Here is a 72,089-nt window from a genome sequence, read left to right as displayed (position 1 = left end):
TGAACAAAGGATAAACTACATATGAAACATTAAAAAATCATTGGTTCCTCGGGCAGGCAAATGCAAAAGTTATGCATTATGCTGTTGCCATTACTCTTTGTACTTACAAGAACTGAATGCAGAATCTGTTTTCCTTGTACTCGGCTACAACTCAGATAAGCATCAGGAGGGATTAAATATAACCATGTAAAGGACGTAACCTCCTGTAACGCTGCAGTAGGTTTGTTTTGCCAGCTACTGCAGGATAACATGAAACAACAGGTAAAACACATCCAGCTGAACTTCATAATTTCTGTAATGTGGAATATTTGAAGCCATAGCCATGTTAACTATAATTAGATGCAACCAATGGTTGTATACCACACAACAATTAGAATTCAATCCCTAGAAATGTGTTAAAGTTCTTTCCAGTTATTTATGCTGTTGAGATAGGCAGAGCCATATACAGTTCTCAGAAGTGATATGCATTCATCTGTGTTTATATCACCAGGAAAGGCACTGCCATCTGCCCTTAGCAATTCTCTCTCTACTCTTTGCTCTTTGTAAGATGAGCCCAGCTTCAATGTCATGTTACAATTTATTGCTAGTGATCTGCTTCGAGTTGTTTTCTGGTCACCAGTAGTTTGTTTGGATTCCATTTTTTCTTGTGTGTTGTCTGGTGTCACTGTGGGACTTGGGCTTGTCAGACTTATTTTATACATCATTAGCTCAGCAGTGCAGGGGATGATTACTTTCTCATAAACAAGTAATTCTTTCTTGGAAGACATGTGTAAATCTTGGCTGTTGAGACAGTGCTTTTTGCAAATTTCCTTGAAAGTTGAAAACTCAGGATTTTATTCTTCATTGCCTCACACCTCTTGCTGTCATTTAAACTCCTGCCAAAGAACATCACTGAAGCAGCAGCTCTGCACTCTGCGTCTTCCAACCTTTGAGACTGCTGCTTTGTAATCTTGATGTCCTTGTACACAAGTCTTGTTTACTTTTTTTTATGTCATCCCAAGTTCATTTCCTTTAATGATCAAAAGTCCATGGCACAGTTTAGCCCTGAAAAGGACTGATACTACAGCCCTTGCTGCGTTGCTGAGTGTAACTAGGGCAGAGGCCAGCTGGGCAGCAGCCAGTGCTTGGCTCCAGCATTTGAGAGCTGGGAAGCTCTGTGGTGAAACATTATTGGACACACTTGAGAACTAGAGGCTGTAAATAGAATAAGGCAAATAAAAACATTCAGAAAAATGAGAGCCACAAGAACTGGGCTCTTTCCAAACACTCTTCCTATTTTATTTTTTTTACAAAGTCTTCATTTCATTTGTAGGGTAATACAAGTTCTAGATCTTGGCTCTGCCCTTTCCACCGCACAACATGTGCGCAATTCTTCTTCTGTCCTATTTCTTCTTTGCTGAAAGACTCTGGTACGTAGTTGTTAAAGTGCATGACAAAGTGGCTGGTGGGTCAGGACACAGCAATTTTACAAGTGAATTTGGTGTGCCTCAGTGGTCATCTGCCATTTGTGCACCAGGGACTCATTTTCATAATCTGAGTGCTGCTCTGTCATTGAAACTTGTAAGAACTTGGAATATTCACTGCTGCTCCACGTTTCTCCAAAGAGAAACAATCAAAGTCTATTGTACAAATTATTCTATTGTAGAATAATTTTTCCAAAGTCCTGTTCTGTTCCTGTTTTGCTGGTGTTCTACTACTACAGCAGTGTCTGCTGTTAATAGGGAACCCAGGCTCACAGGGAAACAGGTACATTGTGGCAGCAGCAAAGTTGTCAACCATCACTCCACAATCCAAACTCATCAACAAGCTTGTATTAACCAAGCTGTCAGCATGACTCAAAGCCTTTTCCATTCAATTTTTATGTCTTCTTAATTTCCCAACTTCATTTTTCCACAAAGAGCAGCACTTCTGGAGTAATCTGGAAGAAACTTTGTGATTCCTTTGCCTTCCATTTATAACATTTTATTTTAATAAAAACTTTTTCAATCTGCCTGCACTGTAGCAATATTGAAGCAATATGTGTTCTACTCAGGTAAGGGAAAATTGTTCCTCCTGTCATTTATTTGTGAAATTCCAATAGTGTTTGTTTTATTTAATGGCTGCACAAATTACCTCCCAAGGGAGGCTGCAGATTTAATAAATCTTATGTCCCTTGGCCTAATTATCTTCTATCTTGGTTTCTTGTTAGCCATTCATCCTTGTGCAAGGCGTATATCCACTTTTAGAAGGAGTATATATTTGGGATTCAGAAGCATTTTTACCTTCATCCACAAAACCTACAGTGACCCTAAAGTCATGCCAGCAACACTGCACTTCTGGCCAAAGCTGTCTTTTGGTGTGACCCACTTGCAGAGGTGACTGGCATACCTGCAGTGTAGAACTACACAACCCTTCCAGATGTGCACTGGCCCTGCAGGAATAGACAAGTCATGATGGAGAATCAAAATCCTTACCAGTGGAGAGCAAGCTGGCAATACCTAGAGCAACACTTCCACAAGCACTTCAGAGAAGCTTACACCTTTAGGTCCCCATAAAGGGCTTTTGTGGTTGAGATTTTGAAGGGGACAGAGTCACTTGGTGGAATTGTGTGGGAGTGAGCATGCATCATAGCCAGTGGGTTCCTACTGTGGTGGATACAGGTCTCAGACCACGACTCCATGAGAGGGATCATCAAGGGACTGATAACTGCAGGTATTTGCATCTCTGACATTTGTCTCTGTCCCTGCCAGTGCTGCTGCAGGCTGGCCCTTTGGTCTACCAGCTTAAAAAAGCAATTCTGGAGGTAAATAATGTGCTGACTTTTCAAAGCTGGACCAGTTTTTCAATCACTCCCACAAAGAGCTGGATTGGCTTCCCGATGGAGTGTTGCATTGTGATTTGGGGACCGGAGACTTGTGATCAAGATAGATAGAGAAGGATAGAGAGGGGCTCTGTGGTTTTTCAGCCCATCTTCTTGGTGGTTATGTTTCAGATATGGAAACATATTCTTACTGAAGCAGATTTACCTGGGTGCTCAAGAGACTGTTCTGCAGTCTGTGTGTAAGGGTGAGTTACCACATAACATGCACAGGAACTACAAAATGAAATATCCAAATGTATGACTGCCTCTGTTCATCCTTAAAAACACACTTTAAAATATTGCTTCATGTGAGGCTGCAAGAAAGAAGCCAGAGCAAAAGGAAAAACTGGAATAATTCACAACTGTCAGTTAGAAAGCGATGCAGTATGTCAAAAAAGTAGAGACTTTATGAAAGCCAACTACGCACTGCAGTCACTTATGCTTAGTAAAGCTTGTAACTATTGCTGTACATAGAAGGATAGCAAATAATTAACATAAAACTGGTTAGTTATTACTTGGGCATGGAGCCAAAGCATGTTATGGCTGATTTACTGTAAAGGCTTATCTGCACTCGAGCTGTTCCCACCCCTGCTCTGGTACCAGCATGGCTTCACTTGTGGTTACAATTGCAGGAGCTCTTGTTGGACCAGGCAGGGGCACTTTTACTGCCATGTGGCCCAATCTGCTTGTGCAGCCATGTGTGCAGAGAGCAGTGCAGGGGTGTGTGTTTTACAGCCTTTCCTTAGAAATGGCTTTAGTATGCACACCAACAGTCAGCACATAAAAATCATTTCCATCAAGTGATTTGGGGATATAGGAAAGACAGATTTCAAGGCTTGTTATTGTGCTACTGTGATAGGCTTTAAAAAGGAAATATTTTTCCTAGCATGTTATAAATATCTCATCATGCCATTACGATCACGGACTAGGAAACCATCACGGCTGTGCATGAGAAAGGCAACACTGCAGTAACATAAAATCTCTCACTTTCTTTTGTTTTCCTGGTGGATTGTTGCAAGAAGGAAAACTTGCTAATGTCCAGACATTTTCTTGCCCTTTTTAAAAATCAGATTTTTTTTCTTGTTTACCTTAGAAACTGGGGCATTGTTTATGGTGTGTTCTGTGCTGTGAAGCACATGGAAATACAGGCAGTCCCTGCTTGAGCAGGCTTCTTACTCACTGATCTACTCTAAGGCTATGTACCCACAGGGGAACCTGGGCTGGGGTTTGGTGATTAGGCCAACACATGTACGTGTCTCAGAGGACTCAGGCATTTGAGAACATAAGCTTAAGTTTCTAAAAGTAAGCAAGGAGTTAAACAATAAACCATATCAGGTAGCCTGTTTATTACCACATGGCCATTTCCACTGCTGTTCTCCATAAAGTTGTGCCAGCACTTTCATTTTAAACATTGTTTTTCATTAGTTTATATAATACAGCTGTAAATATTTTTTCAGGCTCAAACTTGGAATTTAAAGGGAGAAACTAGGAAAAAAACACACCCCTGACTACTCTGCGTTTGAATGATATAAAAGTGAAACTGCTGGGAGTATTGCATGGGATGGGTATGTCCATGCCAATAAAAGCTTTGGATTAACAAGTGGAGGATGTACAAAGCCATCTCTGCAGATGTCCTCTATGAGGCAGATGTCCCGGAAAAGACCAGGGAATGAGCCTGTGTGTTGAATCTTGAACTAGAATGGAAGAGCTCAGTAAACAAAATACCAACACAGTAATACTGAAGGAATATAATTAGTTACCACATTCTTGACTTGTGCTCTCTGGTATTTCCATTGTAAACATGGATTGTTTTCATCAAGCATAAGGACAACTGTGGATACAACTGTGTGTCCTTGTGTAAGTGGCAAGCATCAAGGATCTGATCACTGAGGTTGACATTGTACAAGACAACTAAACCATCTAACAGCCCAGTAGGAACCTAGCCTCTTTTTTACCCAGCCTGCCCAGTTTCTGCCAGGCTAGTGAGCTCAGTTACTCTGGTGAAGCCTCCAAATGCTAGAGCCAACACAAGTGAAATGGCTCAAGCAAAGACCCTCTTGACAGCACCTACTGATGTCGCTCAGTCTCTTTGCATCACCAACCTGGGAATATCTTCCAAGGGGGACATTTTGTTGGTAGCAGTGCTGAGCAGCTGTTTCTCCCTGCCCTGCACCCCGTGCCACCTGTGTGAGGGGCTGGCACAGCTGTTTGTGCAGCCAGGCAGTGAGCTGTGCCAGGAACATCCCTGTGCTGGCTCTTTCCTAAGGCACTTTACTGCATGGTTACACAAACTGTCGGGTTGGTGCAACTCAGGAGGCTGCAGGGAGGCACAACGGATCAGCTGATGGGGACAGGGTAAACAGCAATTGCTAGAGCCAGTTCCAAAGCAGTAGTGAGACCAAAAGCCAAACCACAGGCTCAGGTTATTTACAGTCCTTTCCATTGGCTTCAGTGAACAACAGTTAGTCCCCCTGTTGCAACATCAAATCCCAATAAGACTGAAATCAGTGAACAATCCTTTTCCCTATGATTTCAATTGATCTATACTTAGAGTAAAAAACTTACTAAAGTTTTGATGTGGTCTGTGAAGGTCCCATCTGAGGGCATTTGGAGTGGGTACTAAAAGACCGTTTGGGTAGCAACCCATAGATTTTTATCCCACTTCCTGACTCATTCACCATGGTCTCTGTTGTGACTAGGGATGATGTGAAATAATATGAAAGCAAGTTCCTTCAATCTGAACCATAGGGGAAATAAAAAACCATGGCTGACAGAGGCTCCTATGCATGCAGCTCAGCTGAGAACACAGGCTGGGAAAAAAAGCACCTGATGTGTGGGAGATGCCCACTGAAAGAGAGCATCCAGTCTTCCTCATGCTAGGCCACATACTCTGTGATGGTGTTGCTTTAGCAGTTGTGCAGAGAAAGTCCCATGCTGGATCCCTAAAAGCCAGCATGGACTTGACCACCTGGGTAGGTGAGTACATTAATAAAAAGCCTCTTGCATTAAACTGAAATGAAGAGCAACTGTCCAAATCCATCAAAGGAAGTCCAACACATGGGTGTTAAAACAATGGGCCCTTTAGGTGCATAGCTCTTGTCTACAGCAGGATTACTAAACCTTATATATTTTTGATTTGTTTTGAATCTAGGTGCCCACTATCCAGGGCAAGTATCAAAGTTTTGACCAGGAACGCCCTAGGTGTGGAGATACCAAATTATAATTCCTGCATCAACCTGTGAGGGCTTCGTTCTTTAGAAGGAGTTTTCAAGCACACCTAGAAAAAAAATCAGAGAAAACAACTGGATGTATTTGGCAGGAAGATTAGTTTTGCAGTCCCATTTTTACCATCTGAAAAATGCCTACAATCACACCTAACCTATCAGAAAAGCTCTGAGACTTGATTAGTGTGTGCAAAACCCATCAGTGTGTACATGGAGAAGTGTGTAGCCCTGAGAAAGGAAGGAATGAGGTGGCCCAATAACTCTGCAGTGAGTCAGTAACATTACCTAATCTACAGTACAGCTGTGCCACACGTGATACTCTCCATAAACACACTGCCTTATCACCTGCTTGTTGGGAAGGGTGAGCTGGTTCCGCTAAAATAAGAACAGGAATAAACCTGTGTCCAGCAGCACTCCCATCTTACCTCTGGTTATGCTCCAGCGCTCCCTGTCCTGAGTGAAACGAACTCCCAGAGGTTTCTTTTCCTTGAGGTATTAATTATTTCATTGAACAAAAGGAGGGAGGATGAAAATAACCCAGAGAAATTGGTGTTTGCACAGTGTTTACACCAAGGTTTCCAAGCTGATATACAGCAATAAATACCAGGCACCAGCTGCTTCCTTTCTTACGAGTCCACGTGGAGATGGCGATTCCCTCCAGATCTCCCCTGGGAAACACTGGATCAAAGCATTATTTTAAAAAAGAAATAAAGGATGTCAGCAAACAGAGGTGGACTTTGCATTATTCCTGTCTTGTTTTCCTTTTTACAGTCCACTAAGTTCCATGTCTGCATTCATGGGGGCTCATGAAATCATCTGGCTCATGGAGGCTTTGCCTCCACTGGAGTTACATCCCTGCTTCCCAACACCCTGTGGAAAGAAGGGGACCAAACATTGAAGCACAGCACAAGGGCTCAGCAGATGTTGGTTCTCAAGTCTGTAGGGACATGTCATGTGTCCTGTGTCACATCACTGTTGCTGATGTGTGGTGTGAGGGTAAGAGCACCTTGTCACCTCTGGAGGATGCTCCAAGCTCCTCAGAGCTGTCTAGGTGGACGATCACAGAGAGAGATGCTTAGGAAGTGCACAACTCCAGACATCTTAAGACTGCAGGCAACAAGTGCTTTATGTATTATTTTGATTATTATATGGCATTTATATTGAAGGAGTGATCAGATGTGCTAGAAATTGTACAAACTGATAGGGTAATATGGTCTCTGTCACTAGGGAACATTTTTAAAAAATAAAAGAGATGAGTCTGGGGGAAGGTAATACTCTGTCTTACAAATAGGTACCAGGGTAATGATGAGAGTTCTTGCACATGCTCATAGATCTCACCCAGGAAAATATACTTGGAGCAGAATTGTTAATCTTGGCTTTCCTGCTGGGTTGTGTTTTGTTTAGAAATCCAGTTTTTTAATCAGAAACAGATCATCAGAATATAAATGAGAAGGAGGGGAAGGGCTAACCAGTAAGGGGATAAGAAAATAAGAAAATGGGAATAAGGAAGGAACAGAAAGAAAGAAAATGAGTGCAAGAGGAATAGAGAAGCTCTTCATTTGAGAACATTAGCATAGGGAGATTACAGAGCACAGAGTTAGGAGAGCTGTAGTGTAAAGCAGGGACAATTGCCATTGGTAGTTTAGAAAAAAAAAAATTTAAAATAGCCAGAATTTTAAACATGTGTAAATGGTGGCTTCAGGAGCTCTAGAGGCATCAGAAAAAAACTGGTGACCACTGGGACTAAGACAGGGGCACTACCTGAGCAAGGACAGAAGAGGATGCTGCCACCCCCTCCCACACTGCTTCACATCAGCAGCACACTTTTGTTAAGTCTATTCTGAGAGTAGCTGCTCCTAAGACCACCTGTCTTGATCCAAGCAGTCTTGCACCCCAGTGCTGAGAAATGTGCAAAATACAGAGTAAATCCATTTGCAGTTGTCCTTCATTTCAGTGAAGTCTCAAACCAAATCTGGGTCTATGCTTGAGTTTTAAGAGGAACTGATGCCAGGGATAAGCATTTCTTAGGTGCAGTTTTCCTCACTTACTGAATAGCTCTCCAAAGTAATTTTTCCCTGAGCAGTGCATGAAAGCCAGGCCTGTCCTTCCATAAAGCACCACTCCCAAATATTAGTTTCTTCCTTACTTCCACTAGAAATGACACACCATCTCTTCTCTGATTTTTCTCCTTTCTCTCCATTTCCTATGGACATGCACCCTTCAGTCTGCAAAGAGTCCTAAAAAAGCTCTTTGTGCTCAGTGGTGCCTCCTACTTGGGTCGCTCTGCATCCCCACTGCCACTTCAGAGGTGTCCTGGCCACCGCTGTGGTGCCAACCATCAAGAAGGAATAGGAAACTGCTCCAGGTGTAAAGCAATACTCTAAACCTGGCAGACTGGGAGAGGGGCAGGGAGAAGCACGGTCTTTTTTAGCCTGGATTCATTCCCTTGCCCACTTCACGCTGCAGCCTCACAGACACTTGCATCAGTGGAGCAGGCAATGGCATGGAATTGGTGGGTGGAGGATCTGTGCTGCTGGATGCTCCTTGCCAAAAAGACAAGGGTGGCATATGGATGTGCTCTGCCCTGCTCAGCCCATCCCTGCTGGCCGGTGGCTTCTGTTGCACTTCTCCAAAATGAACCCTTCCTTCCTCCTTTCACGTGGGGAGTTCATGGCAGCTGGAGTTGAGAGTTTTTAATTCCCACAGAAAACCAGGGGTGTATAAGCTCAAAGTGACATTGTTTTAGCTGAGTGGTGTGGGCCCATCACTCAGATGAGGGTGTGTTTGACTGTGCTGGCTGCTCTTACAGCATTATCTTAAGTTTTGTGATATCAGGTGATGTTGGTAGGGGGCAGTTGTTGAAATCAGATGATCATATGTTAATCCCAGCTTTCTTTTTCCTTTCTTAAAGCAAGCTTGTGGCAGCAAAATAAGGGAAGCCTGACAGCATGGCACAAAGCCTGAAACATTTGAAGACCCATAAAACACACTTCAAATGAATGCATTTTGTAAAATCTCATTAGTTTTTGAGGCTTGATTCATGACAGCTGAATCCTCAGGACTGGCAATATTCACATAATGTAAAAGAGCTATAAACATTAAAGAAGTAAAAATGCACAAAGCTTCTACATCAGTCACCAGCTGCAGCCAAGCTATGGCTCATTGGAATTTATTGCAGCGTCTTCAAGCAGAGCAAGTGGTGAAGTGCTGCTATTACTTCTGATTACAAATGGACTGGGTAAGAGCACTGGTGCTATAAACACCCCATTACAGAATGGGCAGCACAGTACAACACCTACTATATTAATACCATTCAATTCTTCAGATTCAAAAATAGTGCTCTTAGGAAGAAAAGCAATTGCATTCTAGTCTGACACCTAAAAGGAAATGCGGGAAGGAAATAACTGTAACTGGCACAGCTAATAATGGATTATGATGTTACCCTCCTGGGAACTGGAGGGAATTGTCCTGCACTTTGGATTGGAACTAGCCTGCTTTCTCAAACATAAATCTGTGTTAATCCTTCTACAACCTAAAAAAAAAAGCCTAGGTGAGCTTTTGGCTCCCATGGAGCTCCTCTGTGCCATTTTGATGAAAGAAAAGGATCAGAAAGCTGCCTCTATGGTTCATCTGAAAGCAGCCCTCTGACAACGGAACCAGAGACATCCCTGCTACCTCCCCCACACACAGTGTCTCCACACCTGCTGACAACAAGAAGAGGCTGGAGCAACCTGCCCTTTGGTAGGCTTTACCTAACACAATGATCCCTCAAGGCCTTTGGCAATTCCAAGATTAGAGGGCTCAGCTGAACACATAAGCTACACCAATTTAACTTATATCATGGCTTTGATTTGCATTCCCAGAGCCAGCTCAAGGTGTGGTTTCACAGGTTCCTCTGTTCCCATCCCCTTGCCAGAGGTCTGTCTCTCCCAGCAGAGCTGGTGGCCATTGCCCTGGGTGCTCATCTCAGCTGGTTTTGCGCAAAAAGCCCCACAAACCTTCCCACACACCTGCCTTCATCAGGCACCCGTGGGAGGGCACTGGACTTTTGCCCTGGAGGAGCTGGGGCACAGGGAGGCTTGTTTCTGCCAGCCCACAGCATGGTGATGATGGGGGCAGCACAAGCGCTGAGTAAACACCTGCGGAGGGGACTCCTCCAACATAGCAGCAAGGGCTGTCAGCCTTTGTCAGTCAGCACAGCTGCTCCACAGCCCCAGGGGTTCAAACCCTTCCTCTCCCACAGCCCAGCATCATGCCAGGCCACATGACTGTGGGATAGCAGGAGAGGAAGGGAATGCTCTGTCTCATCCCATGATCCTTTAACTGCTGAAATTCAGGCAGGAGGATCAAAGTGAGGGATTGTGGAGGTAGATAGTTTTACGCCCATTGTATAGACACTGCACCAATGGCATTGAGTAGATGGCTGATGTGATGAAGACCATCTAGCAAGCAAATTACAGAACTTGGAAAAAATGTTACCTTAGACCCTTTCCAGTAACCCACTTACTTCACAGTGCCTCCAGCTATGAACTCCTCTGGCAGAGACAGACCATAGTTAAATGCTTGCATCTCCCTCCTATCCCCTATCCAGGAATCAGCCTTTAACCAAACCTGTTCTATCCTGCCTAGGCCTCCTTCCACCACCCAGATCTTGCACAAGGGCCTTTACATGACTGCACTCACCCTCATACACCCTGGAGGAGCAGGATGGGACATATTCATGCTTTTAGACCCACCAGTTTATTCATCCCAGACCAACCTTGCATCTTTGGTTAAACGGATGAGACATTACACATGGGCTACAACAAAAAACCCCATGACCTCTGGGAAATGAAATGGCTGACAAGAGGCCTAAAGGTTTGTTTAAACCTTTGTCCTGTCATTTTTTTTGGACTAAGTAGTGCATGAGCCCAGCTGAAGATCCAGCCTATTTTGTAGCAAGTGTAGATTTAATAAATCTGTCTCGACTCCAGTTGTACAATGAGAAGCTGTTACAATGGGAGGAAATCGGCTGAGCTCATATTCTTCCCTGAGACAAAAGTTCTGGGCACAGCTAGATGAGAAAATAGCTACAGCTTTTTCTAAAGAGCCAGTGAAATAAAATCACCAGAGGAAGTACTCCAAAACCCTTCAGTACAGCAAACTGTGTAGGCAAGCAGTACAATCAAAGATTACATCATTGCCAGAAACAACCAAATAGCCCCATCAAGGTAATTACCAAGTATGAGGCAAACAGCTGGATCAGTGTATGGGTAAATATTGCTAAACCAGAATACTGAACGTGTTATCCTGGAGAACAGAATGGGAGCATTTCAAGGCATATGTTAATTCATCAGCTCTCACCAGTATTCTTGATCAGAAGTGCTTGTGTTTCCATAGTGCCTTGGGAAGCTGTCAACATCAAAGCCCAGATATACACACACATCCAGGTCCACCAGCTCTACCAGGCAGGGATGAATCTCCAGCAAGCAGATGATAACAAATAGCAGGAAGCCCATGAAAATACATCTTAAGCTAGCTCTGGGAACAGGAATCAAAGCCACAGTTTAAGTTACTTTGATTCAGCCCATGTGTAGAGACTAGAAACTGAAAATCAAAGTGGGGCTTGGTACCTTTTTAAAGGAGCCAATTCATCACAGCCTAAATGAAAAGAGTTAGTGGCTCCCACAGAAGTGCAGGTACAATTCTCAGCTGAGATACGAGAAGCTCTTTTCTCTTTTCAGAGCTGGTTACACAAAGAAGTGTACTTTGAAACATGTGGTGCCTCAATGTAATTGCTTCACATAAACCAGTGTGCAGGTGCAGCCTCCAAATGAACACAGGGCTTCTTCCCGAGTCATTGTTTCTGCTTGGAGAAAAAGGGCAAGGATGCTTCAGCTGGACACCAGGGCACCTGGTGGAGTAGCTAGGTGTGGGATAGCTCCAGTGGCACCCAGTGGTGCAGGGGACAGGGCATTGCCAGAAGTCACAAATTTCCACCCAGATGTTCACACCATCAAATCTCTGTGATTCACCTTTTGGGTGTTGTTGTTCCAGTTACCAACAAATCCCTATGAAGAACCCAGTTCTCCCCAGAGTAACTGGGGGTGGTGGCCATCCCTGTGGGGACGCTTGGCACACCAGTGGCAGACAGCTGCAAGTTTTCCAGGCACAACTCTTCCATGCAATTTTAGCTGCCATTTTCCCAGCTTCATCTTCCTCACCCAGCCGCAGCACCACAAGTACAAGGATGCAGAGGAGAAGCAGAAGAGGAGTTCAATGCAGTTCTCTTTTGGTAGAAGTGCATTTCATATGTCTTCCCTCTTTGCCATGAGCTTGGGAGAGTGGAGAGGAGTATGCTGAGGGCCACCACTGGCCCACAGAATGCGCTTCAAGGTGTGAAAAGGCACTTTTTTCTTGTATTTGCAGGGTTCCCCAGATGGAGGAGGGATGATGCACCTGACTCCATGTTCTTAGAAGGCTAATTTATTATTTTATGATACTATATTATAATAAAGAATACTGTACTAAACTATACTAAAGAATACAGAAAGGATCTTACAGAAGGCTAGAAAAATAATAATGAAAACTCGTGACTCCTTCCAGAGTCCTGACACAGCTTGCCCGTGATTGGTCATTAAGTCAATTCACATGAAACCAATGAAACATGCACCTGTTGGATAAACAATCTCCAAACACATTCCAAAGCAGCAAAACACAGGAGAAGCAAATGAGATAATATTGTTTCCCATTTTCTCTGAGGCTTCCGGCTTCCCAGGACAAGAATCCTGGGCAAGGGGATTTTTCCAGAAAATATAACAGTGACACTTTTCCACATGCAGTTACCTGAGAGATATTGCATCAGACTGTCTGCTCAAAAGGACACAGCCATCACCATTCAGAAAGGTGTTGTCAGGGCAGCATGTGGAAATCCCCAGGTCTTGGAGTGTTGTTTGTGTCACCTGTGAGGGTCCCTAATTTCACTGGCCTGGCACAGCCCTTGCTGTTGGTATGCCTGAGCCAAGGCTTGCACTTAACAAATGCAACCAGGTACAGGTACCTGGGTGCAGCCCTGGCCTTGATGGGGCAGAGCAGCCAAGAACAGGATCACTCCTGCCTCCCTGGACCAGCCCCATCTTGGGCTATGCCACTGATAGTACCTCAAGCCCCACAGCTTTCCAGTACTACTTCATCTAGGAGTGGTCTGCTCTGCTTCAGGCCTTCTGAAAACCTCAAAGAGGTCTTAGCTTTACAGTGTATGCAATTCATCAGATTGTCACCTGACTCCACTGCTGGAAAAAAGGAGGACTGACATCCCACTTAAAACTGTCATTAGCACTGCCAGGGTTTCTTCTTTAGTTTCTAGAAGGTTCTGTGAGCACCCTCTATGTGTGGCTCAGTAAGGTGTTGGTGGGACATCTGGGCCATAGGAAAACCCATTTAAAGACTGCAGGAGCAGTGAGAGGCCAGCAGCACAGGGCAGTTCCCCATCACCACAAGCTGTGTGGAGACCCCAGCCAGGCTCCATGAGCTGAGGGTGATTGCTCCCCTCACTGCACCAGAGAGAGAGGGACTGGCCTCAGCTGGAGACCAGGGCTTAGATGTTATAAGGCTGGCTTAGCAGCCTGTGTTCATCCACCAGAGTGGCAATTTCCAGAGCATGTGTCAGACAGCCCTCCTACACTGATGCTGGGAGCAATGCCTTGGATACAGGCCTGACATAATACTGGGAATATTTGTCATGATTTATGGTATGCAGTATCACTAATACAGGGACATGACCTGATGAGCTCTGTGAGACCTTTCCTATGATGTGCAAGTTCTGCATGCTTGGCAAGCTTTTATTATTTTTAAATAAAATGAAGGATGTCAATTAACTGTGGGAAATATGTCAGCCTTTGTTAATGCACTTTGTACTCCTTTATTAATTTTTCATACTGCCATGGATGCAAGTCTGCTTGGGGAAATACCAGTCTACACAGTGCATTTCCCTGCAGGGTCCTGTGTTGGGAGGAGGGAGTAGAGAAGAGGGGGAGGCTTTCTGTTATTGCTCAGTAAGATTTTCAAAGCCTGTGTACACTCATGGGTGTATAAAACTGTGCAACTTGTGCATAATCAGTTTGAGTGCCTGAGTCCTGGCCTGTGGGGCCTCTCTCCCTGCCTGCAGCATCATTCCAAAAGCTCAGGTTCTTTTCTAGGTCATGATCAATTTTATATATTGGATTACATGTTGGATAATGCTGGTGCATTAAAAAAAAAAGTAAAATTCAGCTTTAAAATTACAAATATTAGAAAAAAGTTTTTTCTCCCTGGAAAGTGCAGTGCTTTAATGCTGTGCAAACAGAGCAAAGGCAAGGGGCTTAATAAAGGACAAGGGAGATTCTGGTATACAGAGGTGAGTGCTCTTGGCATGCTGTGGAGAGCCCTGCAGTGTGTGTGACCAGCTTTCCTTTCCAGGAATCTTGGGAACAGGTTATATGGTGCGATGTGGCTCTGTAATCTGCTCACAGCATCAAAGGTGGATCCACCTCCATTAACAGTTTTTGCACTGGTTCTTTGAAAAGGGAGAGATCTGTCTTTCATTCCCTGGACTCTGCTCCTCCCAGAGCATCACACCCCTGTCCTGCACATTTCCACATTTCTCGGGGCTCAGATAAGGTCACCAAAGGTTTCTTTCTTTGTTTTTCCCTTTCTTCACTCTCAGGTCCTCTCAGTCCCAGATCTTGAGATGTGTGATCTCAAGGAGTGTGAACCTGTAAAGGAGCAAAGTCAAAACCCTGAATTTTGCAAGAGCAAACATCCAGCTCTTTAAGGAGGTGGTGAATAAGATTCACTGGGAAACTGTCCCTAAGGACAGAGGTGATGACCAGTGCTGGCAGCTCTTCAAGGCCCCTTTTCTTAGAGTGCAGAAGTGCTCTTCCAGTGTGCAGGAAATCAAGCAAGGCAGGCCAGAAACTTACATGGATTTGCTCCTCAGACTGAGCAGTAAGAAAGAAATGCACTGCCAGTGGAAGCAGAGACAGGTGACCTGGGGAGAGTGCAGGAACACGGTTCATATGTCTAGGAATGGGGTCAGGACAGCCAAGGCAAAGCTGGAACAGGACTTGGCAAGAAACGTAAGGAATTACAAGAAGGGATTCCATAAGGACATAGGTCAGAAAAGAAAAGGTCAAGGAGAGTGTAGCCCCTGTGATAAGCCAGAAGGGTGACACTGATATGGAGAAGGCTGAGGTAGTCTATGAGTTGTCTCAATCTTCACTGACAGTCAGGCTTCCCACTTCTCCCAAGTCCCTGACCCTCTGGGTGGGTGGGAGGGAGTGAAGCCCCTCCCTGTATAAGGGAAGAGCAGTTCAGGATCACTTGATGAAGCTGAATAGCCGCAAGTCTATGGGACCTGAGAAGATGCATCCCAGGGTCCTGAAGGAACTGGTCAATGTTGTTGCTAAGCCACTCTCCATCATATTTGAAAAGTCATGGTGGTCAGGGGAAGTCCTTGGTGACCAGAAACTGGAGACATCACTCCCATTTTTAAAAATGGAAAAAAGAAGATCCAGGGAACTACAGAGCAGCTGATCCTGGGAACACCATGGTGCAGAACCTCCTAGACAATCTGCTAAAGCACATAAAAGAGAAGGAGGTGTCAGCCAGCACATCTCTACTGAGAGCAAATCATGCCTGATCAATCTGGTGGCCTGTGCTGGAGTGATGGCAAGAGAAGACCAAAAGGCATCAGTTATGTAGTCTTCTGTTAGGCCTTTGGTGTGGTTCGACATGATTTCCTTATCTCCAAATTGAAGAGACATGGATTCGATGGGTGGAGCGTTCAGTGGATAAGGAATTGGCTGGATGAAAGCAGCCAGAGAGTTGTGATCAATGGCTTTGTGTCTAGGTGGAGGCCAGCAATCAGCTGTGTCCCTCAGGCCCTGTCTTGGGACCAGTGCTCTTCAGCATCTTCATCAGTGACATAGACAGGGAGGTAAAGTGCACCTTCATCATGTTTGCAGATGTCCTGAAGCTGAGCACTACAGATGACCCAAAAGAAGGACAGGGTCACTTCCATGGGGACCTTACAGACTCAAGAAGTGGCCCATGAGAACTTCCTGAAATTCAATGAGTCCAAATGCAAAGGGCTGCACCTGGTTCAGAGCAATCCCAGATATAAGCACAGATTGGAAGAAGTCATTGAGATCAGTCCTACAGCAAAGGACTCGGATATTCTCAGGGATGAAAGCTGGGCATGAGACAAGAGTGTGTGCTCACAGCCCAGAAAGCTGACAGCATCCTTGGCTACCTCAAAGGAGCTGTGGCCAGCATGTCAAGGGAGGCAGTTTTCCCCCTCTACCTGCCCCACGAGGTCACCACCTGGAGTACAGCTGAGAAAAGATATGGACCTGTCAGAGTGGGTCTAGAGAAGGGCCATGAATATGGTCAGAGGAATGGAGTACCTCTACAACAAAGACAGGCTGATGTTCTGCCTCAGAAAGTTGGAGATAGTAAAAAATTGGGGAACCTAGAGCAGGCAGAGTGCTTTGGGCACCTGAAATGCTGCCTGCCTCCCTTGCAGCCCTGCTCTGAGTCCAAATGGCCTTTAATGCTGCCTTTTGATGAACCTGAAGGCTCGTGGAAGTAACCTTATCAAAGCCTTACTAACAGGACCCTGCAGTGTATGTCCTACTTGGGCTCCCTACACTACTTCTGAGAGAGAAATGTCACGTAAAAATTGTTAGCAGTAGGTAAATGGCATGACAGGACAATGAGATGGCTCAGGAGGGTGAATGCCAGAGTGCAGGATTCAGCTTTAACACACATGGAGGTAAGGGAGGAGGCCCACAGGGAACCACCAGTTGCCACGGGGCAATTTATCCTGGAGGTTTATTCAGGGTTCTCTGAGTTGCAGTGCATTCTGTAGGTATAGATACCTTCCTGGCCCCAAAGTAAATGTGTATCTCTGTGCATTTCATAGGTGACATTGCTGTAAGGAGCCATGCCTGTCAGTGTTGTGCAGTGTTTGGATAGCCCAGACATCTGAGAGATGCTGCACAGCCTGGTCTGTGAGGCCTTTGTGGCAAGATCTTTAAATGTTCTGGCCTCTCCACGCTGGTACTTAAAGGTCAGTTGTATTCTGAAAAGTTACCTTGATAGGCACAGTGAAAATTTGTCTTTCTAATCATCAGATTTGCCTAGCTAACAACAGAATATGTTAATTTCCAGATGTGCCAGTTCAGGGTAAGTTCAGCAGAGAGAGCCAGAGCAGCTTTTTCTGCGTCCTCAGTAGTAAGGTCTGTGTAAAAAAGGCTTCCAATTCTGCAAATGTCACTGGAGCAGAAATGTGCTATCTTGGGTAAAGAAGTTCTGCAGCCTTAGCTGGCATAAAATGTAGAAAATCCTTATTTTAGCGAGTAAATTCCCCAGATGTGCCTGGGAACAAGTTAACTGACTACAAAAGATCTATTTATCCACCATGACTATTTAGAGTAAAACTGCACTTTGAAGTTTGGTAGGCACTTCTGCAATAGAGGGGTTTGCCCTGATGTCCTTGGCCAAAAATAGTGGCTTATTTTTGTCCTGCTAACACATGCCAGCTGGCTGCCACCCTCCATTCCTGACGCAGCTGCATTTTGGTTCTGCTGTTTATGTAAAGTTTGTGCAGTGTGATTTAGGGTCCTTTGGGATGAAATGTACTGTGTAAATATAAACTCTTATTTCCAATGCCTTTCTGTAGCCATTGAGGGCCTAATTCATCCCACCATGCAGGGGTTTACACCAAGACTTGGACAAACAGATGCAGATCCCAGCATTGTCTGGCACCCAGTGGGTTCAGCCTCTGGAGAAAGCTCCCATGAGCAGCTTCTGGAGGCACCACAGGGCTGCTCAGTGTCCCAGCACCCAGCCCCAGCTTGGCCCAGGATTTGGAGCATCCCAGTGGAAAACTCTTTTGAAGACAAGGTTTTCGTTTGGCATTTTACTACATAAGCTTGTTGTTTGCTAACAGATTAGAATCTGGATTTGGAGTTTTGAATATTCCTTCACACTAGGCTGTAGGATAGTTTGGATCCATCTGGTTAATTTACCAATACAGCTGAGCAAGTGATAAGTAATAGGGTGTGCTACAGCCATCTAAGTGCTTCTCTTGCAAGGTCAGATATCCCCATAATTGGGAATAGTGTGCAAATATATTGCTTTCACAAAAAAATAAGCCCTGCTGAGGAATTGGAAGAACTGTGAACTCGATCCACTTTGATTATATCTTGCCATCTCTTGACAAGTATGGGCCTATCCCAGACTATATGCAACACATATCCATAATTCACACTACACAATACCAAATGCAACATTTGCAACATAGCAAAGCAGATGATCTGCAAGATATAGCTGCCTATTTAAATAGTGTCCTGAATGTTTATGCATAAGAATTTCCATGTCACTTCAGCTGTAGAGAGAGTGGAAAAATGTGGGGGAAAAAAAAAAAGTAAAGGCAAAGTTTGAAACTCCAGGATGGAAAACTCAGGGGCCTAGGATCACCTGCCTAACACAGCCTCCCAGCAGTTTATTCAGGGATGTTCAGCATCCCCTCACTGCAGCAGAAATTACTTTGAATAACAAGAGATTTCCCATAGATTTTAGAAGCTACAAAACATGGAGCAAACTTCATGTGCCTTAACAGCAGGTGAAGTTGAAATTTCACCTGTGCCCAGCCAGCACCAACTTCTGCCAGCCCAGACAGAGCCTGTGACATGAAATCACATCCCCATATTTGTGAGTTGATAAGCAGAATGGTTTTCAGACTTCCAGCTACACCTGCTGCAGATGATTCAATTCAGGTGAATGCCTCTGCCTCCAAGAGCAGCAGAGTGGGGCAAACCTGAAAGTGTGTCTCTTTCCCCATAACTCTCTCTCCTTTGTAGTGAATTCAGTTTTCACATGTGCAATAGCAGCAGCACATACTCTCAGGCTGAGCCTTTCATGTGCACTTTGAATTGGCACTGCAGCCACACGAGGGGCAGGAAAGGGGAGCTGCCTCAGACAGAAGCTGCTGAGGATCTCCTTGTCAAAACGCAAACATGAAAGGACACTTGTGGACTTCTGACCCAGGCAAGAAAAATTACAGTCAGAAGGAGCTTGCTATGCCTGGTACAAAATGCTGATATTGCTCATTAGAGCAGGGAGGTGAGGTCTCCTCCTTGCTTCTAGGAACACCTTGGTCATCCACAGAGCTCCTTGTAAGCAATAGGAAACCATTTTGAAGATGACCAGACACCTTTTTCAGACAGGCTACTGGGACTTCACAAAGCAGGTGGGAATACTGCACCAAGAATTAAAACCTGGAGCTGCTGAATTTACAACAACCAGCAAGACTACCCTGAACATTGAAAATGCAAAGTAAATATGATCCAGATGTCCAGGCCAGAGAAGCCGTCCTGCTGCATTTATGGGATGATGCAAGCCCACTCCAGCAGAACCTGGCCCACTCCTGGAGATGGACTCACTTGTCTGAAGGCAGAGGAGACCATGCCCATCAAACCTGATCAACCCCATCCCCAGCTCCACCTGCTATCAAGTCCCACCAAAGCCCATGTAATCACCTTTTGCAGTTTCCTTGGGCCTGACTGGATTCCCATTGGCTCCCACAGTATGTGCTGGAAGGTGAGACCTGCTCCCTGTGCTATTCTCCACCAGCAGGACACACCATCTCTTGTTTTGCCCTTGCAAATTCAGAGAAAGAGGGAAGTTACTGGATTTCTTCAAAGGTGCCCATGACTGTTTGAGGTTACCTGATCCCAGGGAAGAAGATGGAAGTGTTCTGTACCCTTTCCCATTTTTCTCTGTATCTCCATGCCCATTACTGCTGCACCAATCTTAGAGCATATTAACTAAAAAGGAATTGTAGAGGAGCTTAGGAGACTATTTTGAGTCCAAATGAGCTCAGAACCAGAGAGGAGCAGAGACTGGCTGCAATGGTGATGCTCACACAGACCTCCAGGACTGGGGTGACTATGACCCCCATGCTGGTCCTTTGGCTTTAATCTGGCACTGTGAAATGTCAACCTGACCTTCAGTATTGCCAGAACCCTGTCATATCCAGAGAGATATGAAAGACTGTACTGCATATTACCTGTGCCTTGCTGCTACAGAGGTTCACAGTGAGCACATCACCATCACTGAAATATGAGACTGGTGCCAACACGACACATTTTTAGCAGAAGTGCACAGAAGGGAATTATCTCTTTTAAAAAAACCCTCTTCCTCTCCCAGGAACAATCCTAGCTCATTTTTTGCCTCCAGGATTCCGTCTTCTCCTTACACTCACAATGTTTTTACCTTTTTTTTCCCCTGTTTGGCAAAGAAGAGTTGTTAATCCTCACGGGAGTTACAGGGCAGCAGAGGGTGTAGCAGAGGCTGCCGAAGGGGCGGTGGTGTGTAGTTTGCCTGTCTCTGGTGTCAGCTGGGTTTGGGATGAGTCAGGAAGATAAGTTAGGTAACAAACAAGTGGGAGAGCTAATAGACCAGTTGGTAGCAGCAAGGGTGCGTCCGCTGCTGACTCAGAGACCTAATCAATGTCTTATCATTTCTCACGCCTTCCAGCTCCAGCATCAAGCCTCCAATGGCTCTCATCGGGGGATTAATTCCTCCTTCTCATCTTCATCAGGAGCATGCACTCGAGCCCTCTGCGTGGGAAACAGACACATCTTCTCCATGTGGCAGAAACACCCAGCCATTGATTGCACCCATCAGCTAATGGATGGACAATATCCCAGCCAGTTGTACCTAGGTACAGAATGAAGATTTATTATCCCCAGTTGCAAGCACTATCAGGAGCCCAAGGAATTACTGGATATATTTTATAATGGAATAAAGAGATTGTAAGGGAAATGGAACCTGAAAGGAAGAAGTTCAGACATCCTGAAGACAACAAGCAGAGGTACCTAGGAGGATGCATATTATGCTTAAACACAAGTCCATCAGAGGCAGCTGAGTCCCATGTCACAGAATAAGATCACCTCTTGGTGTCATTCTATGACAGCTATGAAGATTCACCTGAAGATCCATTGTGAAGCCTGGAAGTCATGCTGTCAAAGGACTTGTCCTGAGAGGAAAGATACAGGATGAACTCTAGCCCAGGGCTGTGCATGTGAACCTTCTTGTCTGGAAGGGAGCGACGCTGCAAGACTGCCCAGCACCAGGCTCAAGTAGGGCCCTCTCTGGCTCCTTGGGGGCACACATGGGCACCTCCTAAGGCTCTTGTCTGGCCCTTGTCTTCTTCCTCACCTGCTCTCTGTGTCCCTTCACTCTGGGCAGGGTGGTTGCTGATTGCTGCTGGTCATTTCAGACAGACTTTTAAGTTCCCTCAATGTTTCCAACCCTGCCCCATCCTGGACATGGCTATGAATTATGTTCCTTCTTCATATCTTGCCCCAGCTTTGGTTCTATTTTCTCTCCCTCAGTCTCCAAAGTGCTTGGCATATGTCTTTTGTCTACCTGGTGTGGGCTCCATGGGTATGCAATGGGCACAGAAGCTAATTAGTGACTGAGGGGTTTTAAATTTAACCTCATGGTGCAGCCATGCCTTGAATGTAAATAAGGCACGTGCTTTTGGGTGAACATGTGGGGTCCTTTGAGAGCACTTCAGAGGAGACCAACCTGCTGCTCAGGACAGGTGAGACCTCTGCAAAAAACCTCAGAAATACTCAGAAGACTTAATGTGTGCTACTCACACACTGCTCTGAAAACTTCCCTCTGTGCTCAGCTATCTGCAGCAGCAAAAGCGCATGAAAATGTGAAAAGTGAAAAATTTACTATGAATCTTTAGAAAGGGATCTATGGGCAAATTTGGAGGAGTTGGTCAAGCTTTTAGATGACATCCATTTCTGACCCCCCTCTGGACCTATTTACTCAAAGAAATTGAGTTTGAACAAAGGGAGTAAAGTCAAGGAAAAGATGCTTCTAAAGTGAAGCTATTAATAATAAATAAAATGAGAAAACAAATCAGAATAAAGTAAGTGCATCAAGATAATCTCAATAATCTCAACACAAAACCAGTTAATCCTTCTAAGCGTTAAGAGAGGCTCTTCAGGAAGCAGCTGTCCCTTTGGTTACAAACACACTAGAGTCAATTTAGCATGGAAACTGGAGCTGCTTAAATAGTTTACTTTTGAGACATTACTATCTAATGTTCACATCACAGAGCCAGTTATAAAGCTCCCGTCTTAGATTTCCGTTCTCACATGGAAGGTAACCCTTTCCTCCCCTCTGCCAGCAGATTCCAACAGATGACAGATTGCAACAGAACAACTCTAATAAACAGATTTTTGACACGTCATATTAGCCAGAAACTATCTGGAGCAACAGCAAGGGCTCTTTTAGCACAAAAAAAATTTTCTTTATGTGCCAACATTTAAATCTAAAATATTTTCTTCAGAGTACAGGTTTTAGGAACAGACACATGCATGCATGCACACAGCAATGCTTTCATGGCATAGAGTGAAGTCTAAGAAAGTCCAGAAATTTCGCAGACATCAAACACACAGAGCAAGCATCTATAAAGAAGCCACTTCCCAGAGGACTGGGCCTGGAGCTGCAGTCATGGACACAGCAGATGTCCTCTTGGCTCAGTGCTTCTCCTGCACAGACCTTGTTTGGGCACTGGCTGGGAAGCAGGAGGCAGGGACAACACAATCAGCAGAGTTTTGACAATGTCTCTTTAAAACAACTGTATTGGTGGGGACTGGAGAGCCAATCTTCTCTCAACAGGTTCATTGGCCTTAAAGGTGAGATATCCCACACTGGTCCTTCAGGTTGGTGAACTTTGCTTATTTGGCCTGGTGACACCTCCCTCCCCCAGCTGCAAGCAGATCTGCTGCAAGGACTGATTTGGAGCTACCCCAGATGTGAACTTAGCAAGTGGCAGGTTTGGGAAAAGTCCCATTTACATCCACAGAATAAAAAGCATTTGGTGCCTTATAGAGCAGACACTGCACGTCCGCAAACATTTCCCTTCCCTAAGCCTTCGTTTCCCTCCCTCTCCACTGTTTCATAAGTAAAACAAATTGACATGCAAGATGTTTCCTGAAGATTTTGGCATAGTCTTATCTGGATAAAAGGTCTCATGATGACTCTGTTGCCAACTTATAGAAATTTCAACACAAAACTATTCTATAAAAATAGCTGCTTGCCAGGGTTTGTTTGTTTTCATCCCAACCACTGCCTGACATTCCCTCATCTGCAAAAATAAACGTGTACAATTTATTACTTCTGTCATCATTCTTCTCCTAAAGCAGGCAACTTACAGTCAGTGTTCTATTTTGGAAACAAGCTAGAAGTCAAGCACTTTGTCTCTTGTACACTTTGAGAGTAGCAAAACTTGCTAGTTATTTCTTTGCTGACTTAGCCTCTGAGCAGTCCTGGGCAGGCTGCCTGAAGCTTCCACAGCTGATTCCAAAACCTCTTGTACCCCACCAAGAACAGTACTTGCAGCAGCCCTTTGCAGAAGGAGTGGCCTGGGGGTTTCCAAGGGGCTGGGATCTTACCACCATCCCATCTCCATCACCTGCATGAGGAGACTGGCCTGGCTGAAGGGCAAGGGACAGGGAGCAGGGGCTGAGCCCTGAGAGCTTTGCCCGAGGGTGATGCTTCCTATTCCTGAGCACAGCCCTGCTGATGGGCACTGAGCAGCAGTGAGGCAGTGTCACCCTGTGCCACATTCTGAGGGAAAAGCTGAGAGAGAGAACAGAGCCATCATGTTTCCCCCTCCACAGCTGGCTGCCCTTCTTTCCCACATTGTGGAGAAGCAGTGATGATAGCACCACTCCAATACTGTCATTATACTGCAAAGTAATAAAAATGTTTTTTCTGTGGTCTGGAATCCTACATTCTTGGCCTTGCCCTGCAGGATAGAATCCTTGTCTCTCATCCAGACACTTTGGAATCTGAGGGTGAACAATTCAGTGGGTATGGGAGGACCCACTTTTCTATCCTGCATCACAGACTCATTTTGTGACAAGAAAAAGATGTCCAGAGCTACAGAGAAGTGCCCAGCTGGCTCATCCTTTGAAGACCAGACCCTAAACTTTTTGGGCCTGAGCTCTCCATCTTCAGTTAGTGAAAGAAACACTTCTCTGTGTCCTGTTGAGAAATATATTCAAGACTGAGGAGCACTTGGTGGTGGGGACAGATGCTCCCTGTAACCTGGGGTTCACTGCCTTAGAGTGTCTGGGTGCTCTTGGTGGGTCAGGACCAGCCCCACTGATGGACCCTGAGCCCTGCTGCCACTCTGGCTTTGTGGGGGCACAGGGAGCTGAGGGATTTGGTGGGTGAAGCAAGGGGCTGGGGGTGAGCTTCACGCAGGGCTCGTGGCAAGGGCAGCCCCAGCAAGAGGAGGCAGGCCCATGGCTTCCTCGCACCAAAGAGGAGGGAAAGAGAAGATTCAGACCTAGTCGCCTGCTATGAACATTAAAGGGATTTTGCATGCTTATATTTTTTTCCTCAGAGAAAAATTATGCTGCTTTGGGTTGCCATGGTTTCTGGTTTCCCTGGTTACCTCAGTATGGAGTAGGGGATGAGAGATGAGGGGAGGGAAGGGGGAGCCAAAAAGACAGGGACCAATTACAAAGATCCTGAGCAAGGCAGATGATGTCAGCAGGCCTTTTTTCCCGGGAAAAAGAACAAAAAGAATGGATGATTCTCGGCAAGGATGGTGGCTGTGTTTTGTACCCTTTGATGTTTTATAATTCAAAAGGGGGAGAAGATTACACAACAAAATTAATCGCCAGTGAAAACCTACAGCCTAGTGTTTAGTACCTCCTTAAACTAGAAGCAAGAGGATCATTGGTGAGAGAACCATGATGGAAAATAAGAAATCACAGCAATGGGAGTACCTGGGACCATGTACAGACTGGCAGGCAAGGCCAGGCTGCTGGTAATGGGTTTTGCAATGAACCATTGCAGCCTGGCAGGAGAAAAATGTTGATGCAACTCCAGCTCCAGAGAGCCCCAGCACAGCACTCCTGACCAGCCCCACGTGCAGAGCCTCAAGCAGATAATCCCCTTCCAAAAATCAACAGGACAATGTATGCAAGAAAGGCTTCCTTACATGGCCAAGTCCCCAGTCCTTAGTGAAAGTCCCATGCTGTTTTCAAGTGGTCAAGCTTTGAGTAAGGACTAAACCAGGCCTTTGTAAACCTTCTTTATACAACCACATGTTTCAGTGGTTGGACAAGAAAACCAATCTGATCCCAGTGGCAGGATGCCAATAATCCTCTCACCTTTCTCTTAATATCCTGTGACTCAGTGATATATGTCAGGCCATTTAAACCCCAGCAGCAGAGTTCAGGTGCTGTGCCAATTATATTGAGTGGATGGGGAGATACGCTAGTTGAACAAGAAATAGGTCAGAGGAACGATTTAGCTAATAAATTATATTAATGAAAAGTTCTTTTGGGAGCTGTTTGGTTTGTAGTTCTGCAGAGGAGAAGAGGGTCAGCAGGAGCAAAGAGAAAAATGGGAGGACCTGGCAGTAGACCTCAGTAGAGCAATGAAGGGGCAACAGAGAAGATGGGAAATAGGATGAACTGAGCGCGTCTGGTCCTTGTGGCACAGACCCTGCTGTAATGGCACTGAACAGTCTCCACAGGGCACAGAAGTGCTTGGGCTAGCTTGTGTTGGGGGCAAAACTGCTGCCATAACTGAGCTTCTCTGCCCAGGCCAAAATAGACAGTTTCTCATCAAGGCTACTTAGCTGGGATTCAGTGTCTAACCAGCACAATCAGTATTGGCCTCCAGCCCAGGCAGTGGCTCACTTAGCACTGGGCATCTTTGTACAGCGCTTCATTCACCCCATAGAAACATCTACATCCCTCTCCAAATCTGCTCATGTCAAGTCTTTCCAGTGCTGGGCTTTGAATCAAATACAAGTCTGGTGTCTAGATAAAGAGTTAGAAAAACTGAAATAGCTGCCAGGAGCACATAGGATCCTTAGGTGGCCTTCATCAGCAGCTCAATTTGAAATCATTCCTAAGGATCACTCTGTTGTGTTCTAATTGGTGGGGTTTGGAAGTGCAGGGGAGAGTTTCTCTGCAGACTCCTGGGGCTGTTTGTGTTCTACCTGTAGATAAATCAAGACAAAACACACCTTCCAAAGGTACTAATGGCAATCTATTGTATGTCCTACAGGGAGAGCAGGACATTACTGCATGTTGAGTAAAAATTACAAAATGAGTAAACACAGTATCTTTGGAGTTTTGTTTCTGTTTGTAATAACAGAGATAGCTTCAAAGTTATGTTGTCATCACTGCAAATGAAGGCATAGAAATTAGTGACATCTAATTTTGGGTGTTTTGAAGTTGGATGACTGCTGCCAGCATTGAGAGGAGGGCAGCTGGGACTGCACACCTTCGAGCTGTCTCTCCCGGGCACCTCCTGTAGGATGGGATAAAGCCTCTCCTGGTGATGCCTGCCAGTTTCTTTCCACCATTTTCAGACAAAGCCCATCAAACTGATTTTAGTTATCTGACTGTTGAGTGCACCATGTCAGATGTACAAGGTCCACCTGTACTTTCTGTGATGGCTGTTGACAAAGTAGTGTCCCCTGTCCCCAGAGCTCCTGCTGATTATGCCCAGGCCTGAAACTCCTCCTGGCAGCCAAGGAGAAAACTGATGCTGGCAGGAGATGGCAGGGAAAGGAACACCTCCCTGCAGAGAAGATATTTTGGATTTCTAGTTTCTAATTTCTTTCTGCCATAGAGCATCCAGTCCACAAAGTTTATTGCATATTGTTGGTGAATTTAATTTAGGGCTGATGCTGAGTGAACCACAGAAACAGAGCCTTGATCAGAGTACTTATTTTTGTAGTGAGATTTGAAGAAGTAGTTTGAAAAATAATCTCCAGCATTCATGAGCTGTTATAAATTGGTTCTTTTATGTATTAGAGACAGGGCAATAAATGCCAAAGGGGATTTACTGGTTATTGCTGCTCTGATAAAAGGGTCATTAAGAGTTGTAAAAGCCTAAATGATAATGGGGAGATGTTGTAAATGCTGTAAGTGAATAGAATGAAAGAACATGATATACCCGTCAGCTGAGGTCACTTCCTAATAGTTTATAACCCTCTTCCAAACACTGAAGAGAAATCTGGGTTTGTCCAGCCAGGCAACTGAAAATTCCCATCAGTCACCCCAAGCGGAGCTCCTGGAGCTCCCTAAGCAGCAGCTGACTGACAAGCATCCTGAAAAAGCCCAAGGCTGCAGAGTAAGTCTCTATACCTTGTGGGCACTGCTCTCTGAAAGGGCAAGTATGGGGCACGGGGGTGTGTCATACGTGGCACAGCACAGGGGCTGTTCTGAGAAAGGCCCTAAAATGGTTATGTGGAAGAACAGACCTACATGCCCCAAATCTTCACCTCTGGTGCAGACAAGCCTCATCCTCCTCTTAACCAGCAGGTCTGCCAGCTATTTGCTTTATCTGCCCTGCACACAGCATCTAACCAATAAATCCCATCAAAATTTAAATGTGAAAATCACTTTAAAATGAACACCATCAATTCCCACAGCTTGTTATTAGCAGCACTGCTGAAAGCATCTGTTATTAAGGCCTTCAGCATGTCCCTTAGGAGCCTTGTTTTCTGTTGTTTATGATTTTGTCAAACTTGAACTGAATTTTTTCATGCTGAATCTCTGTCTCCTGCTGAATTACTGTCGAACATTTCAGACAGAACAATACAGCTGTGAGGCTAGAGGAAAAGACATAATTTTGTCTGTGTTAAAGTAAGACACTATGTGACTTTTTCTTTGAGGAAGGCTAATTTCTCTGTACTCAGAAGTCTGTTTTATTTTCAGTAATCTGCTTTTCTGCAATTTCACAGGTAAATCAGGGAAATCAGGGAAATTATGTTCTTTGGCAGTTAAAAAAATCAGCAGTACATGACATCTGATTTCCTGGGTGTGCTCCAGCCCATTGTGGCCATGACCTTACCTGCAGGTACAGGAGAGAATGTCAGTCCAGCAAGGGCTAGATGTCAGATCTAAGGGGAGATTGTAATTTTAGGTCCCTAATACAAGCTGTGAATGTAGCCATAAAGAAGAAGTTGCCCAGTACGAATGCAGAGCTGTGAGAGATGATTTACACCTCTCTGATTTACAGAATATAGGTGGGATAAGTTGTGAGGAGAGAGAGAGGAGGTTTACATCAGGACAAGAAATTGTGCTTGGAGATGGGGAGTCTGTGCAGGAGGCTTTGAATTTGCTGGTGAGTTGGGTGGGCTTCTCTGCAGTAGCACCTGAGGGAACTGCCCTTGGTTTGCCCTCCCCACTCCCTTGTGTGGGTAAAATATCCCCTCTCCTACCCCTTGGGAGTGTTATTGCAATTGTCAGGTCAAACAGCTGCAGATGGGAAATGCTGAGGACTCTGCACATCTTGTATTTTGCTGAGCTACTCCAGCAATACAACTGTATGAAAAATCCTGAGCAGGAATAAGTAGCTGTCTCCAAAGCAGGGTTTGAAGAGTGTACACTAACCAAGGGCTGGGCACACTCAGCACAGAGTAAACAAACAGCTCATCCTGAGCACCAGGGCAGGAGAAAACACCAGTGGGTGATCATGTGGCTAGAGATAAATATATCATAAATCATTTGCTACCAGGAAACAAATGTCAGTTGAGTAAGCATCCTAATTCTGGCATTTCTTAAATTTTCAGTGTTTGCCTTTGCAACCTAATCATGCTTTTGGCTTCTGTGATACATTTGATATCACTGCATGTTGAGACATTGCAGACAGTCTCTGACCTAGTAAGCGAGGCACGTCAGATTTATTCCCATAACAAGCCTTGAGCAGGCACACTGCAGACCTGTTCTCTGCAGCAGATGAGCTAAGGAGCTTGGCATTTCACCTGGCCTTAATTCCCCCAGAGCAGTCAAGGCTCCTTGTGACACCTGATGGAATGCAGAAACTCTCTGGAGCCCAGCTTGGTCAGTAACTTGTGTGCTCTGGGAGGTACTGTAAGTACCTTGAAATATCGATTTCACACACGTAAACTAATCTGAAGAGGATTAAAAGATTGGTTGGCATTTGAGCAAACAAGAAGGATAGTTTTTTCCTAGGGGGATCTATGAGTCATCTTTTATTTGACAAGACAGACAACTTTCAGATATTACAATACATCTTGAAAATACTTCTAAACCCTTGATTTATTTTAATCCAAAGAGAACTGTTGTTGACTATACCTGGTCTTAAAATCTTTTCATGTTTTGGTCAGGAGCAAGTACAATGATGCATTTTACAGCTTCACTATAGAATATAGGGAATAAATAATTGCTGAATGTCACATGAAATGAGAAGTTATTCTTTGAATTATTTACAGAACACTCACAAAAAAGGAATTTGTGTAGAGAAAATAGGGATGCATACACAATATGGGAAAAGTTTGTCAATAAAATAATATGAACAGCTATAAATTGTAAACAACTGTAAACAACATTTTAAAAACAAGTAACAGTATGAGAGGTTTCTCAGACAAATATCTTCAAGTAATTGACTAATTATGACATTAGTCAGAAAAAAATCAGACCAGTCCCAGCCCAGCAAATTATCAGCATCCTCAGATAGGATAGCCTCATTTCCAGGGCACCACTGAGAACAGCCAAACAAGTTGGTTCTGTTTTACATTTAAATTTTGTTTTCTTGTTGTTATAAATTGTATGCTGTTGTTTTGGTTTTCAGTGCTTATGGTTATGTTACTTAAAAGCAGCATGACTGTAACTTCATCCAAGAAAATGAATGTGGATTTATTTACAAGATATTCATTTACACTTGTGTAATTGAGTAGAGAATTCTCCTCCAACCTGTATGTTCTCACCTGGCATTCTTCCTGTTTGCTTGCTTTTAATTACTTCTAATATGCATACTAATGCTCTTAATAACTTGGCTCATGAAATCTACATCTGCAGTGGGCTTTTAATTTACAGCTTGAGTGGTATTGTTTTAATTTTCTTCTTTCCAATAACAAAGCATCCACTGATGCTTCAGATGTGATCAGAGGATTTAAACATTCCTTGGGTGTGCCATGGGGTGCTTATTGCTATACCAGCACCTTTCCTGAAGTGAGGCTGGAGCACACACAGGACAACCCTGCACTTGTAGTGGTCAGCACTTCATCCACTGACAAGCCCTGAGCGTCCTTCTGCACACAGGAACCTTGTTCCCACCCCTGTTCTCTTTATTGTGCATGCTTCTTGACTCCTGTGTACCTTTCCTTTTCCACATTTTAACCAATCTCACAACCTTGATGGAAAGCCATCTGCCACCTCTGCCCCAAGCCCTGCCTGTGGCTGCAGTTTGTCCCTTTGCTCAGGTGGCAGTGTGGCTTTCACAGCTCACAGCAGAGCAGGAGCCTCCCAGGCACCAAGGAACCTCTCATCCAGGCATTGGCTTAGAAGGCAGGAGTGTAACATCATGGGGATACATTTGCTTTCGTGGTTTCAAGTCTTTCCAAGTTTCTATCTAATCATGAAGGTTGGGAATTTGCTTGCATTTCTTTTTTTTTTTTTTAATAGAAGGCAAATCAGAAGTATAACTGAGATTATTCACCAGGCACGTGACTTCTGGAATGTGAGTTTAATCCAAAAGCAAAACATAAAGTGAATATAATGCTTCAGAAGTCAAGAGAAGAAGAACCACTGCAAAGAATAATTTGTGGATTACTTTATTGTGTTACACAAAAAATAATCAATAAAAGTAAATAAATTCTGAGGTCACATAGCAAATAATGATTGTGACAGATAATCTACACTGTAAAAAGTTCTAGGCTTGGTTCAGATTTTTAAATATAAACTAGTTTTCTGAGAAACAGGGTTTTATATACATGCACTTTAAAAGCTCTTTAACTCTGCTGTACTATGTGGAGTAAATAAAAATCAGGCTCTGTATTTACATACACTGAATATGCACAGTAATGTGTTTTGAGAGTTAATAATGCATGAAGGGTGCTCAGGGTAGAGGTGGAAGCTTGGCCTCTGGTTGCTGAAAACTTCTGAGATGCAAAGGGGGTCATGCAGATTTAACTGTTACCTGAGAGCTTCTTCTGGGGTTTGCTGATTTGTTGCTTAAAAATAAAAGAAAAATTTTAAAAGTTTTATAGAAAGCAAAGTGAAAGAAAGGTTTCAAGTGAAACAAATACCAGCTTAAAGAAAAATTATACCACAATGTAACAAATGTATATTTATTTTCCTTCTATATTAAATATATTGTAATAAAATAAAATAAATCTCTTAAAAATAAACTACAGAGAAGATGTTCATAGAAGCTTTGTGAACTACTCCATCAACAACACACTAGACAATGCATGCTGTACCATCTCCTTAGCCCCCTATGTACCCTTGACCAGCAATCTGTGCTTGCTGCTGTTAAGTCTTTTTCTCTCTCTCTAAGCCCCGAAGTTGTGTTCCTCAGGCACAATTCTCGTGGTTCCTCACACCTTTCCCAGCCAGCTCCCTCAGAACAGGTGAATGGCCCCCGGGAGACTCCTGTCCCTCTCCATTTGCTCAGGGGGAGCCGGGATGAGGAGCTGGAGCAGCGCACAGGCATGGCACTCAGATCAGGATAGGAGAGAGGAATCCTACCCCTCCTCCCCGTAACTCTCATTTCCTGGTTTTCCCAGGATTAAACAGTGCTGAACTGTTTGGCCCCAGAGGAAGAAGCAGGAAACAGAACAACAAAGGAGAAATCTGATTCCAGTGGGAGCTGTTGATGAAAAGCATTTAGGCAGAGCTTTAAAAGGGAGGCAGAAATACTCACTTGTGTCTCACTTTAAGTGACACACATCAATAAAGCAGTGCAAAAGCGAAGGGATCTGCTGACCTTCAGAACAGAGCTTCCATGGGAAACACATTTTCTGATTTGGCTCAGGTATGTCAGGAGTCATTAAATCAGGAAATTATAAAACTGAAGGCTGCTGCTATTGGGAATCAGAAGGGAGCACAAAAATGGAGGAATTCTGTACTGATCAATTAAATAAAAAATAGTGGCAGTTTGAGAGCTGACAAGGAATCAAATAAGATCAAAGTTCTCCCACAATGGCTGCCATCAGATGGGGCATGGTGTTTGCTAGGTGGGGAAGGCTGCCCTGCCCTTCTCCACCAGGAACATGTTTGTTGACAAATATATTAATTCAAGGTCCCAAATGACTTCAGTATTTCAGGCCACTAGCCTGATCCTCAACTCCTATTGAAGCTTTGTTTATCAGTGCTAACAACCTGTTTTGCAAGGCCAGCCTTTATTTGGCTGATATTCTGTATTCCCAAAGGCTGATGTAACATGGGTCACAAATGTCTGGTGACAAATCTCTTCCATCCTCTCTAATTTCCATGTGAAATCAATTTGCATGTATCCCAGATTATACACAGCCAAGCAAGGAGACGGTGTCTCGGCACAAGCACATTTAAATCCCCCAGGTGCAAGGAAGGAGAAACAAAGATTCATTACAGTAATAATGTTTCAGCCTTCTAGGGATGAGGTCAAATGAGAGCAGCAGAGCCCTGGCTAACAGGAGAGCAGATCTTATGTACACAGGAGCTATCACTAAGCCTTCTGACATGTGTTTGTGGAGGGAAAATATCCACCTTATCACTGAACATTTCACAGGGCAAGAAATCTTCATTGGACAGTGTCGCATGAGTAGGATTTTTTTTTTTTTGTCTAAATTTGCTTTCTTAGCTTATTTATCTTTGAACCTGGTTAGCAAGTAGTGAGTTCTGTCAATCTGTATGTTTACTCCAATTGAAAAACACTGTATTATTTTGGCACTTAGCGATTTTGTATTTACTGAGAACCCTTCTTTGTAATGATGGAAATTCAGTGTTTAGGGTAGGAACTGTTCACTGGAATCAAGCCTGGAAACTGCAAGGGTGCATGCCAGAATGCTGCCCACTTCTTTAGAGTCAATGAAAATGTGCATTCTCCTTAATAAACTACCACACATTGGTATGGTTTTTATAGACTAAAAGCTGCTGCTGAAAATGACAAAGCAAACTGAAAAGTGCCACTAATGTCTGGGTTGGAACATGTTGCCAGAACATTCCTGAGAAACTGGAGCCTCCTGGGAGCAGTGTAGGTGGCATTTACTCACTTTGGAGCCCCAGTGTTTATACCAAATTGCATTTCCTTGCCACTGCGCATGCCAGAGCCTGCCTTAATTTAGACTCTGCCCTCATAAGACCCTGAAATCCCTCCACTGCTCCCCATTGCAGGCAAAAGCAGCAGCCAGAGTCTCCCAGGACTGGTCTCAAAAGCCTCTTTCCCCTTCACTCAGTTCAGCAGAATTTCATGACATATACATTAACTTGGACTTGATTTGATACTTCTCCAAATGCCAACTGCAAAAACCGAGCTGAGGAGGAGGAGGAGGAAAGAAAACTCCACAAGCAAGTGTGATACTTGCAGGCCAACAGTTCCATTAACCTTCCCAGGGACAGGCAGGCACTCTTGTTTTCTAGCAGTCTATCAGTTTTCTCCCTATTTATATGTACTCTTAACCTAGGTCATAAAGTGTCTAAATGAAAATTTGTTGCAGGGACTGGCTATTGATTTGCAATCCTGCACATCTGGAAGACATGACCCTAAAAGAATGTCCATTCTTTGAACTAATGAAAATTTAAACTCTAGCATAAAATAAATTGTTTCAGGATAAAATTACCTGACATTTTGAATGAACACTGGGTTTGTTTTATAGGTAAATCCTCTTTACAAAAATATACCAGAGAAGTTTCAGTGATATTTGTGGGGCTGATTGAATTCAGTGGAGCCACACTGGAGGTTTACAACAATTAATTACACCCTCCAAAGGATATTGCAGAAAATGGTGACATGACAGCTGCTTCTCAGGGTCCCTGATGTCAATGGGATGGATACTACAGTAGTCTCTCTTAAGATGCAGAATTTTTTCTGTGAATGAAACAAGCTAGTCCGTGACTGAGCAATTCAAGTAAACTCTCCCTCTGGGAGGGAATCCAGGTTTCTCCCTCTGTCACTTTGTGTTTCATTCAGTCAAATCTCTGCCAAAACCACAGAGTTCAAGGACTAAGTGTAAATTTCCTGTCAATTCCTGTCCAAGTCGTTGCTGCTGACATCCTGACTCACTGAAGGGGAAGATATCATCTACCTTTGTCAACAAACATCATTCTTCTTGCAATTCCTAGGGCAGAACCAACTCTTCTACTGTAAAGTCAGATTTATGTAAAGTTGGGAAGGATATTTAACAAATTACTCTAACATGATGTACACAGGAAAAAAAACAGTGCAGCCAGCTAAGGCCAACTACAAAGCCTGGTTTCATCAGATTCTCCTTTCACAAGAACCATATAAACATTTGGCACTTTCACTAGCACTGTGCATCAACATGTTGACTCTTTGCTCATCTGAACTGTACATAAATTAATTTCTCCATGAGTTTCTGTCCTAGGATGACGTTGTGATGCTTGTATCCCCATTCATGTGTTCTGTTTATGCTGGATATCATGTTCTGTGCCTTCAAGACTGGCTCTGAAGAGTGAAAGTTTTGTTTTGGTTTCCTATCAGCTGCTCCCCCACAGCTGGCGAGACACAGAGACGGGGCAGGACATAGGGCTGCTTTTGCTTTTTTGCTTTTTGCTTTGCTCTTGCTCTTGCTTCTGCTTGACTTCTGCTTGCTCTTGTTTCTGCTTATTAGCTAGTTTAGCTAAACAGTCCAAATTTCTTCCTGGACTGTTTCTCCTTTCCTTTTTTTGGACCTACTCGAACCTGCTCTGGACTGGGACCTGGGAACACTGAGGGTTTGCACTGTTTGGCTGCAGCAGCTGCCCCAGCGCCGGAGGGACTGAGAACAGAGCGACCACCTCCGAGAGAGACTTTCTGATTTTGTCACCTTTTTTAGAGTGGTGTCACCCGGGATTGTTCATTTTGTGTGCTGGACGGTGCTGTGCCTGTTAAATAAACAGGTTCTTTTCACTTCTCTCCAAGGAATTCTTCCCAAACCGGTTGGGGGGAGGGGCCGTGTGGGTTTGCTTTCTGGAGGGACCCCCCCTTTGGAGATTCTCACCCAAATTTGCCCGAAACCAGGACAGTTTCTTAATGATAGATCTCGTAAAAGCTCAAGAAGAAATATGTAACTGCAAAAATGAGCCCGAGGTGAGTGGCATAAAGGGAAGGAGGGGGATACTTCACATGGAGGAGGAACAAAAGGGTCAAGTCAGGGTTTGTATGCATAATTTGTTACCCCAACTGATAAAAATGCATCTTTCAAGAAGAGGATGAATCAGTCTGCAAACAAGCTAGTGATATTCTAGTAACACTGTGAGACTTGATAAGTGGAGTAAATCATTCCACTTCTTCAGACAACCCAGTTTTATCACTGGATCTATCTCTCATCTTCATTAATTACTATTGAAATTGCAGGCAGTAATCCATTTACCATAGAACAAGCAGGAAACTGAGTATTCAAAGTGCGATGAATCAGTGCTTTAACTAGCCAAAACATGACAGGCAAAGCTTGCTGCCGTCACTGGTGATTCCCAAGAAAAGCATTTATGTAACTGTACAGTTATACATAATTACACAGTGACAGGCATCCTGCTCACAGACTAGGTCTGTTTGTTCTCTGCATTTTTTATAGTGCCCTGTCTCTCATAAAAGCAGTTATACAGGCTGATACAGGTAAAATTAATAATTTCAAATGGGGCCATTCAACTCAGACAACTCCTGGCTTGGAAAGCATCAGCTCTGGAAATGAAGTCAAAGCTTGGCAATGCTGGCTGGGATTGAAAAAAAGCTGAGGAAACTGAACTGCCCTTCTAGAGGAATCACACTTCTCTGTAACAAATGGCCTGACTTATGTTTCCTCCTTGGAAAATTACAGCTGGGATTATCAGAGCTGCTTCAGAGTCAAGAATCTGCATCCCAGATGGAAGTTGCACCCTCCCATCCCTTGCCAAGTACAGTCCCATTCACTTCTTTTTCTGCTGTCTAGGAAATCTCAGCAGACAAGCAGTAGCTTGGTAATAGCTAACCTGCCTGGTAGGAGTGCATTTTGCCTGTGCTGGAGTGGTTTCTACTCACTCCAGTGAAAAGCAGCACCAGCTGCAAAGGGCTGCTTCAGCCCAAGCTGTTTTAATAACACTAGATGCAGCTTTTGAGAAGGGATCTCGTGTCTGCTTAGTGTTTGTACTATGACTTGTATTACTGATTTATAATCTTCAAGTATCAGGCCAAATCGCTTCCTGCTTAAAGTTGGAAACCCATCAAAAGCAGTGACATCGCCCTTTCTTCTGCCAGCTGTAACATGGTCAGACAAGAATGTGGGGCTAAGACTGCTGGTTGCTATGTTGGGATAGGAGATGTGCCTGACTAGTGTATTTAGTAAGACGTTAAGATATATTAAAGATCATATTGCTCCACTTCTCTGAAAAAGACTTACATAAAAAAGGCCAGCACAATATTCCAAGAGCAATTTCCTAGATGCAATCAGTCATTACTGCTGATGTCAGTACCAGGGATGGGGTTTCAGTGACTCCAGTCATGCTAGGCCTGCCCTTCAGGGACAAGAGAGTGCCTGAAAAGAGGCCTGAATTCTGGTGCTAGCTTTGTACCAGCTGAAGTGTTTGCTAAGCCCTCATCATCAGCACCTGTGTGATGACACCAACTCTCTGCCATCATTCAAGGTATGTTACCACTGGAAGCTGGGGAATGTGCTGCTCCTGGTCAAGCAGCTGATGAATGGTGAGGATGCTGCACAGGGAGGCGAGGGATGAGGCTGCCTTTCCATGTTGGCAGGGCAGGCTTTGTGGACACCAGCACCTTCACCGTCAGAAATGCAGCTCAAACAGCTGGGCACCAGAGACAAAAGAGCCTCCAGACTCTGAAATCTGCAGGGGATGTTTAAGAAACCAAAGAGCATCAAACTCGGGAAGAGTGATAAAGGAGAAATACAGCTCTGACCAATCATAGAGAAAACAAGCATAGCTCTGACCCAGCAGAAATGACAGTGAAATCAAAGACGTGGGCAGCAAGGGTTGTCGTCATTAGCAATTAAAAAAACCCTAAGTGCAGTTTAGTAAGAGCTGACCAATATACTAGGTGGTAAAGTATGAGTCAAAGCAAGTGCAGAGCTGTGAGTCATCCACCTCAAAGGGCTTTATCCTTGGATAAAAGTCAAAGAGACAGCTCAGGGAGAAAAAAGGAGTGTAGGAAAGGACAGAGACAATAGCAGAGCAGTGGGCCTCCTCACAGAGCAGAGGCCACGTGGGCAAGGCAGCTATCAGCCAGTTATGCTTCCTTACTGTTATTTCTGTATATGTTTCACAAATACAGGGGTCAGCCTCTTGCTCTGGGGAACTTCACCTGCAGCACAAACAAGAAGTAGAGCAAGATCAGAAAGAGGGAAGTGGTACAGAAAGCAAGTCACATCACTAAGGATGTGTGTGTCTGTGCGTTTAAAGGAACAAACATTTATCAGGACTTTTCTCCTGCAGTCCATTTACCATGACTCTATTACTGATACAGTGTTCTGCAGGAGCAATATAGCAATTAGTCAGCTGACATGGCTTTGTCTTATAAAGTAAGATGAAAAGCAAGAAACTAAATTACAGGTCAGATAAAGGCAACTGTGATAAGGATCAATGCCATTTAAGAGGGTGAAAACACAGAGAAGGAACTCTTTCAGGTGGGATGGAGAGAGGGGAAAAAAGGGATGGAGAAGATGATGAGATGGTTAGGAGGACGTAGATGTAGTGTACAGGATGAGAGGCTGTCGAGCATCACACACATCTAAACACAGGGTGACATGAGTTAGTTCCAGATTACAGGGAAGCACAAGGAGTGACGGGAAGAAGCAAAGAAAATGAATATGCAGGATCTCATGCTGCTTCAAGGACAGTAAATACAAGAGGCAGGGTAGAAAGAACAGGAAGATGGTCATGGCAATCACATCTGTAGTGTCTTCCATCTGCAGAGGAACAGTTTAAAGAAACTCCAAAGGCCTTAGGAGAAAACAAAACACAGATTTACCACCAGAGGATTGAAGCTAAGAGAGAATTGAGACAAAGCATGTTTCCATGTCCACAGCTCAGTTTCAGAGTCCAAATCTAAATCAGTTCCCTTGATTTAATGGGTATTTTCCATGTTTTACAATACAGCAGATGACCATAGAACCTGGCTCACTTACATCCTAGTCAAGGCAATCAAAACCACTGGAAGCTGTGCTGAAATAAGATAGGAAAAAATTTAATAGGTGGGAAAAAATCCCAAAGGTTCTGTATATTTTGTGTAACTTAATTTTCCTAAGACTTCCTAGGTCCAGTTATCAGTAATGTTTCCACATCATCACTATCCCTCAATATCCCCTCACTTATTCCCTTGCAGTCCCCATATCAGGTGGGAGCACACACCCTTCCAACTTTAAGCAACATTCTGGTCCCACAAACACTTTTGTAGGCACTACTTTTTTACACTTTGATAGAGGATATACAGCTTTGGGGAGAGAAGAATGTGAAATAATTAAAATAAGCAAAACATCTGGATACTGACAATCCAGAACCATAATTTTCAGGGCAGCCTGAAAATTAACCCTACAAAAGGCTGAAATTAGTAGAATGAGTGAAATATCCACAGTTGTTACCTGATTATTGAAACTTTACAGATATTTTTAGGCACGGGATCTTTAACATACAAAAATACAACCTGGTTTGTTTACAAAACAAACAACTACATATTTTTAAAAATTCTGTGTAATGACAAATATGCCCAGTATAAATGCATTACACTAAGGTCTGTGTCTGTCTCCTGTCAACAATCTCTAAAGGAGAGAAAGAATGACTGTTAAACTGGAAAGCATCATTACCATGAACTTGTAAATAAAAAGGAAAATTATGTCTGCAGGGCTTAGAAATAATATGCAAACAGAGAACAAATGCCATCATGCAGATACATGATGCATGTTTGTACAGAGAAAGCTTAGAAAAAGAACACAACATCCCCAAATTTATTCATTGTAATGTATTACAGCACAATGTTTAGGCCACATAATAAGCTGTCAAATGGAATAACTTTCATATATCAGTTGAAGAAAGCATTTTGGAAGATTGAAGTGTAACAGTAATAACATTTTCAACATTACCTTAACAATCATTTCAGCATGTGCATTCTGGGAAAAAGAAACTTGCATGAAAAATGATTTTTGGTTCTCCCACCTTCAAATGTGCAATTTTTTTCCTTAGGAAAAAAGAAAAATTGAGTGAGCAGGCTGGATTTTTTACTTCTCTGCTAACTATGCATGTAAGTAAGTTGATATGCATCTATAATTTTACTGAAATCAAGGTGTGGGATGATCCATATTGGAGCATCAGAAGAAAACTGAAGTTGCACAATAAATGCAACAAGGTACACTATAGAACAACAGGTACAAAGAAGGCGTAAGAAAAAACATCTAGAGCACAATGGAGCAATTGTTTATTTTATGTCTGTCCATGTACTGATGGTCTGAGCACAAATATTTGAAACAATTACTGTTCTTTTCATTGCAATGATTATGGTTGCTTATTCCAGTAACTTTTAGAGACCCTACACTAACAAACAAACAAAAAACCCAGCTTGAACATGATGCATTAGAAATGCGATGGATAATTTGCGGATCATTAAAAACATAACTCCTTTCACTAATCAATAAATCAACAACTGCAGAAGTATTTTAGATTTTATTTAAAAATCCAGGAAACTTATAAATCTCATTTTACAGTCCAACAGGACACACATATTGGTTTAGTTTTTCCTTGCAGCTGCCAGACAAGCAATCAGTTTTCCAGCAGCAGCTCAGCCATTGGCCTGACTGTAGGTCAGGAGACACACAGCATCCAAAGGACAATTCCCTCAAACCTCCAAGGGACAATTCCCACAAACCTCTTCCATAGAAGAGTGACCAGTTCTGTAATCACAGAACCAATTAGGTTTGAAAAGGCCTCTGAGATCATCGAGACCAATCTCTGACCAAACACCACCATGTCAAGTAGACCCTGGCAGCAAGTGCCCCGTCCAGTCCTTCCTTACACACATCCAGGGACAGTGACCCCACCACGTCCTGGGCAGCCCGTTCTAATGTCCAATCAGCCTTTCTGTGAAAAACTTCCTCCAGATGTCCAACCTAGACCTTCTCTGGCACAGCTTGAGGCCATGTCCTCTCCTCCTACCCCTGGCTGCCCGGGAAAAGACCCTTCCATGGCTACCACCTCCTTTCAGCATCTGTAGAGAGCCTTGGGGTCACCCCGAGCCTCCTCTTGCCCAAGCTCTCTGGAGGCCCGGTCCCTCTGGAGCGGCACCAACCGCGGCCGCGCTGCCGGGAGGTGCCGCCTTGGGGCTGCGCGGCCGCGGAGCTCCCGCACGGGAGCCCTGAGGCCGCCCGGCAGCGCCCCGGCGCGCCCCTGCGCGTCCGCTGTGCCCGCTGTGCCCCGGAACGCCCGCTGTGCCCCCGTACATTCGCTGTGCCCCGGAATATTCACTGTGCCCCGTACATTCGCTGTGCCCCGGTACAGAGGCGCCCGCCGTGGCCCTGCACGTTCGCTGTGTCCCGGTGCGCCGCCGCTCGGCTCCGGCCGCCCCCCGCGCTCCGCAGCCGCAGTTCCGGCGGTGGGAGGAAGCGCGGGGCCGGCTCCGCTCCGCTCCGCTCGCCGGGGGATGCGGGAGCGCTCCCGCCCCCGCGGCCGGCGGGAGGCGGGCGGCGGCGCGGGTGGGGCGGACGCGTCGCCCCGCAGAGAGCGGCGGGGGGAGCCAGCGGCGGGCTGCGGGCACGGGCCGGCCATGGAGGAAGGTGAGGGGCGGCTCCTCAGGCCGCGGAGCCGGAGCCGGGCGGAGGCGGTCGGGGTCAGGCCGCGGGCTCAGGCCGGCGGTGTGGCCGCCCCTCGCGGTTTGTGCCAGGGCACGGACGGAGCTGAAGCACTGGGCTGCAGGACACAGGCGGCCTCCCAGGCCCAGCCCGCCCCGGCGGCCCCTCGGGCCCCAGCGCAGCTCAGCCCGTCCTTTGCAGCCCCAAGAGGGAGGCTAGGCCGCTCTCTGGGGGACTTGGGGTCTTTTTCTCTTCCCTCGCCTTCCCTGGCATTTTCTCTTCCCTCGCCTGGCATTGTCTGTGGGCAGAGCGCCCGGGGCAGCATCTGCGGGCTCCGTGGATGCTTCCGTGAGCGTACTTTCTCTTTGGGCATCCTTCCTTATGTTTTAGTCACTCTTCTTTCTCGTTTCGTTAAGTATTAGAGAGCATCCAAAAGAGGGCTGCGAAGGTGGTGAAGGGCCTTGAGGGGAAGCTGTATGAGGAGCAGCTGAAGTCCCTTGGTTTGTTCAGCCTGGAGAAGACTGACGGAGACCTCCAGCTTGCTCAGGAGGGGCAGATACTGATCTCTTTTCTGTGGTGAGGAGTGACAGGACCCGAGGGAATGGCCTGAAGCTGCGGATGGAGGGTTTAGGTTGGTAATTAGGAAGAGGTTCTTTACCCAGGGGCGGTTGGGTGCTGGAACAGGCTCCCCAGGGAAGTAGCCGCAGCGCCAAGCCTGACAGAGTTAAGAAGCACTTTGACAGTGCTCTCAGGCACATGGTGTGGTTATTGAGGTGTCCTGTGCAGGGTTAAGAAGTGGACTTGGATCATCTTTGCAGGTATCATCCAACTCAGCGCATTCTGAGATTCTGTTTCATTTTTAGCCCCTACACAAACATTTTTCTCCATGTCTTTCTCATGTCTAGTGCAAACCCCCTATGTAGGGGTTATGAGATGGCATTTAGTTTTCTTGGAGAAATTAGCAGAAACAAAACCGTTAATAGGTACCCAGAAAAATGCAGGAGCAAACAAGCATATGCAAATCTGTCCCATGGCATATTCCAGCCTCCCAGCTGTTCTCAGCAGGGGTACTTTCTGAGTTGCACATGGTTTCTGTATGTTTAGGAGTCTCCAGCTGCTTGTCCTCCACAGCTGTGTCTGTATTCTTATGAATCTGTGCAAACTCTTGGTTTACAGAACATTCTTTGGGTAGGAGTGTTCTGTGTGAAGGTGATGTGCAACGAGCTGGTTCTTTTAAGCATGACTCATTAGGTTTGTTTGAGAACTTTTTGTATTAGAAAAGGTGAATCACTGCTCTCTATTCAGTGTGTTTGTGCACTTCACTAACTGGTAGACGTCTGGCATGTTTCTGTTGGTCATCCTCTTTTCTAGACTGAGGCATCTTCAATTTGCTTCCTTGTTCCTTGTATGGAAGCCATTGCACAATTTGAATCACCCTCATGGCCTTTTATCTGAGTCTTTCCCAGCTCATCTTACCTTTCTTTAGATGAGGAGACAAAAATTACAGACAGTGCTCAATTAGTAGGTGAAAAGTAGATGAGTATGGTGGCACAAAGTAGGAATGAGTTATGTTTTTCTGCAGTAGAAACACAAAAATAAATGGAATGCATGTTTTCTGAACAAGAACTCGTTTGAACTGGGGACTTGCAGGGAACTGAAAAGCAGATGAAAAAATTATGTGCTGGATAGTTACTAGAGGCTGTGTCATCAGTTCAGAATTCTAGATAATTCTTAGTTGTTACCTTGTTTGACTTTCATATCACTCTGTTTGAAGGATTCGTTGAAGTGAAAACAGCATTTTTCTTGTTTGTGGCAGCAGCAAGAAACAGAAGTAACTCGCATCTTTTTGTGTTATTGCTTTGGGCAGAATATGTTGAGCAGGCTTCAAAACTGAGGTGAAGATCGTTTGCTGATTGAGGTGTTGTTTCAGAAGTAGAATTTTAAACTGTTACTTCTTTGGGAGCTTTCTCTTACTGCTTGAAATGCTATACTTTATAAGTTTGTTACACTTCTGCTATGGTTCACTTCTCTGCCAGAGAAGCAAAGGCCTTTTCCTCCAGTGTTCTCAGTGTTGTTGCCTTGGTCATAACCAGAATGACAGGGGCACTCACTTGTCCTTCCAAGCACATATCTGCCCACTTTTGTGATCTAGGATTTTCTTCCAGTGTGCTTTATTTTGTGTGCTACAAATGATTTTTAACTGCAGCGCACTTGGTGTTTGCATTGCTGATAAACTTTTCATATATGTGTCATGAAGAGATGCTGGTGTACATTTCATTTTGGATTGGCATGAAGATAAATGTGACACTGAACACCCTAAACCTTGTGTTATTTAGACTCTTTCCAGTTCTTGTCTTGTTTAAGAAGGTAGACGTTTTCTGTTCATTCACGAAAATGTTACCATTGAGATCTTGGTTTGCTCAGAATGATTTATAATTTGTTCTGTTAATCCACTGGTGTCTTATACAGGCAGATATCGCTTTAACCATTTCTATTTCTCTCTCTAGTTTCTAACTTTTAGATTTAATAGCTGGGAATTAAAAGTAGACTGAATTAGAATTGAAATAATTGATATACAACCAGAGTACTTAAAAGCTTTGTTGTAGGATGTGAAGATTGACACTTCAAGTTTGAAGTTGGATGGGTTTATGAAGGAGCTGTTTTAAGTCCAGAGGAAAATTGATGGCTGGAAAATTTCAAGCAATGTTGGACACTAGGTCAAGCAGGAGAGCTAAAAATTCTGGAGTGTCAATTACAGTTAAATCTTTTCATTACTCTTCCAGAATGATGTAAATGTTGTGGAATATCTTTAATATAGGAATTATCAAATACTTTTTGCAATGAGTCTTTTTGTATTCACAGACCTGCAGTGTGTGAATTAGCCTCATTGCCTTTCAGACTGTAAAATAAATGGACCAGGACTTCAAATTGCTGCTGTTACTCACAGAAAAGTGAACAGAAGCCCTTGGTCTTGTGATATGATCTATGTGGCTGAGCAAACTGGGCTTTTAAATTATGTGTTAAACTAAATGTTCATAAATCTGCTTAGTTCCAGTAGATCCAAAAGCAGGAAAAAAGTGATATTACATTTACTTTATAAAAGCCTTTGCCATATAAATAATAGGCATCTCAATTTAAAAGTAATGGGCTAGCCAGTTTTTGTATTATACTGCTATAGCAGCATAAAACCAGGGTGAGGAATTGGCACCAGTTTCTCCCAGTGTCTGCATAAGCTTATCTAAACTATTGATTTTCTTCATTTGTGTTCACCGAATGGAATAAACCAGTAACCTTCCAGTTTGGGTTCTGGGTAATCCCAGAGTATGTCCTCAAGAGAATACTGTTGTTTTTTCTAAGGAATAACATAAGAATTGATTTCTGTAGTGTTATATTATTATTTTAGTTGGGCATATGACGTCCTTTAATTGAGTCTCTGTCAAATATATCTTCCATGGGATTGAATCAGTAGCAGTAACTGGCTGCTACCTGCTGCTGTGTGGATTTCTCAGTGTGATTTTATGTATTGTGTTGCAATAACTTAAAAAAAATGTCTTTAGGGGCAGTAGACCTGCGACAGAGAAAGAAACAAAATTGCACAGAATCTGACAAAATGGCTCCAGAGGAGAGAAACAAAGAAAATTCAAAGCTGGGAAGGTCGCCAAAATGTAAGCTGCAGAATTTTTAGCTGACTTTTGATTGTTTTTTTCATTATTCTCTTACATTTTATGGGAAGATATTTGTAGCATGGTAATTTATAACAGACTTACTTTGAATTAGGTTTTTGAATATTTTGAGGGAAAACAGGCATGCACATTGGAGTTCTTTAATAATGACATTTTATGCGTTGGAGGGTGAAATGGTAGTCTTGGACTGTTTCAGGCTTGAGGAGGTAGAGGCAGGGGAGTTAAGAAATTTATTATTACTATTTGCATCCAAATAAATATTTTTATTGTTCCTGGAATGATCTTCTGGTTGGAAGCTGATACCATGAAGTAATGGTACTGAAACAAGAACAGACAAAAAGTCCTTAGAGCTTTTCAAGAAACAGAACTAAAACTAGATATAATTTTAGGCAAGTGCTCACCAAGCTACCAAAAGCTTTTATGTTAAAAGTACATACTAACTCAAAGGAGATACAGGTGTAGTAGACACCCTTTGAATGAGTTTGGTAAATTCAGATCCATTTGTTCTTATATTCAAAAACAGAATGGAAAATAAAATGTCTCAGAAACTATGTTAGATGCAGTATGCCACCTCTGTCTGTTAATGTCTTTAGGAAGTTTGTGGTGTTTTGGGTAGAATCTAGAGTTTGCTCTGTTTATCTGGAAGAGACTTTTCCTTCTTGGAATTCATTTGACAACAAAGCTTGCTGTAGAAAATTTGCAGTGTGTAGTGTGTTGAATATTTTGTCTGTGAAACAATGATACCAGCTGGGAAAGAAAACTACAGGACGGGAGTAACAAACCAGTTTTCAATGTATCTGTGCTGCTGATGGTATGATAATTTTCATGCCAGTAAGTTCCCTTGTTGTTCAGAAGTAAGAGTCGTGTAGGCTGTGCTGTAGTTTCTCAGTCCTCTGTGCTATTTTAGCTTTCCCACTGTTCATTTTCAGATCTGTTAATCCAGCGCTTTGCAAAGCTGTTCTTTGGCTGTCTCGCGGCGGTCACCAGTGGAATGATGTATGCTGTATACCTCTCCACGTATCATGAGCGGAAATTCTGGTTTTCCAGCAGGCAGGTAAAGATAAACTACTGAAACAAAAGCCAGATTGTGTCCTTGAAATCAAATCTGATCTGTGTCATGTTGAAACTACTTGCAGTCCTGTGTCCTTCTACTGAGGCCTCTGTCTTTGAAACAGCTTCTTTTTTTTTGTCTTCTTTATTTTCTTTTTTTTTTTTTCCTCCTGCTAACAGTTGTTGTGGCTTGTCATGCTTTTGTATGTTTTTCCATGTCACCTTTTATCCTTAAAACACCTTTCTAAAATATAAAAAAGTAACTGAAGCATACTGGGATTGCAGAAGCTACTCAACAGGAATATGTGTTGGGCTTTTTGGGGTGTTTTGTTGTTTTTGTTTTTGTTTTTGTTTTTTTTTTTTTTTTTTTTTTTTTTTTTTGTTGTTTTTGGGGGTTTTTTTTGTTTTTTGGTTTTTTTTTGATTTTGGGGGATTTCTTGTGTTTTAAGAACTCCATTATTAAGTGAAGTATAGAAAATTGAATGAAATTCGGGTTTGTGAATATGAAAAGATCCTGTGGATTTTGTGCTGACTTACAATGTGGATTTGAGTTGCTCTGTTTCCAAGCGTGCTTGCTAAGTTACAGAGAGCATTATATACCTGATAGAAATGCTGTGAGGATTAATGTTTTGTGGAATATTTTGAAGATGTACAGTGAAGTCATAACCATGTACCATATTACAAAACCAGTCTATCTGAAAATATATTGTCTTTGGAAAGAGATTGCAGGAGATTAATTTCTTTTTTTTTTTTCTAGGAACTTGAACGAGAAATTACATTTCAGGGTGACAGTGCCATTTATTACTCATTCTATAAAGAACTGCTAAAGGCTCCTTCATTTGAAAGAGGTAAAAAACTCATTTGTTTTATTACTTTGAAAAGTCCTGTTCACTTTGAAGACAGTAAAAACCTCCTGCAGACTGGGGAGACTAATTTTATTCTCTTATGTAGGTATATTGGTCAGATAAATGAAAAACCACACACTGTCCTAACTTTTCAGTGCCTTTTCAAAAGCAGTATTTAACTATCCTGTATTCCAGCAGATTGCCTTTAATTGATACTCTAGGACAGGGTTAATAATAACTCTTACTATGTCCTGTGTCAGAGTTATCATTGGGTTTGCCTGTGTCACAATAGTGGATTTTTCTGCCATGTAAATGTAATTTATGTTGAATTTGGGAATGAGGGATGAAAATAACTGTTTTCCATCCTCTGTCAGAAGACAGAACAGTTTCTGTCACAAGCTGATCTGCTCCATCCTGTCCCTGCCAGAAGTTTTTAATCTTGTCAGCTGTGATGGATAGATGCTGATGAGCACCGAGTGGTGGGGGCAGAAAGGAACAGGGAGGAGAACAGACTGGGTGACAATGATCTCTCCTTCCTTCGTGCTCCTGCTCTTTACCCTGCACTGGCTCTGGGGCTCTCTGACCCTGGGTCTCTATACCAAAAGGAAACTAAAGCAGTGAAAAGAAGAAGGAGCACTTCCATGCTTGTTCAGGGAGTTCAGAATGCACTGCACTAGCATGGGGCTGGAGCTCAGGAGAGAAGAGGATGAGCTGCCCTATCTTGCAGTGGTCAGCCACTGAATTAGTTCAGTCCTTTTGTGAAACCTCACTGAAGCCAGTAAAACTAAACTTTGTGGTTAGTGTTTTATTGGTTGAACAGTTTCCCAGCTGAAATGTAGCACATCAGCAATATCTGAGGTCTTTGGTACACTCAGTGCCTCCTGTCCTCAGGGGATATTGCCCATGCTGTGAGTGGGTGGACTGCAGGCCTCATTCAGGGATGCTGTGTCTGCAGACAGGTAGACTCGTGTCTACAAGGTATTACAAGGCATCTAGTCTTCAAAAGTGTATTACAGCTGAACCCAGTTGTAAATCCTGGAAGACCTGGTTTGACCTACAGAGAACCAGCTGCAGACCACACACCAGGATATGCTCAGAGCTGGAAACAGTTGTCTGTTTGACTATTGTATTGTTTTTGAGGCTTTTGTTCTCCCCCATATCTTGATTTGGGTTGGTTTTGCTCTTCTCTCTATTGTTCTAGGTATTGACAAGTCTTTTCTTTATTTATAACATTTTGAAATTATCTTGGAATGATCCTTCAAGTATGGCAGCTTCAATTTCATCTTCACCCCATAGAAAGGCACATTGTGTTTGGTGAAGGATTCTTAGAAATCTCAGAAATGCAGAGCTGAAAGGGGTGATGAGGCCGTCATACCTGACATCCTTCTGGAGACAGGTTTAACACATCCTGCTCATCCCTGTTAGATCTCACTCCTTAAGGTCTTCCTGTGAAGGTGATCTATAGGAATGTAGTTCCAGGACTGCATCAGTGTGTTACTGAAAAGGCTGTGCTTCAGATGATGAGTTTTGGGCCTTCTATTTAAAGACTAGATGAGGGTAATAACTTTCTAGCTAGATCAGTAGGTGGAATGACATCTAACACAGAAATTTCTCTTTCCTTTTAAACTAGGTGTGGTGAATCAGTCAGTAGCTTTAGTGATCAAATCTTATTCTCCCTGCCTTTGAATACACTTTAGCCTCTTTTAGGAACAGCAGTAGTAAGTGATTCCAGCAATATTTTTTTTTTGTCTGTAGGTGTTTATGAATTGACACACAACAATAAGACAATATCACTGAAGACCATAAATGCTGTCCAGCAAATGACTTTGTACCCAGAGTTGATTGCCAGTGTTTTATATCAAGCATCTGGTAGTGAAGTATGTGCATTTCTCCTACTTTCTGTACTTGCATTATGGTTGTGTCTCTGTGTGTGTGTATGGGACTTTCTGTGGTGTATCCAACATACATTTTTTGTTGAATGAGTTGAGCTAAGGCTCTCACCAGGTCCAGATTCTCCTCAGTCTCAATTCTGATCAGTCTCTGGCATAGGATTTTGGGGGTTTAACACTAAGCAGTAACTTTTTCTGTTATTCTTTACTTCTACAGACTGCTTAGAAATGTCAGGAGTATCTGTGCTATCCATTAAAAACAGGAAAGTTAGTTAACTCCTTTGGAGTACAGAAGTCTATTAATAGTGGTACCTGTCTGCCCATTCTCATAGGGAAAAGCACTTCTGTAAATGAACCTTTTGTCAGTTTCTACTCTACTCAGGCTTTGTTCTGCTTATGCTGCGTACTTGTGTCCGCTCTCATTATCTTTCCTTTTTTATTATTTACTTATTTTGGAGCTATTTTTGCCACATCTTTACTTCTTCAAGTTCTTCCCTTTTATAGCTTCTTCTAGTAGTCCTCTGAACTTCATATCCCACTGTAGCATAGATTTATTAAATCTGACACATAGAGTGTTCAAGCTAAAGCAAATTCAAAAATCATGGCACTGGCAAGCCTGAAGTGTGCACTTAATTCACACTGCTTTGTTCTTCCCCATGTTTTATTTGAACCCCAAATAAAGGCATGCCCAGTACTTTTCTAAAATAGGAGGCATCTCTTACCTGTTTGTAAAGCACCTAGCACATTGTTAGCAGTAACAAATTGTAAATAGTAATAATTTCCAGCTTCAGCTCAGTTGCCACTATGTCTCTTCATTTTTATTTGTAATTTCAGGAAGTTATTGAACCAGTGTATTTCTACATTGGTATAGTTTTTGGACTGCAGGGAATTTATGTGACTGCATTGTTTGTAACCAGTTGGGTTATGAGTGGGACTTGGCTGGCAGGAATGCTGACTGTAGCATGGTTCATTATTAACAGGTAAGAAAAACATCTTTATACAATCTAGTTTGTCAATAAGGAATTTTAAAATATTAGTGGATTGAAGTGATTTTAATGAGTGGATTGAATTGCTTTGATTAAGCTTTGTGTTCTCACTGTGAGAGCAAAATCTTATGGTGAATAAAAAACATTTCCAAGAGATTAATTGATTCTCATGATTTTTTTAATGGAAAGGCCTCCTGTTGTCCAAATCATCCACATTACCAATTGAACTGACTTTATGTATGTGTGTGAATAAAGGAGTATTCACACACAATTTCATTTTTCAAAAATATTCCTCAGAAGGTTTAGTTTTGTGCTGATGAAGAATGAAGACAAATATCCAAAACAGCTGTAAAACAGAGCTGCACTCTCTGGCCAGCTCTAAATGCTGTGGCACTTGTCCGGCGGCATAGAAGGAAATTATCAAGTTGCATTTTTTTGGTAAAGAATATTTGATTTTTTTTAATCTTCTTTTTGTAGTAGGTTTTTCTGCAAAATGAAATTTTCGTAGACAATCCTAATATCAAGACTTTTTTATTTTAAAACAATTCACTTGGAATTCCCCTTCCCCTTATGAAGCCCCACAATTATAAGGAGTCTCATTTGGGCAGTGAAAACCTGTGTTCATGCTCTTAATTTGTCACCATGGAGCTCTGGGGCTTTCTGTGAACTTGAGAGCACTTGAAATAAAAGAACTATGGAGCAAAATGTTAGAGATATACCTTTAAAGTTGAACTGTTGAGAATCATCTTCTAGGAGTGTGAAGTCATCATGACAGAATCTGTGATTAGTAGCTGAAAATACTGGTCATCAAGCTGGTATGAACAGTGGAAAGTAGGAAAAATGGTGAATAAATCTGTAATTTTTTTCAGCAGTGAATAAGATTAAACAGTGTCAACAAAATGAAAGGTTTAGTAGTTAAAAAGCTTCGAAAAGCTTCCTCTGTAAGAGGCTTCAGAGGAAAAAATGAAAGGTAATGCTTTTAAATACCTAAATGATAAAGGAGCTTGAGGCTCCTTTTTAAAGGCATAGTAGACACAAAGCAGACTATGTACCTCTGAGACTGATGCCTTTGGTTACATTTGAAGTGTGGCTTGTGCTTCTGAGTCACTTTAGCACTTTTTAAAACTTTCACCTACACCTCTAATTGTGTGGATACTGTCAAGTCATTCCATGAGAAAACCCTGCATGCTCCCCATCCGTCTATCTCTTGTTTTGCTGGGCAGAGTTTTTCCCTGTAGACAAAATATTTCCTGCTGCTGCTGTGAGGGAGCACCAGTTTGTATCTTATGTTGTGCTCAACTACCTAAATTACTTGTTTAAAACATATTGTATGAGAAATGAAAGGAAACTATTCTCTCAGCTATGAGCTGGTTTTCATTGCAGGTCAGAAAAGGCTTGAGGCGGATTCTTTTTGCCTTCAGTGCTAAAAATGCCAGCCAACATTGAAACCTGCTAAATGGATGAGTAAAGATTGGACCTTTCATGCTGTTAATAAATTGGTGAACTGTATCAGCAGCAAAATTGTGTCAGTGTTACTTTGCACCAAAATCAGGAAAAGTTTGCTTGCAAGGCCACATTTACAGCTAGAAGTGGCATTTAGGCTTTCCTTGATATTCTTGTACAACAAGTATTTTAATATTTTTGTTTCTTTGTACTTTATTCTAGAACAGACACAACAAGAATTGATTATTCCATACCATCAAGAGAAAATTGGGCTTTGCCATATTTTGCATGTCAAGTAGCAGCTCTCACAGGCTATTTAAAAAAGAACCTAAACTGTTCTGCTGAGGTAAAGCAAAATTAGTTTCTTAATAAAGAGCTGTGGGTAAAACTGTACTCTAGGTTAGTTACTTCTGCTATTGTTGCTCTTCTGGGCAGAAAACAGTAGAAGTTTTGTTTCTTCTTTTCAAAAGGGCCAGTTGGATTTCACCTAGGCATGTGCAGTTTTTGCTAAACAACTTGTGCCCTACCTTGTTATGCCCCCAGGAGGGTTCAGAGAGAACAATGTGGTAATGGGCCATGTGCTGCTTGTTTTTGAATAAACAGAGGCAGAATTTTTCTCATGTAAATTGTTTTTCTTGAAGAAGGTGGTTGTTACTTTCTTACCCCGACCCTGTCTTTAAAATATTTCTTCTGATTGGCTTGAAATGTTTTTGAATATTTCAGTAATTACTTTCTTCCATGCTGAAAGTTAAGCACGTTCAAAGTCAGTATTTTAATTATTTCCCCAAACAATAATTAATTTCTGTAGTTTATGTTTTAATGACCTCTCAGTTATTTGACAGACATGCATGGGTACAAAATTAATGCTTTTTCTTTTCTTTTTTTCCTTCTAGAAGTTTTGTTATCTTCTGGTGAATGCCTCAACATACACCTTCATGATGATGTGGGAATACAGTCATTATCTCCTGTTTGTCCAGGCTGTTTCTCTTTTCCTGCTGGACAGCTTTGCCCTAGCTCAGACAGAGAAGGTATTGGAAATTTTCAGCCTCCTGACAGCTGGGGACTTAGAGGCAGCCTCTGAGGTGCCTGCCATTCCTACTGCTCAGGAGCTCCAGAGGGCACAAGGCTGAGTGATGAGTGTCTTGCAGCCTGGGCCCAGCTGAAGTGTGATGTGATATCCATCAGAAGGATAAAATAACTTCAAACTAAGTCTCTTTTGGGCTGCTGCGTTTGGGATAGAAGCTAAACAAAGCTCCTGAGACCTGAAACATCCTTGGAGACCTAAAAGAGTGATGAATGTTATTCCTCCGTGTTGACCTAGCTGCTTCTTCTTTCTCCTATTCACAGCAGGGTGGGAGACCAAAGATGTGCTTTGTTGGCTCTGTGCAGTTAAAGGGCTCATTTTCACCCTCAGTGGCCTGTTCTGCACTGCTTTGGCAATAAATAGACTTGACAGATGTTGAGGGAAAATTGATTTTTTTGAATACAAGAAAGTATTTAAATTTGTTCTGCAAAATGGCTCTTAGAAATGTTGCAACAGTAAGGTGTTCTTATGTTGCCTGTTGCAGTTGTAAATATGCTTTTTTGTACATGCATGCCTTTTGGTTTTGTTAGATATCAAACTGCATGCAATTCTAATTCTTCACCTCTTCTTTCAGTTTCTTTTTATTCTGTTCCTCAGCAGTGGGAAATGTTTGATCTATTGTAGTTCAAAGCAGAGTGTATAAGGGAGAAAATGGGTATTTTGGTAAAAGTCTGAAGAAAAATCAAGCATCAAGGTTTATAACATCTGCTTATCAAGTAGTAAATAACAGCAATTATAGATAACAGTCTGAGTATTCATTCCTGAGACAGGTTAATGAACAAGTTATTTTGAGAGCAAGAAAACCACCTGTTTACAAATGAGCTCTGTCACAAACTATGTGTTCTTACTGGTGCCTTGTAGTAACTGCTTTGTGTGCTTCATTACTGGGTGGGGAGACCTGGTAAAATACTCCTACTTATGGCATTTTTACAGAATTATTGTGAAGTAATTGTCCTTTAGTTACTGAGGCTGACCAGGATCATTTTCATGTGCAGTGCTTTCCAGAGCCAAATAGTACCCTGCTAGATTCATGAGCTGAAGGATTGAGATCCATTAATCTCCTGATTAACAGTGGAAGGGAGCTATCTACTGGTCTAAAAAACAGGATTTATATCCACTGTAGTTTTATCTTATTGTTTTTTTTTTTTTTCTTCTGCAGGTGCATGAGGTATACAGAATCTACCTGTTTTCTGTCATTGTGGGGTACCTTCTGCAGTTTGAAAATTCAGCCTTACTAGTGTCACCATTACTGAGTCTTGTGGTAGCTTTAATGCTCTCCAAATCCCTTCAAGTAAGTAGACTTTCTTCTAACCCTGAGTCTAGTTTAAAAATTTAAACTGAACTCCAAAATTACACAGCATTCTTTAAATATTTTTGCAGATGAATATGAAAAAAAGCACATTTGTGTCAAGATTGCTGAAAATAATGTATATTTATTTGGTACTTACAGTAGCAGTGACACTAAACTTCTTATTAAAGGTAAGATTCCTCTGAAAAAGTGATTTTAATTTCAGAATCTAAATTAAAAGTTGCAGATACATCTTGAAAAAATCTTTTGAAATGTTGCTTACCTTATTGATATGACAGTTCATAACTTAATTCATAGTAAGAGTACTAAACATTGAGTCATTTTGTAGCAACTCAAACAGCTTCATCTTGTTGGGGTTTTGGTCTTCTGGGTTGAAACAGTTTAGAAATACTCTTTAAAGGACATTTTACCTGTTTCATAAATATGTAGTTTGCTATAACCTGAATGACCTCTACAGACTGGTCTGGATATTAAAACAATATTCTTGGGCATGGTGGCACAATGGCCAGGAGCAAGTATGAGTGGTCCTAGGGTAGATCTTTGTTTTCAAATACATTTCAAGTAGAACATGGGAACAGAGGCTTTCCCTTTGTGTAGGGGTCAGGAGTTGAGATTACACAGTGGGATTTTGGCCTGGTCTTGTATTTTGATTAGCAATTCCCTCTTGCTGGCCTTTTACACATATTAATGTGTTTTTCTTCTATGCCTCAAACTCACCATGTGAGTGTTCATTGTGTTAATTAACAGTATGAACTTAAAAGTAAAGAAACTACTGAATCCTAGAAGGCTTGAAAGAATACTCACATGTAATTATTTTCCTCTGCCATTCAGAATGCCTAGCCTTGCTGTATCTCCAGGAAAATAAAATCCAACCTTGAAAAATATGAGTTAAATTACAGTTATGAGTAAGTTACAGAACTTTAGGCAGCTCAGACAGTCTGTGTGAAGATTACAAATACTCATGACTTCTGCTCAGCTGCAGTCCTATTTTCTAGTGGAGCCAAGCACAGCACTCTTAGGCTTGCTTGGGAGTAAGTCTAGGCCTGTTTTTCATGATCCTTTTTACACTGCTCAGTAGTCTTTTGACAACTTATTGGCAGCTTTTCACTTGTCCTCCTGGTGTGGTATGGGAGTGGAATGAAGGGAATAATATTCTCAAGGAAATCCTAAATGTAGATTTATTGAAGATTACAGTGCTATACCAGTACCTTAATTAGCACACTTAATCCATTTTGTTAGTTTTAACTAAATCTTGAATAGTTGATTGTTACCTGACATTTTGTAATTTGAATGACTATGTAAAAAACTGCTTCCAGTGTTTTGTGTGATTTTTCTCTGCTAAATTAATTTTCAGATGTTCATTCCTCATAAAGAAAATGGGCATTTGCTGAAGTTCATTGAAGTAAAACTTGGCTTAAACACAACTAAGTAAGTTTATTTAAACTCTTTACACCTCCCAAGATACCAAAACTTTTGAAACTGCTCTGAGAAGTGTAACATTTCAGTGGCTTGTGAGAGTTTTATAGAGGAGCTAGGGAAATAGTTTAGTTATTTGTTGTCTGGTTTTAAGATTAAAGTAAAAAAATATGCACATACAGAATTTACTTAGGGTATTGAGGTTTCTGAGGTACTTCAGTATTTTTCATGCCTTAGGGTGAAAGCATTTCATGGATTTTTGTTGTCTTGTGTTGTTGAAGAATGAAAACTTTCTGTATCCTGTCTAATGTTTCTAATAAGACTTGAAAGCAAAGATATTAGGGTAAAGGTGGCAGTATGAGCTTTTTATAGCCTGGAAAAAAGGCTCTGGAAAGAGTCATGAACTATTGATACTATCTCAAAAGAGGCTTGGGTTGTGGGTACCCCCAATATTCCCTTTATGTTTTGGAAGAAATTAGGACAAGGGACATCTTAATAGTCAGAGGGAATTGTGATTCTGAGAAAAAACATTAGTATATGTAAAGAGTTGGATGTTGGACTGCAAAATGTCATGGCAACAGATTTTCTGGAAAGCTTCCAATGGAGTGTTAGTAAGGACTGACACACTCCTGGACCCAAGCCAAGATTTGCAATTCCATGCAGGAATTGGAACTCTCTCTGAAGAACTGCATCTCTCTTACAAAAAGCTGCTTCACAGCCTTTCAGGGGAACAAGTGGAAAATGACATCACACCCAACTGAAACTGTTGGGGGACTTTTGGAAGACAAGATGTAGGGATGTTGACTATGATGCATCATTTATCATACACACATACTCATTCTTAAGTGTTTTGCAAGAAAACAAAGACTCCTGGTCAGGATTTCAGTTTATTCAGCTCCCAGGTATTAATGGATTTCCCTCTTTTTCCCCCTGGGTCCTTGCCAAATATCACTTTTCAGACTGTCAGACTCTGCAATGAAGCCAGAGACTGAGACAAACTGGGTGCCTTTACGCCTGGAACACTATGTATTGGAATTGTGATTTGCAGCACAAGAGCTTCTAGATCTCTCTTTTAAGGCCAGTTGGGACATGCCCAGCTGTTCATCTTTAAACTGATTCTGTCTAATTGAAAGTGGTTCTGTCCTCTAGTCTTCCCTTGGGAGAAAATGAAAGAGGGAGGGAAGCAAAACAAAGTAAGACGAGAATGCATTCCCAGCACCACATGCTGCACCAGTTCCAGTTGAAAATACACACTGACAGTGCTTCTGAGCAGAGTGCATTATCTTCCTGCTGGCTATATGAGGAAGAAGAATGATGAAGTGGCTTCAGCTACAGAACTAGAATTTCAACATTAAAGATTTTATTCCTGGCAGTGTCTCAGGCTTCTTTGTGATCTCAGATGACCACTTTCCTTTCTTTGTCTCCTTGTTTGGAATGAGGACAAGCATACCTTCTTGCATCAATATCTCTAAAATCTTAATCCACCGTGACAACAAGATTCTTTTGGTCCCCGTAATGGAGTTATGTGGGAGGTTGGGCTTTTGTGATACAGAGGATTTGTAGTCTGGTCTCTTCAGATCACAGATACTTTTTGGGAAGATGGACTTTTGACAGTTACTGTAAAGAGTATTTGCAAGGCTGTTTCAAATGATAAAAAGATAACGTCAAAAATGAATCTCAAGTAGTTTCCTATGACATGAATAGGTTAAATTGCAATTGTTTTGTGCTGGGTTGTTTGGTTTTTTTTCCTAATCTATGGAATATTATTATTGTTTTTAATGGAATGTTTTTGCCTTACTAGGAATTTTACAATGAATTGGCTCCTTTGTCAAGAATCTCTTCAGGCACCCTCCCAAGACTTTTTTTTGCGACTAACACAGTCATCACTGTTGCCTTTTTATATTTTAGTATTAATTATCTGCCTTTTTTCTGTAACTCAGGTCATTTTTAGGAGAATTTGGTAAGTAACTTGTTTATGTGAAAAATAAGTTAAAAATAAGAGGCTCCTGGATGCCTCAGGGAATGGTCATCATGTTTGTTGCTCCAAAGTTTGTTTTACCATTGGGCTTGTCAGGGTGTGAGCGCCAGTGGGAAGGCCCACAAGAGCCTCCTGAAGAAAAGTCTTTTAGTGAGGAGGTTCTTGAGCAACCCTCCTGTCAGGACCGGGAGTTGTCATTGGTTTGTTTCCCTGCAGATGTAATTCCTGCTGAGCTCTGCATACTGTTTGCTGATGTGTTTGTCTCTCCCCACTGACAGTGAAAGATTTTATATCTGTAATTCTCCTTCCAAAGCAAAGTTATCTAATTGTTGCTAGAATTTGTTTTTCTGTTTTGCATTTGGGGTTTTTGGGTTTTTTTTCAAGTTTACATGTTAAGAAAGATGAGATGGGTGGAGCTGAGAGGGCTTTGGATTTCTAATGCTTCACTGTTGGTTTTTAAAAACACTTGTTTACTGTGATAAGGTCCACTAGCCGTTGCTGCTTGGAACAGAACTGAAGTAAAACTGACTCAATTAGTTTTAGTTTCACAGTGATTCACAGTTCCCTTGAGAGGAGGGGTAGTGGAATTGTCTTTGTAAGAAAACTAAGAATACCAACACTGTAAATCCTAGCATAATTTGTCTTGGAAACACAGTGGTTAGGAAATTATCTCTTCCTGGTAGAAGATGAATGGTGTAACTTCTCAGATACTGGAACGAATTTCTCACTTGTCTGCAGCAAAAATCAATAGGTTTGTTTCAAGGATGAAGGCTTCTAACAGATAAAGATTATGCTGCTGTAAATGAAAATGTTTGTCAGGTTGGATGTGTGATAGGATATTCAGAACAACGGAGCAAACTTCTTACTGTTTGCTAGTGGTTGAAATAACTATTACTTTGTAATGAGCAGTGACTACATTATGTCCAACACCTTTTTAAGGAAAATCTTAAAATAAACCTTTTCCTCTCTCTTTTGTTTTTTAAATTTTTGAATCAGTTAATAATCTCAAAATATCATTTCTAATTTTCATAAGGAAACTTACTATAAAAATGTAAACAGATATCACATCATGGTAGGAGGAAGTGTTATTTATTCTATGCCTTTCTATCTTGTTAGTAGAAAACCTTTCACTGCAAGATTTTGGCTATGATTTTTATTTATTAGATATAATTAGAATTTATAATAATGTGACTATCAGCCACTTTTGTTGTCTTTGTTGTACACACATTCCATACACAATTATCATCCTACTGATTCCATAATTCTTTACCGTGCTATTGGTAAGAAGGAATGTGAAATGCATGTTCAGCGTGATTTGTGTAAATGTTTGTAGAGTGTACATGCTCTTAAATTAGACTGTCTCTTGGTGCTGGATTACCTTAAAGTAAGGTTTGTGGTCATAAGCAGTGATCCCATTGTATTAATTGACAGCCATTGCTCCAGAGAGGTTGCAATCTAAATCAAGGGACAGTGGTACTGATGGGTCAGTGATCAAGAACAAAAAGCAAGTGAACAGTGCAACAATATTATATACTATGATATGGAATGATCTCAGTGCCCTGCTGACTTAAAAGTATTTTTATTGGCACCTTTTCCTGGGATAATATCTGAATTAAGTGATGTCTCATTTTCTCCAACTGCAGTGGTGAACCACTGAAAGAGACAGTTAAACTTGAGGATGGTCGAATTGGAGAGAGGCCAGAAATAGTTTATCATGTAATTCACACAATTTTGCTTGGTTGTCTAGCGATGTGTTTGGAAGGGTAAGTCTGATTTTGATGTATCTCTTTTGAAATCAACAGAGTTCCTTGCTGGACATGATGCACTGTTTACCCCTTTGAAATCACCCTTTTTCAGAAATAATTTTGGCATATAGTGATACTACTTAGGAGTAATCAAAATAATTTTGATTATAAATTTGATATGGCTATATGAACACTTGTGCTTGATCTCCTGAACGTTTTCCAAGCTTTAATGCAGCCAAGGTCCAATACATTAATTGAATCACATTTAAATCACTTTCCTTATGGTATTTAGTATAGAACTGTGCTGTAATTATTTTTAGCAAGAGCTTTTGTAGTGTTTTGATGAACAGAATAGTGCTGGAATATTGGGACATGGAAGATTTCTTATCCATCTTCTTGTGTGTAGGCTACCATGATGCGTACCTCTGCTTGACACGTTAAATCAGTAGCAGAACTAGTTTCAAAAGTATTGTGTTAGTCCTTAAAGCTAGAGTAGCTGATGTTTGGAAGACATTGTTGTTCTAATCTTTTTATCAGCTTAATCAACTTGAAAATGTCAGACTTGTGTTTTTTTTAGGCTCCTCATCTTAAAATCTAAATATTCACAAATGTTGCCTAAAGTGAGCAGACTGTTGTGTTATCCTGTAGTTTTTCTAAGTTGACTTGCCTACACTTAAGAGTTAATTAAATATTTTCCTTTCCTTTCTTCAGGAAGTCCCTTATAGTACATTGCTGTACAGCTTTGTCAAATAGCTGCTTTTTATCCCTTCTTGGCTGGAAAACCAGCCAAGTGACTCTGCTATTCTCTTTGTTTTTCTTTCATCCTCCCCTGAACTCTGTGAAGGATTTTGTCATCTTTTACCTTGGATCTTGCTCCTCCATCTCACAGCAGATAATCAGGTGCCAGCTCTTCTGCTAGAGATTTCCTTGGTATACCCTCCAGTACCATCAAAGTTGACCTCAGATTGTCTGAACATCCAGTCTGTGTCTGGCATAAGAAAAAAATCTGAATGTTTTTATAATAGCTTGAGTACAGAGGCATACACTGGGTCCCAACTAAGTTATTGCAGTGTTTTTCAGAATGAAATATCTATGGACACCTTATGTTTGTATGCTTGCTGCATTTGGTGTGTGTTCTCCTGAACTTTGGATGACGCTTTTCAAGTGGCTTCGACTGAAAGCTGTGCACCCAATACTGCTGGTGAGTTGCTGTTGCCAAAGTCGTGGAAAATACAGCTAGCAAGTATATAGCTTTGCAAACAAGAAGTACCTAAGACCCATGAAAGAACCCATGAAAGCAACAGGTTGTTCTGTGAGCAGTGGATTGCATATGGTCTGCTTTTTCTGTCTTTTCTTCTTAGTGTCACTTGTTCTCTGGTACCTGGTGATAAAGTTGCATTCACACTACAACCTTTCCTCATAAAAAGCAGAGCTGTCTTCATCTCCTTTTCACTCTTCTCAATTTCTTTTAGCAAATATTTGAGAACTCAATCTCTCTTTCAAATCTATTTGGGATTGGTTAAGAAGGTCATGCACTTTTTAGGAGGAATGCAGGAGAAAAAGTACTGGTGCACAGGGAAGGCGTAAGCTTTGTTTCTCTGAGAAATGGGTCTTTAAATGGTGTAGTAAGGTGAATATAACTGCTGAGAGTAAAACTGCTGCACAAGAAATGGTAAGTTGAATTACTTTGTATAAGATTTGTTCATGTTTGGCCATCATAGAGAACTGTTGTGACTGAAGATAAGCTTGTGTTACAGAGCAAACCCCTGCTTCCAAACCCTAGCTTTATTCTCAATATGACAAAAGTTGCTTTGTGTGATTTTTAGCAGCTTTGTGCATTGGTTTTAATAATAAAATAGGGATAGGATATTGTTTGCCCTAAATTCAAGAGGCTTATAGGAATAAATATATTACACTTAGATGTTCATTATGTCTCCTGTGAAAATACCATACACTGCTATGTCAGAAACATTGACTGTGTTCTTTCAGTCAAGGAGTATCAATATGTTCAGCTACATGGTAAGCACATTCTTTTATATGCTTCATGTTTTCTGTGATGTAGACCTGCTTTTTCACTATTAACACAGTAGATGTGTTAGCAGCTTAATATCAAAGGAGTGCCTTGTGTGCATTCCTTACCAAATGTTTTCTGTACCATAGAAGCTATTTTCTCCTTCTTGCACAGCAAAAATTGCATCAGCTAGAATGATGGTATGCTGAGAGATGGGTTTCTGGGTCTTGCATATCAATAATGCTAATCTGAACAAGATCAGAGGTTTGAAATGCTTGGTCTCATAGCATTTGAATGTGAGGTGTTTACCTTCTTCTGTTCCCTACGTCATGTGCACATGGAATCATTGTTACTTTAGTAGTAATTAACTGTCCCTAAAATTGATGGTAAAGTTTTTGTGAGTCAAGTGAAGCCTTCCATGGTAAATTAGGCAAAATCTTGTTAGAGGAAATTTTTTTGCCTGGTAGAAAACCACAAAGATTCACCTACTGTCACTATGAGGTTTCAGGCATAAATATTGCTCACTGTATGAGCGGAATCAACAGACACCTCAGAGTTGGAGAGTGGTGCATAATCCATTTTCTCTAACATGTACTTTCTAGGCTCTTATCCTGAGTATGGCAGTTCCCACTATAATTGGATTCAGCTTGTGGAAAGAGGTAAGAAAAGTTCCTTTGTGGAGTTTTCTTTGTATGTTGGCGCAATATCAGTCAAAATGATGAGCAAATGTAATAAAATGTACTTAGTGAAATTAAATATATGTGATGAAATTGAAGGTGTCATCCATTGGAAGTGTTTCTTTTTTAAAAAAAAACTTCACTTTTTTCAGTATAAGGTATTTGAAAATTTAATTTTTTATTGATTGCTTATTGTAATTAAATTTAAATGAAGACTTTATTATAGTCAGCTGTTAAGCTTTGGATGTATAAACTGACTCAGCAAAGAAAATGCTGCCAAATGAAAACTCAGGATATTGAAAGCTATGTTGCCTCGATCTTAGTTTTAGTGAAAAGGCATAAAGTTAGATGAAGTAAAATTACAGGAGGCTATATGCAAATAAACTGTTTGAAAAGCTCCCATCAAATTATAACGAAGTTAAATTCTTTGTGCAGACCATTCTGTCGAGGTGTGTACTTACTACAATACAGGGGAAGAAAAGGCACAGATGTTTCCAAGTTTAAAATGAATACTTTATTGCAAGTCACACACAGCCTGAGAGTGGAGTATTTGGAAATTATTTTTTAAGCTCCTGTGAGTGCAAAAAATATGTGAAACGTCTCATGAAGTGTAATCCTCTGCTATACTGGCACAGCTTTAAAATAGTTTGGCTAGTCTGAGAATTCACATACAGAAGCCAGTCTTGCCCAACAGTATTTTAACAGATTTTGTAACATCTCTCTTACATTGCAACTAAATTTTCTATTGTAGCCTGACTTTTTACATGTTTTTGATGAAGCAATAGATACTGTCTGTAAAAAAAGCTAGAGTTGCTCATAAGAGTTATGAAATCTATTACAATAGAGGAAACGAGTGTAGTTACCCAAGTAATTCCTTTCCAGATTGTTTTAATGAAAGCAGTAGCAGTGTGGGGTTTTGGACTCTAGAGGGCTTCGTCCATTGTTGATCCAGCTTCTGCTTTTAAGCAGTGGTGAACAGTTTGCTCTCCAGGCTCACAACTCGTCCCTGAGGCTGGGAATGTTGATTACAAGTAACAGAGCAGCAAAAATGCCTCGAGCATATTCTGTTACCGTGGCTATAAAGGCTGACTGTATAGCTCAGCATCCTTTTGCTTGGCTGCCTTCTGTCTGTGTCTGGCATAGTCCCTCCTCTAACTAGGTTTTTCCAGGTGCTGTGATGAGTGAAGCAGGTTCTCCTTGGGGTGGCAGTAGCAGTTCCTCTTTCCATCCCTCTGCTCTGGGAGTAGTTCCAGTGTATGTGTAACAGCAGTGCTGTTTGTCCCTGACACAAACCTGTGGCAGCTCTTCTTGTGCTGATTGTAGACTGCTGCCACTTGACAGCTGAGTTGTCCAGGTAATGGAGGTGGAAAGTCATCAGTTAAAAGCAGGCTCCCAGTTCTGTCTGTCCGCTGTGGCTGTCCCAATGTAAGTTGTCTCTTTAATATGGCAGAGCCTGTAAACTTCATTCTTTTCCAAAAGAGCCGACGTCCAGAACTTAGCATCTACAACAGCATGTACATGTACCTGTTCTAGCCCCTCAAGGCTGGCCAGTTTCCAGCCATGGCTTTTTCAGATAAATGCACTAAATGGCTCAAGGACTTACAAAATTTCCCATCTCAGTAAAGAGGGACCTCAAACCTAACAGGGTAGGGAAGCCATGATGCAGGTTTGCAAGCTGCCCTGGTTTGAAAGAGGTGGCATTCTATCTCACAGAATCCCTCCTTTTCCCAAAATGTTTTTCAAAAGCATAAATTGAGATATCCCACTTCACACAATGTAATGTGCTCGTCTTCACTGCAGTGATTGAAGTCAGACGCGAGTCTGGGCACATTACCAGGGCTCTTCTAGGAGGTTTCTTCTTTCTTGCTTGCATAACACCTTTCCATCAAGTCACAATGGTCCAATCCTTCCTGCTCAAGCAGGTTTACCATGAGAGATTTATCATCTTCTTGGTTTAGTGCCCTTATTTGTAGACATTTGCATATGACCACCTGAACTGTGGTTTTGTTGCATTTAACGCCACTTGATGTTCATGAATGTTGTTGCTGCTACTTATTTATTTATATTTAATTATAAGTATTCTAATGAAAGAGAGAGAGATTAGAACTTCTGTTTAACATGCTTATTTTGGAGAGGGACTTCTGCTGTCAGGTAAGTAAATGTAAGCTGAGTTTTGCAAAATATTCAAGCAAAAGTACCAGTCAGGGGGAAAACTGTTGAAACCTGTTTCTGTTGTGTCAATTAAGGCCTTAATGTAATGTGATGCTCTATAGATAATTTTTTAAACTGTAAGTAACCAAAAACATTTTACATCAGTTTTTCCCTAGAATAATGACAGAGCTTACGGAACTGCAAGAATTCTATGATCCTGATACAGTAGAACTTATGACATGGATAAAGTAAGCATAAAGTCCAACATTTCTATTTTACTGCTTTTTGTAAGGGTATTTTTATCTCAGCAGTTTGTGGAGCTACCTCTGTCAAGCTGGGTTTTCCCTTGGCATTCAATGATGCATGGGGGAAACAAGTTTTCTATTTTAAGTGTGGTATTGTTCCCATAAAACAAACTGGAGTTTATCATGGATTACAAGAGAAGATCCTGGAACACACAAGCAAGTCATGTTTAATGTTGTTGCAGACCTAGTTTTTAAATAGTAGGATCTTAGATCTTGCTAACATTTAATTAGATTGCAGGATTATGTTGGTTGTAATGCCAAAAACCCTGAGATGTTATGTGCCTGAGCCAATAAAATGAAATGGCTGAATGTGAGGATTTAGAGACTTTTGTCAGATACATATGTTATGCAGACTTCCCCTTTGACCACAGCTAGTATGGAGCTATGTTATACAGCTATACTGAGCATATACACAGCTAATAGCAAGTCAAGTTATTTTCACTATTTATTTTTTTTACCACCAAAGGTTTCAGAATTGCATTCTGCCTCATTCAATTTAACTTCAAACTATGTCATTAGGAACTGTGCTTTTCTGAAAATTAGATCCCTTGTGTTCAGATAACTTAGCTTTAACTGTGTATTTTTAGAATATTGCTTTCTCTATTTATGTAGTCTTTAATGTCAACCTGTTCATCTTCACAAAAGGCAGGGCTGGTAATTAGTGTTCCAGCCAATTTCTTCTTCTTGTTGTAGTAGTGTATGCTGTTTGTCACTGCTGTAGCTCTTCAAGGCAGCAAGTGGAATAATGCCAAGTACCTAATGGCTTTTATGTTAGTCTGCATATACTTCAAGTACGTAATTAATCATGGTGAATTTCATTGAGATTCATTCAGCTACGAGCAATGTGACTACCCTTATCTGTAGCAGCTGTTCTTATTTTTAAAGAAAATAAGGATTTTTTTTTCTTATGGATATACTTAGCTATCCACATTGAAATTTTAATTCAATGTCATTATTACAGTATATATTCTCCAAGTCTTCTCTCTGATAATACAAATTTAATTTGAATTTTCTCTACAGAAGTTGCCAAAGTCTGTAATAAAGTGTGACAATGACTGTTTTCTTTCACTAATACAGAAATACAAACAGTCAAAAAATTATACCAAACCCAGAAACCTGATTACTGTAGACATTATTCTGCATGCTGACATTATTTTCTCATAGATGATGAAATACATGATCAGAGCTTACATATTAAATACATACTAGAGATCAAGTTACAACAATCACAAATCATTCCCTTACAAGATAACATCATGTTGTTTCTCCTTGTACCTACCCCCTCTCTCCCAAGCTTGTTTTGTCACGAGTTGGCAGCCATTCAGAAAAGCAGAACTTGGATCCATTCCAGGACCACTCTGAATGGTGCTCATGGATTGCATGAGGGGAGAACAACCACGAGCCCTTGCCCCAGCAGGAATCTCTCCTTTCAAACTCCTGTTGCTGCAGGTCTGCCCTTCCCCTCGCAGAAAAAGCACTGCCACAGCAACACCATCACCAGCTGTAATGAGAGCCCCTTTCACCTGCTCCAGTTCATTCTGCAGATCCCACACACAGCTGATAGAGCTGTTTGATGAGTGCATGCAGTGCTCAGGTGTGTTGGTGTTGCCTTTGCAGACGCCAGGCTCCCGTGGCTGCCGTGTTTGCAGGCAGCCCACAGCTCATGGGTGTGATCAAGCTCTGTACAGGATGGATGGTGTCGAGCCTGCCTTTGTATAATGATGATGATCTCCTGAAAAGAAATGAGAATGTGAGTATCCAATTCCATAAATGTGGCATCTCACAGGAACTGTCTTCCTCTTCACCCAAATATAATGCAAAAAAATCAAATTTATTAGAAGGGAAGAGGACATAGGAGTCCAGTGGACATGGAAGGGATTATCAAGTATATTATCAGTGCTTCACTCTGCACAGAAACAAATCATTATCAAAATATTATTTCTGAAGACTTTTCAGGCCTTACATACATACTTGGAGTATGTAAGATGAGAACTTGCCATCATCAGAGATAAATACTTCACATTCAGCTGGCCATTGCCTCAGTTTGATTTCAAAATCAAACTTTTTATAGCTTGTGTACGTATCATTTGTCATTGCAGATAGGTCATTGTTGGGGGGTGTGTGTGTCCCGGTGTTTAAGGTCTCACTGATTTTTGCATTGCATATACATGTTTTCTTAATTTATAGATTTATCAGATGTATTCAAAGAGGTCAGCAGAGGATATTTATAAGATACTCACATCTTACAAAGCAAACTTTCTGGTTATTGAAGATTCAATTTGCAATGAAGTGGGACCTGTAAGAGGATGTAGAGTTAAAGATCTGTTGGATATTGCTAATGGTCATGTAAGTATTGGTGAGAAGAAATGAATGTTTGAATGCATAAATAATTAAATTGAAAATAAATCTTATAATGCTGGTCTTATTTTTCTTATTGTAATTGACATGTAGACAAAACTCAAGTTTTAAAGGTGATCAATCAAGTTTTGGATTGTCTATAACTTGTAATCTTACCTGATTCTATTAACTGCCCTAATCCCTCCTAACACATGAGTATCTAGCTCTGCTGCTTTTCTGACAGTCAGTAAATACCATTGAACTATATAGAAATGTTCAAGACTGACACCTGAATAGGTTGTTACAAAAGCATTGAAGTCCTGCCTCAGAAGGCATTCTTTAGCAGCTTTGAAGATGAAATTCTAAAATGGATAAACTCAGTTCTTCTAAAACTGGCTGGGATTAGGACCAGCCTACCATTTAGTTCAGTACAGACTGTTTGGTTCTGATGAGGGTGCAAGTCTATTCAGTTCAGCCTTGCAGATGGGTTACCACATCAACAGATAGTTTAAACCACATCTGCTAGAAAGACTGGTTGGATAAACTGCACCATGAATGCTGCTTCAGTCATTGACATGTTCTGTCTCTCTGGATGCTGGTAGTGCTGCCCTTGCTGCTTAAATAGAGAGTAAGCTGGGGTTTATAAGGTGATCTTACTGCCACTTGTTCGTTGGCTTCTTGGAAATCCAGCAAAAATTTTGGTTTTATATAGGCAAGGGGTGGCCTTAAACTCACTTAGAGTTTCATTGCTTATTCTCAGATCAACAAGAAAGAGGGAGTTGCCAGTTACCTCTAAGCAATATAGGGGTGGTATGTTATTAGGGGATTGCTCTATATTTCCCCAGGAATCTACAGCTGGTGTCAGTTTCACTTCTAGGTTTCCCAACTACTTTAACCATGAAGGATATTGTCCCATTGTTCTATTAACTTCCTTACCATTGCTATTATTTCTTTCCTAGTCTTGCTGCTAAAACCATGTATGCTGTGATTATTCCAGGATATATCCAATATACTGTACCATAACTGTGTGTGTCTGAATAACCTCCATGTTTGTTAATCTGCATGTTACCTCAGTTTCTTCTCAGATCTGTGTTTCCATGAGTAAGTTCCTGTTTCCTCTTCACACTTAGGATCTCCACTGGAGCAATTAACCACAATTTCAGGATTCCATGCCCACATATCCCTGCATCTCTCATCTCCATGCTTCCTGCATGCTTCTCTCTCACACATAAGCTTGATAATCCTTCTTGTATTTTTGTTGTGGTTTTTGTTATTGTTCTTTTGTGGAGAGTGGTTGGTTTGGGTATATTTGGGTATTTTTCAGAAAACTGACATCATTTGTTCTGTAAAGTTAATAAAGTTTATTGTCTCAGGAAGCTTTAAACAAATCTCTCAGTTTGCTTGCTAACAGAATTTGTTTGAGTCGTATTGGAAGATTATCAAGGTACTCCAAAGTAGTGGAAGCTAGTGAATACATATTTGGAAACTGCAGTGCAGCATTTACTTACTCCCAAAGTAGGTGAGACAGTGGGCAGACAGTGTGTTGACAGGTCTGTGGATGTGTTTTGAATTGCTGTGTTTAAGAAGATAAGTACTGCTTTATAGCTTGTGCTACTTCCTGTAGTCCTAGTCCAGTATCTTGTTTCTGACACAGGCTGAGAGCACAGGTTTACTGATAGGGAAAGACAAATGTTTTCCAGCAGTCTGTTGCTGAAGGACTGTAGCTCAGGGCAATTATCTTTGTGTTTGGAAGCCACTGGTGGATTTTTCTTCATGAGTTTGTCCTACCACGTTTTTTTTAAACTGTGTAAATTTGTGGCATCAGAAGGAATAATGAAGGGATTTCTTCAGGGATATCAGACAGCAGATCCTAGAATGCAGTTTGCTTCCAAGTCACTTGGTTGGAAATTGTAGGGAGATGTGTGTGTGTGTCTTTGGTCTTTATTAGATATGTCAAAACTTACTTGGCCTGGGAAAGGTAATTGAGATTTTAGTTTCCTTCATACTGGTACGCTCTGTGCAGGTCAGTTTTGTACTGGGAACCAGGGCATGTGCATAATTTCCACTGCTGTTGTTCTTTATAATATGTACCAAGTACACTGGTTTTAGTGTCTGCTACCTTGACAAAGGAATTAATCCCTTTGTCAAGGTAGCAGACATTAAAACCAGTGTATTTGGTTCATATTATAAAGGCTTTTTTAGGTGGTTAAACAAATTACAGGGGAATATGTTTTCAGTTTATTAGAACTGTACAATGTGGAAATTAATTGTCTATCATAAATGAAATTTACAGAATACAAAAGTTAATTAAATGTACAAAATTACATTCTGTAACCACTTATCTTCAGTACTGTAATTAGGTCTTTTTCTTTCTGACAGGTGGTTTGTGAGGAAGGTGACAACTATGCCTACTCAAAATATGGACGATTTTGTCATGAAATCAAAATGAACTATTCTCCATATGTGAATTATTTCACTCGAGTATACTGGAATAGATCCTACTTTGTATATAGAATCAACACTGTGATATCCTTCCAGTCCTGAAAAAGCATGCAAGCTTCTTTCTGAGGATTGATTGTGAATGAATTTCAGTTGGAAAAGTTCCTTTTGAGCAAGGAAGTCTATTTTTGCAGATAGATGTGCACACATGCAGTGTACTGACAACTTTACCAAACTGAAATTCTTTGATCTACAGATCAGCTGATACATATACCATCCTTGAAGGAAACAGGAACATTTATCAGTTTTACAGTCTCTACAATGTGCTACAGTCTTCCATGTTTTTACGTTTTTCTTCCCATTAGAAATCATCTTAATCTTCATGTAAATGCGATTTCTAACTTTAGTGTTAGAGAGTTGATATGCATAGACTTCAGTAAATACAGAAAAATTATTTAAAGAGCTTGTTTAAGTCATATAGCTTTTAATTTTTAGCAAGAAAGCAATCACTGTCCCAAGTCTTTTCAAGTAAGTGTTTGGATTTTTAGTTTGGGGTTTCTTTTTGTTTTGTTTTAATTCTTCCTGTCTTCCATGGTAAACATTTCTGTGTTTCTCAAACACACATTTATACATCTTATGTGTAGCTATATAGTTTTTATAAATCATATGAGGAAGATTTTACTTAAACAACACTTCATTGATTAAGGCACTGATCTCTACATTGTTGTCTCTGTTGTCTACAGAGACATGTTCGTGGAAATGCTAGGAATTAGACCTAGCAATAGGAGCTGACAAGCTCAGATCTTCAGTTTGGAAAGAACTTGTCTTCAGCATTTCTCCACACTTAAGTGTTTGTGTGTGTATGCATAAGTGTGTCTTTCTTAGCAGCCACCAGAATGGGCCAGTATACCACAGTATGCCACACTTGTTTTCAGGCAAGTGTAGCAGGACAACCAGGTTTGCTACTGAGACTTCTGCACTTCACTTTCACCCCCTGTGTGTGTGCTGGTGTGGGTGGGTGGGTGGGTGGGTGTGTGCACAGACGGGTGATACTCATTTCATTCAACTTATTATGCAATAGCTGTATTAAGATAGTGCCATAACTGTCATTTAATCTTCTATAATCACCACCATTAATAAATAATGGTACAGGTGTTCATAGCTATTTTTATATCAATTATGCAAATACACAGATCTTTGAAAATTTGGCAAAGTACTCTGCAGTTTTGCTTTCCTCTAAAATTTGTTCTATGCCCCTCTTTGCCTCTACAACTCCTTTTCTTAACAAATGATCTGTTCATCCTGTTTGTTGCTGGCTGATAGACTTTCAAGAAAATGAATGATGTTATAATTACAACTCTGGGCCTAAACCTAGTGTTGAGAATGGAAACTCCAGTAAAAGGTGACAGTAGCTTTACTTAATGTAGATGTAACTGGACAAAATACAGCACTAAGTTTTGGAAGAAGCTGCTCACCCCTTAGGAGTTACCTGCAGTTACAAATTAATGTAACACCTGGCCCAGAGACCAGTCTGTCAGGCATGTGGGAATGATTCTTTGGAGCCCAGATGTCTTTAATGAAGGATCTGGGAAAACAGGATGAACTCTTAGTTGAAAAATCTGCAAATCATTCTGCAAGTGGAAGCTGCAAAACAATCCTTAGTGCAAATCGGAGATTTTAACTCTGAAATTATTAGGAACTGCAGCATGTTGTTGTATGTGCATGATTCTTCTCTGCTCTATGCAGATACACTTGCTTATTTTACACTGACACATAGTGCTGAGATTTTTTTAAAACTTGTTATCACTTTTGGAGTGATTTTAAAGAAAAAAGCTTTATTGTTGTAAAAGCCAACATGTCTTTAATCTGTTTTTTACTTTCAGTTATATTTTTAGGCCTATGAGTCTTGACAAAATGTTAAAATATGCATTTTATTTCAAAGAATAGATAAATCCATCGAATATATGGGATGTTGTCACTGAGAGAAACACTTATCCATGTAACTGAGTTATAAGTAAATATCCTTTCTGGGCATACAGACATCATGTTGGGGATAGTGTGTACCTGTGTGTCTGTTGGAGTGCAGGCTGCATGTATTTGCTTGTGCACAAGTGCATGTTTTACTGCATTGGCCTGTTTCAGACTGCTCAGTTATCATATACCAACAGAAGCTTGTGTATTAACTTGAGCTATGGCAGGCCTGCAGGAACCCCCTCTGTATGTGTGGATATAGATGTAATATTTGGAAGTAAGTTTACAGTTCCTTTTTCTATTTAGGTTTATTTGAATCACTGTCAAGGAATTACATGTCTGTGTGTTGGTCATTTAATCTCTTGAAGTTAGAAATTCATGAATATCACTTCATATCAGCAATAAGGCATTCCAGGTGCAAACTTCAGGATTACAACTGTACTTGGGTAGATGAAGTTGCAGAACTTCTGGCTTCATGCCTTAGACTGCCATGCTGAGATGTAACATTCAGCTGTCCTTGGCTGCCTGTTGTGTTTCATTGCAATGTCGTGTGCGTTACCATGTAGAGCATAGTTTGAACACATACATGTAGAGCACACATATTAAGAAAACCACAAAGGAGGCCACCCACACATCTAAACAAAACTGTCTTGTATCATGTTGGCCTTTATACATGTTTAAATGAATGAGTTGAACTGTGACATAGTTACTGTTATTAATTTTGTCATAGTTTTTAAGATGTATTCTTGATACTTCAATTGATTCTGCTTTAGGAGAATCATTTAAGATTTTTACCTTGCTTTTTATATTAGAGAAAATTATATTGCAGCACCATTGGCACAGCAGCCTTAAGTAACAGAAGGAGCCTTTTATTTGGGAGAACATTGTGGTTGTTCCTGTAAAAAGGCATAATTAAAACAAGTGACTGAAAGAATCATATCTTACAAAGAAAGTGAATTAATTTCTTATCCAGCCATGGACTAGCAAAAATACTGTCTAATCTCTGGTTTCTGTGAAAAATAATAAGTTCCAGTGATATCCCTCAGTGGGACAACAAGAGGGCATAATTGCACCAGACTTGTGCAGACAACCCTGGCTTGGTTGTCAACCAGATCACAGGTTTAAATCCCTGAAAGAGTTGTGGGAAGGTTTTACAAATTTTGATCTGCTTTGCTGTAGATGTTGCAATTCAGTTGAAACATGTGCCTTGCAAGCTTTTATTAAACAAACAAAAACCTCAATTCATATTTCTTTTTGTGAAGATTTTTTGTTTTAATTCCTGTCCCTCTGATTTCTAGAGTTTCTGTTGTGTCTTAATATGCCAGCCTCCGAGGATGCCCAGGTGGTGCAGCTGGGATGTGTTCCAGCCATCCAACAGCTGTTCACTGGGGAGAATGGGAATTGGAATAGCAGTTTGTGTGACTATTCTGCTGGCTTATTTCCTCCTTCACATTTCCACTTTCTGATATACTTGATCTTAGTAAATGCAAAAAAATTACCTTGAAAAAATAAATTAGTATAGTATTTTCAGGCACTCACTGTTATCCTTAGACTTGTGAATCAAAGTTTCACCAACCCACAGCTAAGCTAACAGACATCGTTTTGTCTTAATCTTAAAAAAAAGCTCTTTCACTTCCTAAATTACCACATACTCGAACTCAGATTTGACAGGAGATGCTTGAGACTAAGGAAGGGTATTTCTGAGCATAAACTTCTATTCATATTATTTAAAAAAAATTGATTTAATTTTTTCCAAAGTAAATGGAAATACAACATTGAAAACAAAATTTAATACAAGCCAATCTCAAATACATTTTCCATAGGGGTTTGGGAATAAGGAGAAGATGCACAAATGTGGAAGAGGGCCAAAAGGTTTCACAGGCATTGAAAATTCTTCCAGCTG

The 72,089-nt window shown here is 41.7% G+C and overlaps 1 protein-coding gene across 1 annotated transcript; it reads left to right on the top strand.

Annotated features, from left to right (window-relative positions):
• Positions 1-40,697: 40,697 nt before the first annotated feature.
• On the top strand, positions 40,698-69,201 carry DPY19L4 (dpy-19 like 4). Its single transcript, XM_058809196.1, has 19 exons — positions 40,698-40,852; positions 44,425-44,532; positions 45,480-45,604; positions 46,358-46,448; positions 48,201-48,322; positions 49,169-49,314; positions 50,986-51,109; positions 51,657-51,791; positions 53,007-53,138; positions 53,228-53,326; positions 54,511-54,584; positions 56,374-56,532; positions 58,194-58,313; positions 59,376-59,496; positions 60,909-60,965; positions 63,300-63,382; positions 65,057-65,189; positions 65,627-65,785; positions 68,156-69,201. Exons 1-19 carry the CDS (start codon positions 40,720-40,722, stop codon positions 68,318-68,320), a joined length of 2,286 nt encoding a protein of 761 aa, XP_058665179.1. The 5' UTR covers positions 40,698-40,719; the 3' UTR covers positions 68,321-69,201.
• Positions 69,202-72,089: the final 2,888 nt, after the last annotated feature.

The sequence above is a fragment of the Ammospiza caudacuta genome, chromosome 1 (assembly GCF_027887145.1).
Source record: "Ammospiza caudacuta isolate bAmmCau1 chromosome 1, bAmmCau1.pri, whole genome shotgun sequence".
Taxonomy (NCBI): domain Eukaryota; kingdom Metazoa; phylum Chordata; class Aves; order Passeriformes; family Passerellidae; genus Ammospiza; species Ammospiza caudacuta.
This window is presented reverse-complemented; position numbering and strand designations above follow the sequence as displayed.

Bases quoted from the DNA above. Each gene is read 5' to 3' on its own strand.
- DPY19L4 (XM_058809196.1), top strand. From the start codon at position 40,720: ATGCGGGAGCGCTCCCGCCCCCGCGGCCGGCGGGAGGCGGGCGGCGGC. The intron at 49,315-50,985 runs GTAAGAAAAACA...ACTTTATTCTAG, and splicing joins GCATGGTTCATTATTAACAG to AACAGACACAACAAGAATTG. The intron at 65,190-65,626 runs GTGAGTATCCAA...CTTAATTTATAG, and splicing joins TCCTGAAAAGAAATGAGAAT to ATTTATCAGATGTATTCAAA.